The following is a 72089-nucleotide window of genomic DNA, read 5'->3' on the forward strand; positions in this document are numbered from 1 at the left end:
GGTATCTGACATTAGATCAAATTTACAAGTGCTGTCTAATGGTAAATGTAGATTTTCTAAAACTGTTATTCATGTTGGCACTAATGATGTCTGGCTTCGCTAGTCCAAGATCACTAGAGATAATGTTAAAGAGGTGTGAGAACTTGCAAAATTGATGTCACACATTTTAATATGCTCAGGTTCCCTCCCTACTTGTCGTGGTGATGAGGTTTATAGTAGATTTGTGTCACTAAACTGCTGGAATTATGAGTGGTGTCTGTAGAATAGCATAGGATTTATAGACAATTGGTAGACCTGACCTGCTAAAGAGAGACGGACTCCATCCCTGCAGGGAAGGTGCCATTCTCCTCTCTAGTAATTTGACTTATCTTAATAATAACAATTTGATAAAAAATTTGATAATTTGACAAACTGAGGCAGACAAACTGATTAATCCGAATCTCTGCGAGCTGCCTTGAGATGTCACATAGGTCACAACACATAGATATCCTATAGATATCTATACCTAGATATCATATAGAGACTGTGACACAAAACTTTAACTTATTAATTTAGAAAATAACTGATTAAGGTCAAACTTGAAAAAATACATGAAAATAAACGTCATATAAAGGTACGGCTACTAAACATTATATCTCTTTCTACCAAAGCACTAATTGAAAATTAAATTATTACAGATTTTGACTGCAACCTGGCTTAAACCAGATGAATATATTAGTTTAAATGAATCTACTACCCCAGGTTATTGTTATAACCATGAGCCTCGTCTGAAGGGTCGAGGAAGAGGTGTTGCCACAATTTACAGTGACATTTTTGGTGTTACTCAGAGGACAGGATATATGTTTAAGGCTTTTGAACTAATAATGCTTAATATGACACCATCAGATATTAATTAAAAAATCTCTATCCTCTTTTGCCCTTGCTACAGTATATGGATCACCTGGGTCTTACTCTGGTTTCCTTGGTGAATTAGCAAATTTTCTATCTGATCTAGTAGTTAAAGTAGATAGAGCTTTAATTGTTGGTGACTTCAACATTCACATTGGTTGCGATCAGCAATCAGTCACTGAATCTACACCATGCTATTGTTCAGGTAGAACTATTCTTTCAACCACTAAAGATAGCTTCACTAATAATCTTCCAGAATTGTCTTACATACTCAGTAAGCAAAAAGTAATTAAAATACCTTGATGAAATAACAGAAAATATAAATACCATTTTTTTATGGCACTCTTGATAGGTATCACAGTACAGAGACACATATCAGAGTTACAAATGACTTGCTCTTATCATCAAATTATGTCTGCATTTCTCTTCTAGTGCTTTTAGATCTTAGTGCTGCCTTTGACACGATATAATTATGTCGGTATTAGTGGACTTGCATAAGCATGGTGTAGGTCCTATATATCAGACCGCTACCTTTCAATGAGGAATTGTCAAATCAAACAAAAGTTAAGTACGGACTGCCACAGGGATCAGTTTTAGGACCTCTTCTTTTCTCCTTATACATGCTTCCCCTGGGAGATATTATCAGGAATCATGGAATAAGTTTCCACTGTTTTGCCGACGATACACAACTTTATATTTCTTCTAAACCCAATGAAAATTCTCCAAATTAGCAGAGTGTATCAGTGAAATCAAAGATTGGATGGCAAGAAATTTCCTTCTATTCAATTCTGACAAAAAAGAGTCCAACTAATGGTATCAGCAACAGAGAGAATACGTCGTAATTTAGCAATATTTTTCAGGTGGAAGAATGCTGTTCTACAAACATTGGAAATGTGATTTTCAAAAGGACAGATTGGTATCAAATATAACACAAGTTCTTCGCGGTTGAAGATGATGTAACAGTACATCCATCGAGAGTCAACTTATATTTTAGCAGCTTATTTTTAGAGGTTTTTGGTCCAACCGAAAAATGTATTAATGCATTCATGATCTCAAGACTAGATCATTGTAATGCATTAGTGGTAAGATGTCCTGCAAGTTCAATAAATAAACTTCAATTGGTTAAAAATGCAGCTGTGCTGACTAGCACTAAAACTATGATCATATTAGCCCAATTTGATCATCGTTACATTGGCAACCTGTCAAGTTTCATATTAATTTTAAAATTCTCTTAACTACATACAAAGCTTTGAATGGTCTAGCTCCACAGTACTTAATTGACCTTCTACCATGCTATATTCCATCACGTTCATTATGATCACAAAATTCTGGCTTGTTCATATTTCCAAGAATATTGGCTTTCGGGATGCAGACACACTCACTCAGTTGAAGTCAAGACTAAAGACTCATCTATTTAGCCAGGCATTCACCTAATTTATCCTTCAACTCACAATTAGGGTGCTTTAGTCAGGTCTGCCGGAACCAGAAACATCCATCATGATCTATTACTCTGCATAAAATTGAATGGCATCTATGCTAATATCATTCTATTTGTTTCCATGTTTCAATTTCTGGATTCATATCCCAAGGTTACCAGAGCCTTCCAGATCCAGCTCCGTTCCTGCTTGGTGTCAGACTCCACTGTTACGTGTTGCTGAGAGATGACGATGATGAAACTACAGCCGGTGCTAGCCAGACAGTTTTTTGACTTCAGAGGATGAACTGATGCCAACTCCAACTGTAAGACATCGGATACTTCATATGCCACTGCCTGAACCTTGGATTTAGGATTGGGCCCTGCTGAAACTCACCGAAATGATCTGCAGGTTGAACTGCGATGCACCTAATCATTTATCTCTGCCTGCATCACCTTTGTCTATTGATGGACTACACTCTTTAAATGTAATACATAGACTATCATTTAACTGCCAAAAAAAGCCTTCATCAGTCAACTAACAAAGGAAAATGCATCTATGTGAGCTTTTGTAGTTGATCCAGGCTAGACTTCAGAGATATTGGTCACATTGGATGTGATTTAGAACTTAATCATCTTTATTTCTTTAACAGGCCGGATAACAAAGGGACAATCAGGCAATTATAGACCTTTAAATTAGAACCAGTTCAGCCTCTGACAATGCAACCCAATTTAAAAATAGTCTAAATGTGTGAAAGAAAGTGAAAGTGAAACCCCAGAATCAGCCTGAGATTAAATATATCTGCAGTTGGTGAACAATGAAATTAAATCTGTACTTCCTCTACAGCCCCATTTGCTAAGAACAATCTTTCTCATGTCAAGTACATGAATAAATGCATGAATATTGAACACGTTTACCCAACTGTATACTACTTGTTCTGGCTTGTAAACTGAATAGTGTCAAGGGAGAGAGATTATTCACTTGTAGATTGCATATATATATATATTACAACACTGAAGAGATTAAAATCACATGCATACAAGCATTTTAATAAGTGGCTGAAATAATCTTTTTTTAAATAAATTCATAACATCTAGTGTCACTGTTCAATTTCCCTCTGCTTCTCTATTCATTTATCTGAGTTAGTACTGACATTGGGAAATAACGCAAGCATACGCTTATGCTATAATTGAGTGCATCATTAACATTTATAGTATAGGCCAATACCTTTCCTTGTCATTTATCAGCACATCCTTGTACTACACAAAGAGTCCCCGAGTATTTATGATCAAAAGATTATGTTTCACCTTACAACAGGGCATAATACCAGTTCAAATGAATGCACAGACAAAGAGAAAATCCTATACATAGCATACTCTTAAATAGTTGTACACTGTTTATCTTAGCAAATATTCAGAAATAAGTTTCATTCAGAAACATTAACCCTTAAAATCACAATTCTTACCTGCTCATCTGATATACTTGCATGTCTGATTTCCTCACCCAGAAAACAACAACTGATCATTTCTATGGATGCCTTTAACATCTCCACATATGACTCATGTGATTATATTTCATGTTTTATAAATTCATACGATAGTTTTGTGTGGAAAACATAACTACAGACCGATTTTGCACATGTTGTCAGCCACTGACTGTGTCTAATGAGATGCAGAGTTTTATTCCTGCAGGGGGCGCTTGACGCTATGTAAACAGAATCCTCATTGCATCCACATTTAAATATCAAATCATTTAATATCTTATTGCAGACATTTATGCACTGGATAGTTGTTTTTAATAAAAACTGATAATTGCTGATAAATACCTCTAAATGTAAATGGAAGACACACATTCATGGAATTGCAAAGTATCTCACACTCAATAATTTTCAGTGTTGATAAAATAAATATCTTTACAATGACAGACACATGATTGGGGCTCAAGTTAGCTCTGTCTTGAAATGTTTATAAGCTAACATTGAAAATCAATTTCTATGTCTATGAAACAATTTTAATGGGATTTTTACTTCTGGAGCCAGATTGTTGAGCTCTATTCAACATCAGTGCATTGGAAGCCAGTTGTTTAATATGCTATGATATTTAAACCAATATCTAATTTATGCTTTAATTATTCATGAACTATATTTTTCAACTGTTGAGAAATATAGGCAAGGATAAGTTCTACTATTAGATTGATTTCGTATTCTCTAGTAATTTATGTCACTAATTTCTTCTTTTCTCTTTTTCTCACTCACATCGAGTATTTCACTTATATTTTCTCTCTCAACAGAAACTCCCAATGAAATAACCAGTTATACATGTCATGGTAAGCAATCTTTGGTATGTGCCATTTATCAATTTGGCATCTGCTGTATAAACGTAGATCTTAAAACGGCTGTTATTTTGATTAGACAGACACTGCAATGTGGTGTGAAAATTCAAGAGCTCTAAAACTCTAGATTATTGACTATTTGTAGTTTGGTTTGACAAAATCGGAGAACTAAATGAAAACGTTTTCACTGTCTGAAATGACAATTAATCTAGTATAATGGGAACAACTAAAACTAAACTCAAGTACATTTCCATGAAAACGAACTCGAATACAAAACAGGGCGTTAACATGTTTCCATTGATGATGGTATAAATATTGGCGGGGTGTACTTGCTTGTTAGATATCAAAAAGCATCCACCCAGAATATACACAACTGGATCTGACAGTGAAATCAGAAACAACATTGAACTAAACTAAAATTGAAACCGAAATTAGAAACACTGCCCCCAGTGGCCAAAGCGGCACGTTTTGGCATATGGATACGTACCTGTGAGCTCAATTTTTCGGCCAACATGTCCACGGGTGCCAAAAGCAAGATTTGAAGTGAGTTGTTTTCAGCTGTACAAGCAGTAATACAGTGAAGAGGAATGCCTATTTTGTAAACTATAACCCAAGAAATAGCATTTTAGCTTAGCGTAAAGATGACAATTTACACAAGGATGTATTTCTATTTCTTCTTCTCCAAACTTACTTCAAACGTACTTCTCTGTCTGCTCGTATGAATGTAACACATCATAAGAAAGTGTTTTACTGCTGTTCAAACACACTTTGGATCTCATCATTTATATGTATAAATGTTTTCCATCTGAAAGCACTAAATAATAAATGAAACAAATGACAATAAAATGCAAAGTAATCTCTTTGATAATCAAAATAATTTTTGAATGTAACTGTATCCTAAATACAATGATTTAAATAGTAACTGTCGTGGAATACAGATACTTATATTTTGTATTTTAAATACATAATCCCGTTACATGTATTCAGTTACTCCCCAACCCTGTATATAACATTAAATTAGGCTATATCAGTTAACACATTAATTATATTGATTCAATGGGTCCAGTGATGATATCTGAAACCATACCATGGTACTTTATTATATACCTTAGTGATTACCAAATGCATGCACCTTGATTTTTACATAGTTATATAAATAAAACTTAATTATATTTCATTTTGTTAAATATTACTTAGAAATTGAAATATGTACATTTTAAAATAGGCTAAGATTTTTTGAGTACATAGTATTAGCATGGCATTGTGTATGTCCAAGGACAATACTTACAGTATTACTATTAGTGCGATTTAACATTGGAGAACAATCTAAAGTATTTTTATTTGAATGGTTATGTAACTGTATGATTTTATCAGAACATCAGTATTCTAAGCATTTGAGGAACATTCCATGAATGTATTTTCTTTATTTAATGTTTTATGTCCTCCACACAGAACTCTGACGTGTTTACAGTGAAAATAGTTAAAGCTTCCTGCTTGGCAAATATATCCACAGAACAGGTTGAAGAGTGTGCTGGGTGAACCTGTCTGAGGTAAGTTTAATATTTATATTTATAAATCTTTCATTTAAGGATTCATTCCATAAGATAAAGGATATTACATTTCACAATTTATCCTACTTGTGTAAAGGACTGAACATACAGTAACAACGTTACATAATAATTTATATATTTTAATATTTTACTATGATTAATAGTTCAAGAGGTGTCACTCAAGTAGCTTATTGCTTTAATAAAACAGCAACAAGTGCAATACGAGACAGCAGTGTTCAATAAACACATGCAAATAATAATAATAATAATTAAAATAATTATTACAATTCTATAGTATCTTCCTAAATGAATAGCTGACAAGTTAAATGGAAATTCTTGCTCTCTTAATAAAGGGTATTGGCTTGTAGAATTACAGTGTTTCTGTAATAAGACCTCAGTAAACAATTTCTTTGCTGTTTTCGTTGCTGAGCAATGTAGCAGCTAGGAGCAATAATATTCTGCAGATTGTGCTGTCAAGAATAATATTAATAAAATGAACAATTATGCCGCCTCTGATTACAGGAAAAAAAATAAAAAATTCTAGAAAGAACTCTAGAAGTCTCTGGCTTCATCTACTTTTGCAATCATGAGAAAACCTTCAGTTTCTAAACGTCTGCTGGTGTTCACAATCATTTCAGCCATGTCACTGGGTAAGTTCTTGCTATATGATTATCATTATATAATGCTATCATTAAAATGGCAAAGATAGTGGAAAAATGAAATAAATATGGATGTGTTTCATAAAGTAGTCATCTGTATTTTTCTTTAACAGCCAGTTCACAATCAACAACGACAGGTAAAGGCTTTTGAATTAAATCCATCTGTTTTTGAAAAGAATCGAGGCATCTATATGTCAGTTTAGGCCACTCCTACAAGTTAAAAAGTAGGACACAAAATGAAATTTTAGCAGACAAACACATTTTAAATACTACTAATAATAATAATATTAATAATAAAGAAAATTTTAAAAAATCTAATTTCTTAGGCCTCTGAAGAATGTCCCCTTCTACTTCCTTCTGGCACCAAGTCCCAGATCATGGTTCATGGCAGTGATATTACCTAAAGCCAATTTGCCATTTTAAAAAAACACAGCCACCACCATTGTGTCCTTGAGGAAGTCACTTAACTCCAGGTTGCTCCGGGGGGATTGTCCCTGTAATAAGTGCACTGTAAGTCGCTTTGGATAAAAGCATAAAATGTCAAATGTAAAAACATAAAAAAATAAATCATGTTTCAATGGAAAATACATCAACATAGGGGAAATGTGTTGTTCGACAAGGCTTTAGAATCTCTGTCGGAGTGGATGAGCAACTTCTTCACTATATTTTTAAATCTTAAATTTTTTTGCCTGTGTTACATTTTAATGCTTAACTAAATTAATTAATTTTTCTTTTTGTTTTTCAATGGAGTAGATCAAAAAATGATGCTTCATAATAATTCATAAAATTGTTTTTGTATTTATAATTATTTTCCAAAATATGCTAAAGATGAAAATATAAATTGTGTAATAATTTTGCTCTATGCAGGAAAATTGACAAACTAAACAAACAAACAAACAAAAAAAAAAAACTCCTGGATTCAGATTACATTCACTGATTCAAAAACGTAATTGCGGATAAGAAATAAATATGTCATGCATTGTGTTATTAATACTAATAATAATACTAATAATTTGTATTTATATAGCACCTTTCGAGACTTCAAGGTCACTTCACAAAAGAGAAAAGAACCAACAAAGAAAAAGAGTAAACAGATGAAACAAACACAAAATGCAAATATAAAGCGAAGTACAAAATCTAACAAAACAAACAAAACAAGGAATAATACAGGAAGTAAAACACAATGCAGACTGGAATAACAAAACAGCTATACAAATACAAATTAAACAGAACAATGCACAACTGTAAGAAAATTAACAATCTTTTCTGTCCATTTGTGTTCGTATGGAGTACAGTGAGGTTTGGTTCATAATAAAAAATAAAAATAAAAATAATATGAATAAAGGATATTACTTACAAATTAACACAAGTAGACTGCTGATTATGCGTAATAGCTTTGCATATCATCACGTGACCATTTACTGAACCAGTAATTGAAATATAAATTAAACCTGTTATCTATACATTTAGATAAATCTTTTACCCAATCAGGATCACACAATTAAAGTTTTTATTTAAAGTGCTTGTTTGTTTCCTCAGGGCCGTGGCGTGCGTTTGTTGCGAGAGTGCGTGTGTAACCTGAGACAGCCTCTGTAACTCATACCCGATGGGTGAAAGGTGCCATGCATTGTTCCTGGCAGGCTACTTAGCCTTACAGGCTGCATATCATTAGGATTAGTTTAGGGAGCAGGGTTAGGACCTCTGCTGCCTTCCAGGAACAAACTGAGGCACCTTTGTACAACAGGCGTATCACATTCAAAATTATTAAAGTCATAAATACTGCGATCGATGCATATAAGTTTCAGTATAAGATTGATGCATATTTACACTCCTGCATATTCATTTTAAGAGTAAAAAAAAAACATTTAATTTGGATGTGCAAGCTTTCATTTTGGGTGGCATCTGAGGGGCACCTCAGCAAAAGGGAAGGGGCTCGAGCCCTTAGAGCCACCCCCTCTTCACATGCCTGATGCAGGTGATTGAAGTTCCACTACTATGAACGCAGTTGGCTAGTTACACATTACAGTTAATTAGATTCATTTTCTCATGTTTCTTTTAGGAGAAATAAATTCTACTTCATTACACTGGGTGATTCCTCTTAGGCCTGCTCATTTTAATTCAATAAATATTAACAAATGCAGTTTATTTTGAGAATGGATTTTTACAGTGCTGGAACCCAGTAGTCACTTGAGTCAGAGATTGTTTAGCCCGAGACGGAGCACTTGTATTAAAATGTTAGGAGAAATTGGATGAGCCAATCGTAGATGCACATTAACTGGACCAGCCTGACAAAAATAATATTTTGGTGTGAAGTGAACAAAAGAAGCACTACTCATGAAACTATTGTTGTCAGATTTTACTGCTGATTTGAAATATTAAAGGAAATTTGGATAACTATAGGAAAATATGAAACATTTTGCGTGGGCTTAATTGGGTCACTTCCCCTAGTTCCTGAGAGCAGTTTTTTGCCACTCTACCAACCCTTGACCATGACCAGTAGCTTATGTTTTATCATACCTAGAAAAGTCTGAAAAAAACTGAATGATAAACAATGTTTTGTTTTATAGCATTATTGAATCTATACATTGAGCATGTCAAATATCAATAAACTTCACTGTAACAAATTAAATGTTTTAAATATGATGGTAACAGGTTGCAAGAGATTTATTAACAACTGCCTTAATAATTGTAACATTACTTTGTTTAGTAAATGTGAATTAGTTTGTACACTCCCGATGATTTAAGTACTTTACAGGAGTGTTTTAGAATATGAAACTCTCTCTTTTTCTTTAACAGTCATTCCACAAACAACTTCAGCAACAACAACTGCACATCCAACAACAGGTAACTGATTACAGATCCTGGAACTAATGAATAATATGTAGTGAACATTAAATTCATAATAATAAAGTGGGAAATGCAAGAATTTTTTTCAAAGCTTGCTAATGTTAGTTTTCATTCTCTCACCAGAATCAGAGATACTCTTTCTATTTAGACAGAACATTTAAAATAATTTTGATGAAAGCTACTTTTCTGTTGTCCTAACATGTCATTTATGTTCTCTCGGCACACATGCAGAATGTTACAGAATGTTTTGTTTTATAACATAAAGCAATCTCCACATTTCTCAGGTCAAATATCATATTTCTTTTCAGCCTATGTTTTATGTACTTTACAGGAGTGTTTTATAATATGAAACTCTCACTTTTTCTTTAGCAAGCATTCCACAATCAACAACAACAACAACAACAGCACATCCAACAACAGGTAACTGATTACAGACCCTGGAACTAATTTAGCTTTTCTCACAACCTTAATGAATAATCTGTAGTGAACATGCATATCACAAAAATTCCAAGAACACAGGATGAGATGTTATTTAACTTGTGCAAGCACTTCCAAGAGTTCATGAACAGTGAGCCTGGTGAAATTTGGGGAGCGCATCATCAGTAGTGTACCATTGGTTCCTAGGGTGTTTCGGCCTTTCACACTATACACCCTCCCCAAAGGCGGCCAGCAACAGGGTGATCAATCCTATGCTTAGCGTCCCATTCCCAATTAGTCATAGGAGTTGCCTTGTTGTTGATAGCCAACATTCCATGGGACTATGCATGGCAGGGGCGTCCTCCTCCCTGAGTCAAGCATTGTTGACCGCATACCTCCTGGCCATCTCACTTCGGGGCCCAGCTGGGGTCTCTCCTCTTCATCCAGAGCCACTGACTGCTGCCTTCTGCCGCCTCCGACGCAGCTCTGATTCCCGAACGCTGGCTCTGGCCCTTAATTCCCAAGTCTCTAAGGAGTCTGGTTGTAGATGTTGCCACAAAACCTCTGCAGCACACCTCCACTGGTCGGACTTCTGTGTTCCAGCCATGATGCCGTGCTTCGGCAGCTAGATTGGCATAGCGCAGATGTTTTCGCTCATAAGCCTCATCTACTGAGTCCTCCCAGGGTACTGTGAGCTCAATGATGAAGACCTTTTTGAGCGAACGGGACCAGAGCATCATGTCAGGTCTTAGGGTGGTGGTTACGATCTTCGGAGGAAACACAAGTTGCCGGCCAATGTCAGCTAGCGTTTTCCAGTCGCGGGCCAAGCGCAGCTGGTCTCACTCTAATGGTGTAGAGCCGCTCTTCAGTGGTTTAGCCCCTTCGCGGACAAAGGTCGTCCGTAAGGGGTGTGATGCTGCTGGGGGTGATAGGGAGTTGGTGGCAGCTCGCTTGAAATCCAGGGCGGACGCAAGATTTTTAAGGACTTGGTTGTGACGCCAAGTGTAGCGTCCTTGGGTAAGGATTGTTTTACACCCTGTGAGAATGTTGGTTGGCTGGCATGGGACCAAACTGCAGACACCAAGCCTTTAACTTTCCAGGTAGCTGGGTGTTGTCGATGGACTGTAGGCTACTACTGATGTCTTTGCGCAGCTGTTGCACCTGGCCTTTGTCCTTCATGCTTGCATCATACCACCTTCCAAGGCTTTTTACCGGCTGCTCAGACACTGTTGGGATTTGGTCATCTCCGATGAAGAACTTCAGGTCAGAGAGTACTCCCTTCACAATCGAGATGCTGCGTGACTTGGATGGTTTAATCTTCATACGGGCCCAGCTGATGTTCTCCTTGAGTTTTCTGAGCAGTCTCCTGGTGCATGGGACAGTGGTGGTCAATGTTGTAATGTCGTCCATGTAGGCTCTGAGTGGAGGGAGGCGGAAGCCAGAGTCGACTCGCAATAATAAAGTGGGAAATTTATTTTTATCAAAGCTTGCAAATGTTAGTTTTCATTCTCTTACCTACCAGAGTTATTCTTTCTATTTAGACAGAATATTTAAATGTTGTGTACTTTACAGGAATGTTTTATAATATGAAAATCTCACTTTTTCTTTAGCAAGCATTCCAGAAACAACTACAACAACAACAACAACAGGTAACTGATTACAGACCCTGGAACTAATTTAGCTTTTATCACAACCTTAATGAATAATCTGTAGTGAACATGCATATCACAATAATGAAGTGGGAAATGCAAGTATTTTTATTAAAGCTTGCAAATGTTAGTTTTCATTCTCTCACCAGAACCAGAAATATTCTTTCTATTTAAATGTTCTTGATGAAAGCTACATTTCTGTTCTCCTAACATGTCATTTATGTTGTCTCGGCGCACATGCAGAATGTTACAGAATGTTTTGTTTTATAACATAAAGCAATCTCATTTCACAGGTCAAATATCATATATCTTTGCAGCCTATGAAAACTCACTCACATCCATCCTTGTTTATCGAATAACTTGGTAGAAACATCACAAGCCGTAATACTATTTCTGAAATGACATTTTTGAATTACTAACGGAGGCTTAGACGTTATTCAAAACGTCATTTGTTCTGAACCATTAAAGGCAGATTCTGATCCTTCACATACAAAAGTATGTGTCTTCACAGACATTATGGCATTCCGTTTCTAAAATGCGCCTACTTATTGTTGCATTAATTTGAGTTGGTTACTGTGCAAAATATTTACAGGTAGGCTATTTGTGACTTTGTAGCAGACATTACTTTGTAACAGTTGTTGGTTTCTGCTAAATATGTCTGCAGTTCATATGGATGCCTCAACAAATTAAGAGATTGTTATTGAACACTTGTTACATAAATGTTGATGGTTGAGATAATAAAACTGAAGAATCTGTTTCCTTAAACTAGTTAGTCATGCATTTATTTATTTCAACACTGCACGTTTACAAGTAAATCCTAGTATTTTAATTTGCGATTAATCATGATTAATCACAGCCCGTTGACCGTGATTAATTTAAAAAATTTAATTGATTGACAGCACTAATACAAATATATATATATATATATATATATATATATATATATATATATATATATATATATATATATATTCCTGTTTTGCTACAGCTTTCCTGTCAAACAGATATATTTATTGAATAAAAAATCAAAATATCAGGTCGAGAGATGTTCGGGAGTTCCGATGCCCTTCCTCCGTGCAGCACACATCAGACACATAGACAGGCAGATAGGCAGGCAGCAGCCCCTCCCAGCTCCAATCCCAGTTGTCTTTTTCTTGGCTTGTGTGGAGGTGAGTGGTGATGAACAAAAGACTAAGCTACCAGTGCCTCAACTTTACTGCTAATTAGCCAAAAGACATATAGAGTTAACTTGTGTCTTGCTAACATGTATGACTCATGAGCTACTAGCTAATGTAGAAAGTTTGCTAAAGTTTAGTTAAGGCAATATATCATGTCTAATAACATCATCACATTCACCACACTGATATGCAAATTAGGTGTTAACTAATTAAAATGCGCTAATTTGCATACATCGAAGTGTTATGTATTCCAAATAATGAAAATGTTTTAATGTCTTGTACAAAATAAACAAATTATTAGTGAAACTATGTCCCTCTCCTTGGTGCAATATTTTTTTCTAAATATATACTTGAAACTGGTAGCATAGAAAACATGTACATTGTGGCATAGTTTCCTTTGCTGTTGCCTGCTCTTGTGATAAACCTAGTGAATAGAAGACGACCATGGTCTCTGTGTGAACTGATTATTTTGTAGAAATCTGTTGAATAGGAAACTATTGTGTGAGTGTGAGGGACTTAATAAATTGTAAGGAAGTCAGAGTTGTGTATATATTTAACATTTTGTTTTAAATAAATAATTGTGAGAAGTGCCCTTTTTTCCACTTGAGCCCCTGCCCCCCAAAATGTCTGTGCACATCCCTGCTTGGGAGCCCTAAACACCTCTGATAAATGAGAAAAGGCCAATGGGAATTGGCGAGTGGAATTCGCATGCCACTCCCCCAGACAAAAGGGTATTAAAGGAACTGGCTCGCAACCATTCATTCAGATTTTTTCTTCGGAGCCGAGCGGTTGTGTTCAGCGAGCTGAATCCCTCTGCCATTCCATTCATCTCTGAAAAAGAAAATGTTGTATTTATGGCACATTACAGTGGTTTCTCCCCTCATGCAACGGTTGAGTGCAGAGAACACCCCTGGGAGCTTCGAAAGCCTAAAAGAGTATATATTTCCTCTAAAAGAGTGGCACTGACAGAGGGCGTCTTTTTAAAGTAATTCAATTGTAATTTCTGGTTGCGGTCCTTACCTCTCCACTTTCAACGTGCTTGACCGCTGCCAATGCGGAGTCAGCATTCGTGGATGGGTCACGTTCTCAGTGCGAGAGCATGACCATGGCAACGTTGCGGTCACAGCTTTCCTTCCTCAGAGGGAAAGCCACCCCAGCGGCTCCCCGCCTCGGTCCTTCTACCTATGGGTATGAGGCCACATCGGTTAGCACTGGGGGCAATTTGGGAACCCCAATGTGAGTCGTTCAACTGGGTAACCCCCCGCTGACCTCACATGCCCTCGTTTGCCCTGGTCGAATTCTTGGATGAGACTGGCGGCTTGTCTCAGGGTGAGTTCACAATCTAATTTGGGGCTCACGAAGTGGATGAGCTCTCAATTGCAGCATCAAAAAGACGCTGAGGACTCGAGTGGGCTCCCACCTTTGGGCGTGGTCACCCAGTCGCAGCTCGACGCAGAGCTGGCGGCCATGCTTGCCTAGGCCATACGAACCCTCCACCCTGCCCTGAACCCTCGCAGCTTGATTATTGGTTCCTGGGCTCGTACCGGCGCTCAAGGCCCCGCCCTGGTCCCTTTCTTCTCGGAGGTGCATGACGAGCTCACAAGGTTGTGGGGGGTATCTTTTACTGCCCAGGCCCAATCTCTGAGCTCCTCCTCTCTCACTACCCTCAATGATGGGGCTGCCAGGGGGTACTTGGCAATTCCCCTGGTGGATGAAGCGGTTGCAGTGCACCTGTGCCGCAAAGTGCTGCGACCTGGCAGAACCGTCCGAGACTCTCATCCAGGGACTATAGGTTTACGTAGTCATGAGCAAATAAGGCATACGGTGCCTCTGGACAGGTCACCTCCGCACGCCATGGCTCTCCTGCAGATGCACCAAGCCAAGGCGCTAAGAGAACTACACGAGGGTAGTTCTGATCCGGGATTGATGCAGGAGCTGCACTCGGCAACCGATTACACCCTCCGGGTGAAGAAGGTCAAGGCGTAGACTTTCAGACAGGTGATGTCCAGGAGCACCACCTATGGCTCAACTTGGTTGTGATGAGAGAGGCTGACAAGGTACAGTTCCTTGATGGTCCTGTCTCCCAGGTTGGCCTATTCGGCGCCACCATTGTGGACTTTGCCCAGAAGTTCTCGGCGGTTAAGAAGCTGATGGAGGCTATTCAGCACATCCTTTCCCGTCGTGGATCAAGATCTTGCACTCCGTTCGATCCTGCTCCGCTCCGCTGCGATGCCCCACCTGCCGGTACATCCGACGTGATTGTCCCCTTGGTCCCCCTTGCCTGGAGCTTGGAGACATGGCTTGCGCTCCCCCAACCCTTCTTCGGAAGGATGCGATACAGCCTGTCCTTCCAGCCGAGATGAAGAAGGGGTTCTACAGCCCCTAATTCATTGCACCAAAAAAGGTGATGGGTTGTGGCCAATCTTGGACCTGCGAGTACTGAACCGGGCCTTGCACAGACTCCCGTTTAAGATGCTGATGCAGAAATGCTTTTTTTAGCGAGTGTTCGGCATCAAGATTGGTTTGCAGCGGTTGACCTGAAGGACACGTACTTCCACATCTCGGTTTTACCTCGGCACAGGCCCTTTTTGCGGATTGCCATTGAGGGATGAGCATTCCAGTAAAAGGTCCTCCCCTTCGGTCTGCCCCTATAGCCTCGCGTCTTCACGAAAATCACAGAGGCAGCTCTTGCCCCACTAAGGGAAGTGGCCATCCGCATCCTCAACTGTCTCTATGACTGGCTGATTCTATCTCACTCTCGAGACTTAATTTGCACACAGGGACCCGGTATTCAGGCACCTCAGCCGTTTGGGGCTTCAGGTCAACTGGGAAAAGAGCAGTTCAGAGAGAGATCTCTCTGCAGTTCAGAGCATCTCTTTTCTCAGGTTGGAGCTAGACTCAGTCTCTATGACTAGCAAGCACATGCAGTCGGTGCTAAACTGCCTAATGTCATTCAGGCAGAGAATGGATGTCCCACTGAAGCAATTTCAGTGGCTCCTTGGGCATATGGCGTCCTCGGTGGCGGTTGGCATGGCGCTACGGCACACATCGCAAGCTGCAGCCGATCTGCCGCAGCTTGTTCAGCCCATGGATGGACCATGCATTTCTGTCAGCAGGGGTCCCCATAGTGCAAGTGTACAGGCACGTCATGGTTACCACAGATGCCTCCAAGTGTGGCTGGGGCGCCGTGGGCAACGGGAACATAGCCGTGGGCTCCTGGACAGGGCCACGTCTGCGTTGGCATATCGTCTGCGTTGGCATATCAACTGCATCGAGTTGCTGGCAGTATTTATCGCCCTGCGGAGGCTTCGGGCGTTGATCCAAGTCAAGCATATGTTGGTCCGGACGGACAACACAGTAACGGAAACATTTATAAATTGCTAAGGCATTTATGCTTATGTCGCATGTCTCAACTCGCCCGCCATCTCCTCCTCTGGAGCCAGCAGCGACTCAAGTCGTTGTGAGCCACTCACATCCCGGGCGACCTCAACAGCGTAGCAGATACAATGTCACAGCAGATCTCACACAGGGGGACCCCCAGGTGCTCCAGCTGATTTGGAGTCGATTCGGTCAAGCACTGGTAGACCTGTTCACATCCCAGGAATCCTCCCAATGTCCGCTCAGGTATACCCTGACTGAGACTCACCTCGGCACAGATGCACTGGCACACAGCTGGCCCCGGGGTCTGCGCAAATATGCATTCCCCCAGTGAGCCTACTTGCAAGGTCAGGGAGGACGAGGAGTAGGTCATCTTAGTAGCCACCGGTCACCGTGTTTGTAGAGCTCCGTCCCCTCTAGGTAGGACCTACCACGGGGACTTCTCCACACAATTGCCTCCACTTCTTGCAGGGTGTGGTCTCCACGGTTTCTTCCCCTTGGAAAAGGACAGCCCCCGACGTGGACACTTCTGGCCCCCAGCTGAGAAAAAAGAAGAGAAGAGGCCACGGCTGGGGTGGCCTGTCCCCATTTTTTGTTGTTGACTTGTCCCTGAGGTGCGGGGGAGCGTGCGACGCTCGTAGGAGCATAGGGGGAGGTTACTTGATGGCCAGGTGCGCTGGCTACGAGGCACGCTATCTCGCGCTGCCAGTCCACATAACACAGTTCAGCTAGTTGTGCCATTTCTTATAGGGACCCCTAGTGCCACTACATCGACACAACGTTGAGTGAGTGACAGATAGGGAGTGACCTGGATACTTTCGTAACCTCTATTCCCTGATGGAGGGAACGAGATGCTGTGTCCCTCCTGCCACAACACTGAATTACCCGCTGAAATGGCCGGGACCCTGTCTCGGCTCCTCAGCACAAAACCTGAATGAGTGGTTGCGAGCCAGCTCCTTTTATTCCCGTATGTCCAGAGGAGTGGCATGCAAACTCCACTCGCCAATCCCCATTGGCCTATTCTCAAAGATCAAAGGTGTTTGGGGCTCCCAAGGGTGACCACTAGTGTCACTACATCAACACAACGTCATGTTCCCTCCATCAGAGAACGGAGGTTATGAAAGTAACCAGGACGTTTTCATTCACCAGCATCAGAGTTCTTTCTATTTAGATAAAATATTTTAAAAAATGTGATGAAAGCTAATTTTCTGTTGTCCCTACATGTTTTATGTACTTTACAGGAGTGTTTTATAATATGAAACTCTCACTTTTTCTTTAACAGGCATTCCACAAATAACTACAGCAACAGGTAACTGATTACAGACCCTGGAACTAATTTAGCTTTTCTCACAACCTTAACCCCCCAAGGTCTAAGGGGTCTTAAGTCCGCCTGGCACTATTTTGATATTTTGGCTTCTGGAATGGTCAATTTTCATAGCAGAGTGAAGAGAGTCATATTTCTGGATTCTATAGATTCTCATCTACAATGTGGATGCATTGTAAATACACTTCTTGAGACATATGTACATGTTCTGATGTGATATATCACCAAAAAATACAAAAAGCGGATATTCAATTTTGTTGTTTTTATTATATAAAAAATATTAAACATAAATGAATAATGAATTTTACAACAAATATTTATTTCTCAAAGGCTTTAGAACAACTTCAAAAGAAATTGGGTGAAAAATTATAAAGAAACAAAACAACTATTTACATTTCTGTGACTATAGTCACCATAAGTTTTTTTTTTGGTTGAAAAACATATGAAAATATTATAGGGAAAAAACTGTTCATTTGATTGGAATAGAATCTGTATAAATGGAGTAATATCCAAAAACACCACAAGATGGAACTGTTGCACCACTGATTGATGTGCTTTTCATCAGTCATTCTCTGCCACACTTGGCTGAAAGGAATTTCACACCCCTCCCCCCTCTTATGTTCCTAGGACATCTGACCATGTCATTCTTTGTTTTTGGTCTGTGATTGGTACACACACACACACACACACACACACACACACACACACACACACACACAGCTCTGTGACTGGTTCACACACACACAGGTCTTTGGTTTACACACACCAACAGCGTTTTATATCATTAGATAAAATAAAGTACAATGTCTTTGTTTTGCGGTAAAATCTATAATAATAATGCTATAGATTTGCACTAAAATACGGAAGGCTTATCATTCGCGGAAGTCAACACAGTCTATGCAGACGAATGTCAGCTTTTTCATAAAAAAAAAAAAAAAGTAAGTTAATACCTTGATCCATTCCGAAGTTATTAATAGATATGTCAGAGGTGCTCACTTTGACGCTCTGGTGCGTCAGTCGACTGAATAATCTGTAGTGAACATGCATATCACAACAATAAAGTGGGAAATGCAAGTATTTTTATCAAAGCTTGCAAATGTTAGTTTTCATTCTCTCACCAGAATCAGAGATACTCTTTCTATTTAGACAGAATATTTACGTTTTCTTGATGAAAGCTACTTTTCTGTTGTCCTAACATGTCATTTATGCTCTCTCGGCGCACATGCAGAATGTTACAGAAAGTTTTTTGTTTTATAACATAAAGCAATCTCCACATTGAGCAAGTCAAATATCATAAAACCTGGCCAGCAGGAGCCATCTCTGCTCTTCAGGACTGTTTTGAGTGTACTGACTGGCACATGTTCAGGGAGGCTGCAACATATGGCGATTCTACCAACTTGGAGGAATACACAGCATCAGTGACCAGCTACATCAGCAAGTGCATTGATGATGTCACTTTCTCCAAGACCATCACCACACGCTCCAACCAGAAGCCGCGGATGACTGCGGAGGTGCGCACGCTGCTGAGGTCCCGAGACTCCGCCTTCAGAGCAGGCGATAAGGCAGCCCTAAGAACAGCTAGAGCCAAACTGTCACGGGCAATCAGAGAGGCAAAGCGCGCACACGCCCAGAGAATCCACAGTCACTTCCAGGACAGCGGTGACACGCGGCGCATGTGGCAGGGCATCCAGGCCATCACCAACTACAGGACAACATCAGTTGCCTGTGACAAAGATGCCTCCCTTCCAGATGCGCTGAACGACTTCTACGCTCGGTTTGAAGTGCAGAACGACATGATGGCGAGGAAGACCACCCCTCCTCCCAACGACCAGGTGCTCTGTCTTACCACGGCAGATGTGAGGAAAACTCTACATAGAGTCAACCCACGGAAGGCTGCTGGACCAGACAACCTTCCTGGCAGAGTGCTCAGAGGATGTGCAGACCAGCTAGCAGATGTTCTTACCGACATCTTCAACATCTCTCTGAGCAGCGCCGTCGTTCCAACGTGCTTCAAGGCCACCACCATCATCCCCATGCCAAAGAAGTCTTCAGTGTCCTGCCTCAACGACTTCCGTCCCGTCGCACTTACACCCATCATCATGAAGTGCTTCGAGAGGCTCGTCATGAGGCACATTAAGACTCAGCTGCCCCCCTCACTAGACCCACTGCAGTTTGCGTATCGTTCAAACCGTTCAACGGACGATGCCATCGCCACAACCCTCCATCTGGCCCTCACCCACCTAGACAATAAGGACTCATACGTTCGAATGCTGTTCATAGATTTCAGCTCAGCATTCAACACAATCATTCCCCAGCACCTGATTGGAAAGCTGAACCTGCTGGGCCTGCACACCTCCCTCTTTAACTGGATCCTGGACTTCCTGACTGGGAGACCTCAGTCAGTTCGGATCGGGAACAGCATCTCCACCACCACCACACTGAGCACTGGGGCCCCCCAGGGCTGTGTGCTCAGTCCACTGCTGTTCACTCTGCTGACTCACGACTGTGCAGCAATGCATAGCTCGAACCACATCGTCAAGTTCGCCGATGACACGATGACCGTGGTGGGTCTCATCAGCAAGAACGACGAGTCAGCATACAGAGAGGAGATGCAGCGGCTGACGAACTGGTGTAGAGCCAACAACCTGTCCCTGAATGTCGGCAAAACAAAAGAGATGGTTGTTGACTTTAGGAGAGCACAGGGTGAACACACTCCGCTGAACATCGACGGCTCCTCTGTGGAGATCGTCAAGAGCACCAGATTCCTTGGTGTTCACCTGGCGGAGAACCTCACCTGGTCCCTCAACACCAGCTCTATCACCAAGAAAGCCCAGCAGCGTCTCTACTTTCTTCGAAGGCTGAGGAAAGCACATCTCCCAACCCCCATCCTCACTACATTCTATAGAGGGACTATTGAGAGCATCCTGAGCAGCTGTATCACTGCCTGGTTTGGGACTTGCACCGTTTCGGACTGCAAAGCCCTGCAGAGGATAGTGAGGACAGCTGAGAAGATCATTGGGGTCTCTCTTCCCACCATCAAAGACATTTACAAAAAACACTGTATCCGCAAAGCAACCAGCATTGTGGACGACCCCACACACCCCTCACACAAACTCTTTACCCTCCTGCCGTCTGGCAAGAGGTACCGAAGCATTCGGGCCCTCACGGCCAGACTGTGTAACAGCTTCTTCCCCCAAGCCATCAGACTCCTTAATACTCAGAGACTGGTTTGACACACACACACGTGTCCTGAGTTGCACTTTAATTACTGTCACTTTATAACTGTCTGCTACCTCAATAACTGCTATGTGCATAGAACACTATCTCATAGTATGTTATGTTTACATTTTTAGAAACTGTCATCTTTTTGCACTACTGAGTACTGGTCGGCGCTGCACTGTGTCTATTGTCCTGTTCATTGTCAGAAATTTGTTGTACTGTCCCGTACTTTTTGCACATGTTTGCACGTGCACTTTATATAGGTATATATAGGTATTTTATTTCGTTGTGTTGTCTCATGTGGTCCTGTGTTGGTCCTTTGTTGTTTTTATGTAGCACCATGGTCCTGGAGGAACGTTGTCTCGTTTTGCTGTGTACTTTTCTAACTGTATATGGTTGAAACGACAATAAAAACCACTTGACACTTGATATATCTTTTCAGCCTATGTTTTATGTACTTTACAGGAGTGTTTTATAATATGAAACTCTCACTTTTTCTTTAACAGTCATTCCACAAACAACTACAACAACAACTTCAGCAACAACAACAGGTAACTGATTACAGACCCTGGAACTAATGAATAATCTGTAGTGAACATGCATATCACAATAATAAGGTGGGAAATGCAAGACTATTTATTAAAGCTTGCAAATGTTAGTTTTCATTCTCTCACCAGAATCAGAGATACTCTTTCTATTTAGACAGAATATTTTAAATAATTTTGATGAAAGCTACTTTTCTGTTGTCCTAACATGTCATTTATGTTCTCTCGGCACACATGCAGAATGTTACAGAATGTTTTGTTTTATAACATTATGCAGTCTCCACATTTCTCAGGTCAAATATCATATTTCTTTTCAGCCTATGTTTTATGTACTTTACAGGAGTGTTTTATAATATTAAACTCTGTATTTTTCTTTAACAGGCATTCCACAATCAACAACAACAACAACAACAACTGCACATCCAACAACAGGTAACTGATTACAGACCCTGCAACTAATTTAGCTTTTCTCACAACCTTAATGAATAATCTGTAGTGAATATGCATATCACAATAATAAGGTGGGAAATGCAAGACTATTTATTAAAGCTTGCAAATGTTAGTTTTCATTCTCTCACCAGAATCAGAGATACTCTTTCTATTTAGACAGAATATTTTAAATAATTTTGATGAAAGCTACTTTTCTGTTGTCCTAACATGTCATTTATGTTCTCTCGGCACACATGCAGAATGTTACAGAATGTTTTGTTTTATAACATAATGCAATCTCCACATTTCACAGGTCAAATATCATATATCTTTTCAGCCTATGTTTTATGTACGTTACAGGAGTGTTTTATAATATGAAACTCTCACTTTTTCTTTAACAGTCATTCCACAAACAACTACAACAACAACTGCACATCCAACAACAGGTAACTGATTACAGACCCTGGAACTAATGAATAATCTGTAGTGAACATGCATATCACAATAATAAGGTGGGAAATGCAAGACTATTTATTAAAGCTTGCAAATGTTAGTTTTCATTCTCTCACCAGAATCAGAGATATTCTTTCTATTTAGACAGAATATTTTAAATAATTTTGATGAAAGCTACTTTTCTGTTGTCCTAACATGTCATTTATGTTCTCTCGGCACACATGCAGAATGTTACAGAATGTTTTGTTTTATAACATAAAGCAATCTCCACATTTCACAGGTCAAATATCATATTTCTTTTCAGCCTATGTTTTATGTACTTTACAGGAGTGTTTTATAATATTAAACTCTGTATTTTTCTTTAACAGTCATTCCACAATCAACAACAACAACAACAACAGCACATCCAACAACAGGTAACTGATTACAGACCCTGGAACTAATTTAGCTTTTCTCACAACCTTAATGAATAATCTGTAGTGAATATGCATATCACAATAATAAGGTGGGAAATGCAAGAATCTTTATTAAAGCTTGCTAATGTTAGTTTTCATTCTCTCACCAGAATCAGAGATATTCTTTCTATTTAGACAGAATATTAAAATTTTCTTGATGAAAGCTACTTTTCTGTTGTCCTAACATGTCATTTATGCTCTCTCGGCACACATGCAGAATGTTACAGAATGTTTTGTTTTACAACATAATGCAATCTCCACATTTCTCAGGTCAAATATCATAAACTATGTGAACTATGTGTTGTGTACTTTACAGGAGTGTTTTATAATATGAAACTCTCACTTTTTCTTTAACAGTCATTCCACAAACAACTACAACAACAACAACTGCACATCCAACAACAGGTAACTGATTACAGACCCTGGAACTTATTTAGCTTTTCTCACAACCTTAATGAATAATTTGTAGTGAACATTAATTTCATAATAATGTGGCACCCCTAATTGTACAACTGACTACGCCACCCCTTGGGCTAAACTAGTTAGTGCAAGTGTCAGAGCAAGGGGAACTCTACCCCAATAAAATGTACAAACACAGGTTCTTAGAAAAGTATAAAAATACAATATTTATTGAGGAATAATTGAAGATGTTGGTTGGTCAAAGAAAAAAGAAAAAAAATCAAACAAATGAACATATAACCAGGGAATACCAAGCCATCCGCACGGGAGCCAGTAAAGCAGTTGAGAAAACACTAAGGGAAGGCTAAGTTCGCACTACCACCGGTGAACAAAGACACAGACATAATTTGAAGTAATACACACTAGAGTTCAATGTCTACACACTGTACACTCACAGCAATCTAATATATATGGTTAAAAGGCATTAAGGATCACAATACACGGCACTGCAAATTCTTCGTTAAACCAGAGAAAAGGAAAAAAAGAAAAAGAAAAGGAAACCCGCTTTCCAGTGAGGTCTCTTCTACAGGAGTTACCCTGGCTCCACTAACACCGAGGCTGGTTACAAACAAAAAGGGGAATTGGGCATAAAGAAAATAATCAATAAATAAACCCACTCTAGCCTGTGACGTACAATTCATACAACCACATACAATAACAGCTACAGCCAACAGGCTAGAGGAAAACAAACAACAAAAGGAAAGAAAAAAAAATAATAATAAAATACCTATACTATAAGCAGCATACACAATCACACAGTATGGAGAACAGCAGCTAGCACTCAGGTGTAACTGCACAGGTCTAAAAACACAATAGCCACATCATTAAGAATATTTGTTTGATCATGCTTCAGTCAATACAAATTACGTTTTGAATGCAGTTACACATGCCAGGATAAAATGGCCATATAAAAAAAGTAATCAATATCAAAGTGCATGTCCTCAGATACCAAAAATACACTCATATACACACACGCTAGTTCGAACAGCAAGGGGAAAGAAATACTGGCAGACCATAATTAAAAACATACCTGTCGTAACGTTCACAGTGAAAGGGGAAACACTACGTCGAATGTAAACATCCCGCTGCAGTCACAATCTCCTATTAAACACGGAAATGGTTTGGCATTACTTTGCCGTAGTTCACTCGCCCATACATGGTTAGACAGGAAACCAAAGGCGCACGGCAGCTCAATCAGCGTCGGCTCTTCACGCACTATTAAAACAAACATTCACTTGGCATACTAATCTCCAATAAAAAAATGACACACCAGGACAACGCTGTTAAACATACCTTAACACTCAAACAGCCTCCGAATCACTGATTCACCACACCAGAGCCAGCAGTACATTTACACCGTCCCGGTCTAAGGACCCAAGGTGTCTATATATAAGCCTGCCTCCATCACATTAGATGGCTTACTAAATGCACGCTCCACCCCCCAATTAGTGATGCGATTAAACATGAAAATGCAAATAAAATTAAGAGAACGGGAGTCAACTGAAGAATCCCAATCCTAACCCGGCCCACAGGCTACATTCCACCCCCTCCAAGTGAATTGGCGGCCCGACGATGACAGTTCACACTCCAATACTCTGGTCACCACCTATTGGCAGTATCCTCTCCTCATTCCCAACAGAAACGGCTCTAGGGAGCCGGTGGGGGTTAGGGTGCTGACCTGCCGTAGATCTAACTGACCGACGCAGAGTCATGGTCACGTCTTCAGGTATAGCTTCCACTTCAGTAGGAGCGAGGGAATTGGGTGAATCTAGGGCCTCCTGGATCTCCTCAGGATGAAAAATGACCACATCTTCCTGTCCTTCCTCTTCCCTGGCCGTGGGGTTAACGGACAAGTCAGCTTGGCTTACGGAAGGAGCAGCCACCTCTGCTATCGACTGTAGCCCCTCCGGAACAGCCCTCAACTCGGATCGGTGCACCTGCCGAACTGGTCCTTCTCCATCTCTAGGGGCCACAGTGTATACTGTTCCAGTCCCAGAGGGACTCCGTAGCACCCGAAACACAACAGAGTTCCAGTGATCTTGGATCTTATTCCGTCCAGGCACATGGTTACGCAGGTACACCAGCCTCCCCTCTTCGAGTCCAGGATCATTCACATTGTCATTTTGGCTCTGGTTCCGTCAGCGTATCAGCTCATCTGATATTTGCCGGACATGCTCCTGGGTCACCCGCATACTCTGTTGATGTTTCTGGATCCAGTCCTCCAAGTTGCCAGCGTCCTGCACTGTTACCCCAGTCCCAAGCAAGAAATCCACGGGTAGTCTTGGATGGTTACCGAACATAAGATAATATGGAGTATGCCCGGTAGTCTGGTGGGGTGTCGTGTTGTAGACAAAAGTCAGCTGCGGCAAATGGTGGGGCCAGTGTCGTTTCTCGGCTGACGGTAGGGTACGCAACAGGTCGTGCAAGGTACGGTTAAATCTTTCACACTGTCCATTACCTTGGGGGTGGTAAGGGGTGGTTCTACTCTTCTGGATGCCATACATCTGACAGAGTTGTTTAATCAGGATGCTTTCAAAGTTCCGCCCCTGGTCAGAATGGATACGGCCTCGGGGGCCGAAACGATGGAACCACTGCTGGACCAACACTTTGGCCACAGTGGAAGCCCTTTGATCTTTGGTGGGAAATGCTTGAGAGTACTTGGTAAAGATATCAGTCAAGATCAAAACATTCTCCCGACCATCACTTGCAGGTTCCAAAACTGTGAAGTCGATAGCCAGGATCTCATTTGGCTGGGTAGCCTGCAGTGTCCCCCAGTAGGCACGAATCTTGGGCTGGACAGCCTTCCCCAGCACACACCTTTGACATCGTTGGCACCACCGTTCAGTATCCCTGGTCATATTCGGCCAGAAGCACTGGTCCCGTAGGAGCTGGAGGGTCCTCTCGGTGCCCTGGTGCCCCTGATTATCATGGACACTATGGAGGACTTCTTCCTGCAAGCACTGGGGGAGCAGCAGCTGGAGTGTATCCAGGCCTTCACCTGGGGAATGAATGAGGCGGTACAATACCCCTTCCTTCTCGACTAGGCGGTCCCATTGACGCAGCAGTGCCCTGCTGAGGCGAGACAATGACTCACGCTCCTCAGCTCTTGGACGACGCCCTGCTTGATGGTATTTGCGCACCGGCCCTATGACTGGGTCAGTCTCTTGCAGCAGGCTTAGGTCCTGAGGTGTACGGCCAGGTAGCGCCACCACTTCTCCACAGTGACCCTCGGCGGCAAGTAGCTTGCCCATACCAGCCAGGGCTCCCAGCAATGGGACATCTGTCCCAACAGCAAAACGGTCCAGGTATTGCCGGGATAATGCATCAGCATTTTGGTTGTTCTTCCCTGGGCGGTACTTGATAGTGAAGTTAAATGATGCAAGTAGAGAGGCCCACCGCTGTTCGGTCGCCCCCAGCTTGGCAGTCTGCAAATGGCTCAGAGGATTATTATCTGTCAGAATGGTAAAATGATTCCCCAGCAAGTATTCTCTATACTTTTCTGTCACTGCCCATTTCACTGCGAGAAGTTCAAGCTTCATGGAGCTATAATTCTCCATATTTCTCTCGTTGGGTTTCAACCCTCGGCTAGCAAAGGCAATCGGGCGAACCTTCCCGTCACACTCTTGAGAGAGAACCGGCCCCAAACCCCCATGGCTGGCATCTACTTTCACAATAAAGGGCTTTTTAAAGTCAGCATAGGCCAAGAGTGGGGCAGAGGTAAGTTTCTCCTTCAAAGACTGAAATGCATTCTCACAAGCATCATCCCACGCTGTTGTTAAAGGAACCCGAGGAGTCTTCCCCTTCCGCCGTGGTCCACTGAGCCTCCCCACAAGATGGTGTAATGGGGCTGAAAGCTTAGAGAAGCCTTCCACGAACCGCCGATAATAGCTTGCAAAGCCAAGAAAAGATCTCAAGTCGGCCAAGTGGCCCGGGCGCTGCCACTCCTTAACCACCTCGATTTTCGCAGGGTCAGTAGACACCCCATCAGCAGAGACCACATGCCCCAAATAACTCACTTGATGCTGGAAGAATTGACACTTGGGCAACTTAACTTTCAGGTTCTGATTTTGAAGGTGAGCAAACACTTCCCCTAGCCGCTCAAGATGTTGTTCTACTGTAGTGGAGAATACAATCACATCATCAAGGTACAGGAGAACTGATTGATGACGGCAATCTCCAAACATGCGCTCCATAAGGCGCTGAAAGGTGCTTGGAGCATTGCAAAGCCCGAATGGCATCCTGTTAAACTCAAAGAGGCCAAACGGGGTGCAAAAGGCAGTCTTTGACTTATCTTTATCTGCCACTGGGACTTGGTTATACCCACTTGCGAGATCAAGGGTGGAAAACCATCTTGCCCCAGACAGGGCATCTAAGGACTCCTCTATCCTAGGAAGAGGGTAGGCGTCACGACGGGTCTTGGAATTCAACTGCCGATAATCCACACAGAGACGAAGGCTCCCATCTTTCTTTGTTACAAGGACGATGGGGGAAGAGTACGGGCTGTTGCTTTCTCTTATAACTTGGCTATCTAGGAGCTGTTGAATGTGTGCCTTCACAGTCTTATACTGAGAGGGTGGGATTCGCCGGTAGGGCTGGCGAACTGGGGCATCATCAACTAACGGAATCTCATGAGCAATCAGAGAGGTACATCCCAAATCTCCATAACCCTTGGAGAAGATGTTTTCGTACTGGGCAAAGAGGGCCTTGGCTTGAAAAACCTGTTGTGGAGCCAGCCCCTCAAAGTCAGGGAGAACAGATTCAGGGACACTGGAGGAAGTAATTGCCTCCTGGGCAGAGACATAAGCGCAACACTCTTCCCATGAGGGCTCAACGGCGACAGATTTGGTTCCAGCAGAGGTCGCCACTACTGCTTGCACAGTCCCAATGACACGACGGGGGGAGAGCCACACTTCAGTACACCCAACATTAACTACGGGGGCATACAAAAGGCCCTTTTTGGCAGAGACCAGGGTGGGAGACACCAGAAGACCTTCAGGCAATTGTCCATCTTCAAAACCTAACGGCTCAAGCAAGAACTCAGCGGTCTCCAGCTGAGGGCATGTAACTGGAACCATAGTCAGGGCACCAGCCCCAAGGCAGATCGGAGACTTCCCCTGGACTTTAACCTTAAACGGTTTGGGGGCGTTGACGAGGGTCTGGACCTTCGCACAATGTCGCAGGGCCCGTAGAGCTGCTGGGGCCGCCGACTTAACTGGAGGGGAGTGGAAGAGCTGTGAACCATGCTGCTCAAAGAGAACCCTATAGCACTCTGAAAGTACATTCATACCCAATATACCAGGGGTAGCCGCCTTACGGTCTTGGAGGGTCACATTTGGTGGGTCCCGGACAATCAATATCCCCCTCCCCGGAATATGCTGTCCTAAAACGACTACATCCAATTCAATATAGCCAGTGTAGGGTATGTCTAGCCCGTTAGCTGCCTTAAGGCCTAACCACTTTCAATCTTTCCTCTGCAAATGACTAAAATGCCTTCTAAAAAAACTCTCAGTTACAGTCGTAACCATGGATCCAGTGTCAATTAAACAAGGGACTGTCACACCTCCCATAACCACACTCAACACCGGGCATTTACCCACTAACTGTCCAAGAAAGGAAGGACATGCAGAGCCAGAACCCATCCCTCCCAGTGTGCGGCTCTGCATGTCCTTCCTTTCTTGGACAGTTCTAGTTTCCCAACTGGCTATTGGAACTACTTACAAGGGGCGCTGACTGACTGATGGAATCTGATAACGTGTGAGAGATAGACCTATTATTGCTAGGAGGAGCAGACTGACAATACCGGGCTATATGTCCAGGTCGATCACATCTAATACAGATAGGCTGACCATTAGGAGCACGTTTAAAACGGCCTTCCCTATTTAACGGAGGGGCGTGAAGTTTACCACTAGACTGTCCCAAATGTTGGACCAGCATATCTAGTTGGGCTTGTTGCTTTAAAACCATTTCCTTTAACTCCGCCATCTCAGAAGGTTGAGCAACAGTGGAGTCACACTGAGACATATAAGATGTTTCACTACTACGCCCCGGTACGCGGTGACTCCGGTCACGACCTGTCTGTCCCTCCTCCACCCACCTAGTGGCCTCCCGTCTTACATCCAAGAGAGACAAACGCCCATTAGCCCGTACCAGTCTTTTAAGTTCCCTTCGTAACATATGATCTCGCACATTCTCACAAAATTGGTCTCTTAACACTATGTCTGGATTAGAAATTGAATCCCCCTTGGACTGTTTCACCTTTTCCATAAGCTCCATTAATGCATGGGAAAACTCAAATAATGACTCATTTTCTCTTTGTTTTCTGTCCAAAAAACGCTGCTGCCAATATACTTATGACTTAGAACATCCATATACCTCTTTTAACACTGAAATGATTTCTGTAGGATTTTCTCTTACAACTACAGGTCGATATTTAATCTCACTTCGGGCTTCGCCCTCTAAATGGTCATACAAAAACATTGCCTTTTCCAAATCAGACATGTACCTCGACCTAATGCAACTTTGTGCTTCTTCACTCCACTCTTCAATAGAAAGTGACCCAGCTGTTACAGAGCCGGAGAATTTAGAGCACCGTCTCTCTCTAGGCAGATATACTGCCTGCTCTCTTCGTACTGGCAGGGGACCACTCCCGCCAGCATCGTTTCCTTGTGCACCTGACAGTCTCTCATTTTCAGCTTGGAGCTGTGCCACACGGTCCCGCAGTTGCTGCAGCGCTGCATCAAATCCTCCACCGGCGTCGCCCGAGTCCATCATGCTGCCAGCCGCTGTTCTCCACACACACACACGCACACACACACACACTTGCTGCTCAATGTAGCCAACCAACACTTCAAAGAAAAAAAAGAAGCCCTGCCGACTACGCCAATTTGTGGCACCCCTAATTGTACAACTGACTACGCCACCCCTTGGGCTAAACTAGTTAGTGCAAGTGTCAGAGCAAGGGGAACTCTATCCCAATAAAATGTACAAACACAGGTTCTTAGAAAAGTATAAAAATACAATATTTATTGAGGAATAATTGAAGATGTTGGTTGGTCAAAGAAAAAAGAAAAAAAATCAAACAAATGAACATATAACCAGGGAATACCAAGCCATCCGCACGGGAGCCAGTAAAGCAGTTGAGAAAACACTAAGGGAAGGCTAAGTTCGGACTACCACCGGTGAACAAAGACACAGACTTCATTTGAAGTAATACACACTAGAGTTCAATGTCTACACACTGTACACTCACAGCACTCTAATATATATGGTTAAAAGGCATTAAGGTTCACAATACACGGCACTGCAAACTTCTTCGTTAAACCAGAGAAAAGGAAAAAAAGAAAAAGAAAAGGAAACCCGCTTTCCAGTGAGGTCTCTTCTACAGGAGTTACCCTGGCTCCACTAACACCGAGGCTGGTTACAAACAAAAAGGGGAATTGGGCATAAAGAAAATAATCAATAAATAAACCCACTCTAGCCTGTGACGTACAATTCATACAACCACATACAATAACAGCTACAGCCAACAGGCTAGAGGAAAACAAACAACAAAAGGAAAGAAAAAAAAATTATAAAATACCTATACTATAAGCAGCATACACAATCACACAGTATGGAGAACAGCAGCTAGCACTCAGGTGTAACTGCACAGGTCTAAAAACACAATAGCCACATCATTAAGAATATTTGTTTGATCATGCTTCAGTCAATACAAATTACGTTTTGAATGCAGTTACACATGCCAGGATAAAATGGCCATATAAAAAAAGTAATCAATATCAAAGTGCATGTCCTCAGATACCAAAAATACACTCATATACACACACGCTAGTTCGAACAGCAAGGGGAAAGAAATACTGGCAGACCATAATTAAAAACATACCTGTCGTAACGTTCACAGTGAAAGGGGAAACACTACGTCGAATGTAAACATCCCGCTGCAGTCACAGTCTCCTATTAAACACGGAAATGGTTTGGCATTACTTTGCCGTAGTTCACTCGCCCATACATGGTCAGACAGGAAACCAAAGGCGCACGGCAGCTCAATCAGCGTCGGCTCCTTCACGCACTATTAAAACAAACATTCACTTGGCATACTAATCTCCAATAAAAAACGACACACCAGGACAACGCTGTTAAACATACCTTAACACTCAAACAGCCTCCGAATCACTGATTCACCACACCAGAGCCAGCAGTACATTTACACCGTCCCGGTCTAAGGACCCAAGGTGTCTATATATAAGCCTGCCTCCATCACATTAGATGGCTTACTAAATGCACGCTCCACCCCCCAATTAGTGATGCGACTAAACATGAAAATGCAAATAAAATTAAGAGAACGGGAGTCAACTGAAGAATCCCAATCCTAACCCGGCCCACAGGCTACAATAATAAAGTGGGAAATGCAAGAATCTTTATTAACGCTTGCTAATGTTAGTTTTCATTTTCTCACCAGAATCAGAGATACTCTTTCTATTTAGACAGAATATTTAAAATAATTTTGATGAAAGCTACTTTTCTGTTGTCCTAACATGTAATTTATGCTCTCTCGGCACACATGCAGAATGTTACAGAATGTTTTGTTTTATAACATAAAGCAATCTCCACATTTCACAGGTTAAATATCATAAACTATGTGAACTATGTGTTGTGTACTTTACAGGAGTGTTTTATAATATGAAACTCTCACTTTTTCTTTAACAGTCATTCCACAAACAACAACAACTGCACATCCAACAACAGGTAACTGATTACAGACCCTGCAACTAATTTAGCTTTTCTCACAACCTTAATGAATAATCTGTAGTGAACATTAATTTCATAATAATAAAGTGGGAAATGCAAGAATCTTTATTAAAGCTTGCAAATGTTAGTTTTCATTCTCTCACCAGAATCAGAGATATTCTTTCTATTTAGACAGAATATTTACATTTTCTTGATGAAAGCTACTTTTCTGTTGTTCTGATGTTATTTATGTTCTCTCGGCACACATGCAGAATGTTACAGAATGTTTTGTTTTATAACATTATGCAGTCTCCACATTTCTCAGGTCAAATATCATATATCTTTTCAGCCTATGTTTTATGTACTTTACAGGAGTGTTTTATAATATTAAACTCTGTATTTTTTTTTAACAGGCATTCCACAATCAACAACAACAACAACAACAACTGCACATCCAACAACAGGTAACTGATTACAGACCCTGCAACTAATTTAGCTTTTCTCACAACCTTAATGAATAATATGTAGTGAATATTAAATTCATAATAATGAAGTGGGAAATGCAAGAATCTTTATTAAAGCTTGCTAATGTTAGTTTTCATTCTCTCACCAGAATCAGAGATATTCTTTCTATTTAGACAGAATATTTAAAATAATTTTGATGAAAGCTACTTTTCTGTTGTCCTAACATGTCATTTATGTTCTCTCGGCACACATGCAGAATGATACAGAATGTTTTGTTTTATAACATAATGCAATCTCCACATTTCTCAGGTCAAATATCATATATCTTTTCAGTCTATGTTTTATGTACTTTACAGGAGTGTTTTATAATATGAAACTCTCACTTTTTCTTTAGCAAGCATTCCACAATCAACAACAACAACAACAACAGCACATCCAACAACAGGTAACTGATTACAGACCCTGGAACTAATTTAGCTTTTCTCACAACCTTAATGAATAATCTGTAGTGAACATGCATATCACAAAGATTCCAAGAACACAGGATGAGATGTTATTTAACTTGTGCAAGCACTTCCAAGAGTTCATGAACAGTGAGCCTGGTGAAATTTGGGGAGTGCATCATCAGTAGTGTACCATTGGTTCCTAGGGTGTTTCGGCCTTTCACACAATACACCCTCCCCAAAGGCGGCCAGCAACAGGGTGATCAATCCTATGCTTGCGTCCCATTCCCAATTAGTCATAGGAGTTGCCTTGTTGTTGATAGCCAACATTCCATGGGACTATGCATGGCAGGGGCGTCCTCCTCCCTGAGTCAAGCATTGTTGACCGCATACCTCCTGGCCATCTCACTTCGGGGCCCAGCTGGGGTCTCTCCTCTTCATCCAGAGCCACTGACTGCTGCCTACTGCCGCCTCCGACGCAGCTCTGATTCCCGAACGCTGGCTCTGGCCCTTAATTCCCAAGTCTCTAAGGAGTCTGGTTGTAGATGTTGCCACAAAACCTCTGCAGCACACCTCCACTGGTCGGACTTCTGTGTTCCAGCCATGATGCCGTGCTTCGGCAGCTAGATTGGCATAGCGCAGATGTTTTCAGCTCATAAGCCTCATCTACTGAGTCCTCCCAGGGTACTGTGAGCTCAATGATGAAGACCTTTTGAGCTGAACGGGACTAGAGCATCATGTCAGGTCTTAGGGTGGTGGTTACGATCTCCGGAGGAAACACAAGTTGCCGGCCAATGTCAGCTAGCATTTTCCAGTCGCAGGCCAAGCGCAGCTGGTCTCACTCTAATGGTGTAGAGCCGCTCTTCGGTGGTTTAGCCCCTTCGCGGACAAAGGTCGTCCGTAAGGGGTGTGATGCTGCTGGGTGTGATAGGGAGTTGGTGGCAGCTCGCCTGTAATCCAGGGCGGACGCAAGATTTTTAAGGACTTGGTTGTGACGCCAAGTGTAGCGTCCTTGGGTAAGGATTGTTTTACACCCTGTGAGAATGTTGATTGGCTGGCATGGAACAGAGGGCACAGTCCAGATCTTCACTATACCATTGGTGAAGATTAACTGGTGTTGGAAGGATGTCATATGTTGCTCTGATGGAAAAGCTCAACCGCCTCGCTTCCATGGCCCACAGATCCTTCCAGCTGATCTTCCTCTTCTCCACACTGTCCCATCGAGTCTCTGTCCCTGTTTGGCAAGAGAGACTGCCTTGGCCTACCTTGCAGCCTCCTCCTGATGGCGTACTTCCTGCACTACCATCTTCCGCCGCTCTGGTGCAGTGGCCTTACTCCAAGCAGCGCGGCTAGTTAGCCCAAGGCCTCCTCTCCCTTGCTGAACATGACCCACAATGTCAGCATGTCTGAGGGCTGCTGTTGCCTCCTGGACTGCTTTTCCTGGCCTCCATTTGCGCCCAGTTGCCAAAGTCGGCGCGTTGTTACTATCTCACTCTCGAGACTTAATTTGCACACAGGGACCCGGTATTCAGGCACCTCAGCCGTTTGGGGCTTCAGGTCAACTGGGAAAAGAGCAGTTCAGAGAGAGATCTCTCCGCAGTTCAGAGCATCTCTTTTCTCAGGTTGGAGCTAGACTCAGTCTCTATGACTAGCAAGCACATGCAGTCAGTGCTAAACTGCCTAATGTCATTCAGGCAGAGAATTAATCCACTGAAGCAATTTCAGTGGCTCCTTGGGCATATGGCGTCCTCGGTGGCGGTTGGCATGGCGCTACGGCACACATCGCAAGCTGCAGCCGATCTGCCGCAGCTTGTTCAGCCCATGGAAGGACCATGCATTTCTGTCAGCAGGGGTCCCCATAGTGCAAGTGTACAGGCACGTCGTGGTTACGACAGATGCCTCCAAGTGTGGCTGGGGCGCCGTGGGCAACGGGCACATAGCCGTGGGCTCCTGGACAGGGCCACGTCTGCGTTGGCATATCAACTGCATTGAGTTGCTGGCAGTATTTCATGCCCTGCGAAGGCTTCGGGCGTTGATCCAAGTCAAGCATATGTTGGTCCGGACGGACAACACAGTAACGGAAACATTTATAAATTGCTAAGGCATTTACGCTTATGTCGCATGTCTCAACTCACCCACCATCTCCTCCTCTGGAGCCAGCAGCGACTCAAGTCGTTGTGAGCTACTCACATCCCGGGTGACCTCAACAGCGTTGCCGATAAAATGTCACAGCAGATCTCACTCAGCGGGACCCCCAGGTGCTCCAGCTGATTTGGATTCCATTCGGTCAAGCACTGGTAGACCTGTTCACGTCCCAGGAATCCTCCCAATGTCCGCTCAGGTATACCCTGACTGAGGCTCACCTCGGCACAGATGCACTGGCACACAGCTGGCCCCGGGGTCTGTGCAAGTATGCGTTCCCCCAGTGAGCCTACTTGCAAGGTCAGGGAGGACGAGGAGTAGGTCATCTTAGTAGCCACTGGTCACCGTGTTTGTAGAGCTCCGTCCCCTCTAGGTAGGACCTACCACGGGGACTTTTCCACACAATTGCCTCCACTTCTTGCAGGGTGTGGTCTCCACGGTTTCTTCCCCTTGGAAAAGGACAGCCCCCGACGTGGACACTTCTGGCCCCCAGCTGAGAAAAAAGAAGAGAAGAGGCCACGGCTGGGGTGGCCTGTCCCCATTTTTTGTTGTTGACTTGTCCCTGAGGTGCGGGGGAGCATGCAACGCTCGTAGGAGCATGGGGGGAGTTTACTTGACGGCCAGGTGCGCTGGCTACGAGGCACGCTATGGTTTGCCTATCTCACACTGCCAGTCCACATAACACAGTTCAGCTAGTTGTGCCATTTCTTATAGGGACCCCTAGTGCCACTACATCGACACAACGTTGAGTGAGTGACAGATAGGGCGTGACCTGGATACTTTCGTAACCTCTATTCCCTGATGGAGGGAACGAGATGCTGTGTCCCTCCTGCCACAACACTGAATTACCCGCTGAAATGGCCGGGACCCTGTCTCGGCTCCTCAGCACAAAACCTGAATGAGTGGTTGCGAGCCAGCTCCTTTTATTCCCGTATGTCCAGAGAAGTGGCATGCAAACTCCACTCGCCAATCCCCATTGGCCTATTCTCAAAGATCAAAGGTGTTTGGGGCTCCCAAGAGTGACCACTAGTGTCACTACATCGACACAACGTCATGTTCCCTCCATCAGAGAACGGAGTTTATAGACAGAATATTTACGTTTTCTTGATGAAAGCAACTTTTCTGTTGTTCTGACATGTCATTTATGTTCTCTCGGCACACATGCAGAATGTTACAGAATGTTTTGTTTTACAACATAATGCAATCTCCACATTTCACAGGTTAAATATCATAAACTATGTGAACTATGTGTTGTGTACTTTACAGGAGTGTTTTATAATATGAAACACTCACTTTTTCTTTAACAGTCATTCCACAAACAACTACAACAACAACAACAGCACATCCAACAACAGGTAACTGATTACAGACCCTGCAACTAATTTAGCTTTTCTCACAACCTTAATGAATAATCTGTAGTGAACATGCATATCACAATAATAAGGTGGGAAATGCAAGAATCTTTATTAAAGCTTGCTAATGTTAGTTTTCATTCTCTCACCAGAATCAGAGATACTCTTTCTATTTAGACAGAACATTTAAAATAATTTTGATGAAAGATACTTTTCTGTTGTCCTAACATGTCATTTATGCTCTCTCGGCACACATGCAGAATGTTACAGAATGTTTTGTTTTATAACATAATGCAATCTCCACATTTCTCAGGTCAAATATCATATATCTTTTCAGCCTATGTTTTATGTACTTTACAGGAGTGATTTATAATATTAAACTCTGTATTTTTCTTTAACAGTCATTCCACAATCAACAACAACAACAACAACTGCACATCCAACAACAGGTAACTGATTACAGACCCTGCAACTAATTTAGCTTTTCTCACAACCTTAATGAATAATCTGTAGTGAATATTAATTTCATAATAATAAAGTGGGAAATGCAAGAATCTTTATTAAAGCTTGCTAATGTTAGTTTTCATTCTCTCACCAGAATCAGAGATACTCTTTCTATTTAGACAGAATATTTAAAATAATTTTGATGAAAGCTACTTTTCTGTTGTCCTAACATGTCATTTATGTTCTCTCGGCACACATGCAGAATGTTACAGAATGTTTTGTTTTATAACATAAAGCAATCTCCACATTTCTCAGGTCAAATATTATAAACTATGTGAACTATTGTGTACTTTACAGGAGTGTTTTATAATATGAAACTCTCACTTTTTCTTTAACAGTCATTCCACAAACAACTACAACAACAACAACTGCACATCCAACAACAGGTAACTGATTACAGACCCTGCAACTAATGAATAATCTGTAGTGAACATGCATATCACAATAATAAAGTGGGAAATGCAAGAATCTTTATTAAAGCTTGCTAATGTTAGTTTTCATTCTCTCACCAGAATCAGAGATATTCTTTCTATTTAGACAGAATATTAACGTTTTCTTGATGAAAGCTACTTTTCTGTTGTTCTGATGTCATTTATGTTCTCTCGGCACACATGCAGAATGTTACAGAATGTTTTGTTTTATAACATTATGCAGTCTCCACATTTCACAGGTCAAATATCATATATCTTTTCAGCCTATGTTTTATGTACTTTACAGGAGTGTTTTATAATATTAAACTCTGTATTTTTCTTTAACAGTCATTCCACAATCAACAACAACAACAACAACTGCACATCCAACAACAGGTAACTGATTACAGACCCTGCAACTAATTTAGCTTTTCTCACAACCTTAATGAATAATCTGTAGTGAATATTAATTTCATAATAATGAAGTGGGAAATGCAAGAATCTTTATTAAAGCTTGCTAATGTTAGTTTTCATTCTCTCACCAGAATCAGAGATACTCTTTCTATTTAGACAGAATATTTAAAATAATTTTGATGAAAGCTACTTTTCTGTTGTCCTAACATGTCATTTATGTTCTCTCGGCGCACATGCAGAATGTTACAGAATGTTTTGTTTTATAACATAATGCAATCTCCACATTTCTCAGGTCAAATATCATAAACTACACTCACCTAAAGGATTATTAGGAACACCATACTAATACTGTGTTTGACCCCCTTTTGCCTTCAGAACTGCCTTAATTCTACGTGGCATTGATTCAACAAGGTGTTGAAAACATTCTTTAGAAATGTTGGCCAATATTGATAGGATAGCATCTTGCAGTTGATGGAGATTTGTGGGATGCACATCCAGGGCACGAAGCTCCCGTTCCACCACATCCCAAAGATGCTCTATTGGGTTGAGATCTGGTGACTGTGGGGGCCATTTTAGTACAGTGAACTCATTGTCATGTTCAAGAAACCAATTTGAAATGATTCGAGCTTTGTGACATGGTGCATTATCCTGCTGGAAGTAGCCATCAGAGGATGGGTACATGGTGGCCATAAAGGGATGGACATGGTCAGAAACAATGCTCAGGTAGGCCGTGGCATTTAAACGATGCCCAATTGGCACTAAGGGGCCTAAAGTGTGCCAAGAAAACATCCCCCACACCATTACACCACCACCACCAGCCTGCACAGTGGTAACAAGGCATGATGGATCCATGTTCTCATTCTGTTTACGCCAAATTCTGACTCTACCATCTGAATGTCTCAACAGAAATCGAGACTCATCAGACCAGGCAACATTTTTCCAGTCTTCAACTGCCCAATTTTGGTGAGCTCTTGCAAATTGTAGCCTCTTTTTCCTATTTGTAGTGGAGATGAGTGGTACCCGGTGGGGTCTTCTGCTGTTGTAGCCCATCCGTCTCAAGGTTGTGCATGTTGTGGCTTCACAAATGCTTTGCTGCATACCTCGGTTGTAACGAGTGGTTATTTCAGGCAAAGTTGCTCTTCTATCAGCTTGAATCAGTCGGCCCATTCTCCTCTGACCTCTAGCATCAACAAGGCATTTTTAGCCCACAGGACTGCCGCATACTGGATGTTTTTCCTTTTCACACCATTCTTTGTAAACCCTAGAAATGGTTGTGCGTGAAAATCCCAGTAACTGAGCAGATTGTGAAATACTCAGACCGGCCCGTCTGGCACCAACAACCATGCCACGCTCAAAATTGCTTAAATCACCTTTCTTTCCCATTCTGACATTCAGTTTGGAGTTCGGGAGATTGTCTTGACCAGGACCACACCCCTAAATGCATTGAAGCAACTGCCATGTGATTGGTTGATTAGATAATTGCATTAATGAGAAATTGAACAGGTGTTCCTAATAATCCTTTAGGTGAGTGTATGTGAACTATTGTGTACTTTACAGGAGTGTTTTATAATATGAAACTCTCACTTTTTCTTTAACAGTCATTCCACAAACAACAACAACAACTGCACATCCAACAACAGGTAACTGATTACAGACCCTGGAACTAATTTAGCTTTTCTCACAACCTTAATGAATAATCTGTAGTGAACATTAAATTCATAGTAATAAAGTGGGAAATGCAAGAATCTTTATTAAAGCTTGCTAATGTATTCATTCTCTCACCAGAATCAGAGATATTCTTTCTATTTAGACAGAATATTTAAAATAATTTTGATGAAAGCTACATTTCTGTTGTCCTAACATGTCATTTATGTTCTCTCGGCACACATGCAGAATGTTACAGAATGTTTTGTTTTATAACATAATGCAATCTCCACATTTCTCAGGTCAAATATCATATATCTTTTCAGCCTATGTTTTATGTACTTTACAGGAGTGTTTTATAATATGAAACTCTTACTTTTTCTTTAGCAAGCATTCCACAATCAACAACAACAACAACAACAGCACATCCAACAACAGGTAACTGATTACAGACCCTGGAACTAATTTAGCTTTTCTCACAACCTTAATGAATAATCTGTAGTGAACATGCATATCACAAAGATTCCAAGAACACAGGATGAGATGTTATTTAACTTGAGCAAGCACTTCCAAGAGTTCATGAACAGTGAGCCTGGTGAAATTTGGGGAGCGCATCATCAGTAGTGTACCATTGGTTCCTAGGGTGTTTCGGCCTTTCACACTATACACCCTCCCCAAAGGCGGCCAGCAACAGGGTGATCAATCCTATGCTTAGCGTCCCATTCCCAATTAGTCATAGGAGTTGCCTTGTTGTTGATAGCCAACATTCCATGGGACTATGCATGGCAGGGGCGTCCTCCTCCCTGAGTCAAGCATTGTTGACCGCATACCTCCTGGCCATCTCACTTCGGGGCCCAGCTGGGGTCTCTCCTCTTCATCCAGAGCCACTGACTGCTGCCTTCTGCCGCCTCCGACGCAGCTCTGATTCCCGAACGCTGGCTCTGGCCCTTAATTCCCAAGTCTCTAAGGAGTCTGGTTGTAGATGTTGCCACAAAACCTCTGCAGCACACCTCCACTGGTCGGACTTCTGTGTTCCAGCCATGATGCCGTGCTTCGGCAGCTAGATTGGCATAGCGCAGATGTTTTCGCTCATAAGCCTCATCTACTGAGTCCTCCCAGGGTACTGTGAGCTCAATGATGAAGACCTTTTTGAGTGAACGGGACTAGAGCATCATGTCAGGTCTTAGGGTGGTGGTTACGATCTCCGGAGGAAACACAAGTTGCCGGCCAATGTCAGCTAGCATTTTCCAGTCGCGGGCCAAGCGCAGCTGGTCTCACTCTAATGGTGTAGAGCCGCTCTTGGTGGTTTAGCCCCTTCAGCGGACAAAGGTCGATCCGTAAGGGGTGTGATGCTGCTGGGTGTGATAGGGAGTTGGTGGCAGCTCGCCTGTAATCCAGGGCGGACGCAAGATTTTTAAGGACTTGGTTGTGACGCCAAGTGTAGCGTCCTTGGGTAAGGATTGTTTTACACCCTGTGAGAATGTTGGTTGGCTGGCATGGAACAGAGGGCACAGTCCGGATCTTCACTATACCATTGGTGAAGATTAACTGGTGTTGGAAGGATGTCATATGTTGCTCTGATGGAAAAGCTCAACCGCCTCGCTTCCATGGCCCACAGATCCTTCCAGCTGATCTTCCTCTTCTCCACACTGTCCCATCGAGTCTCTGTCCCTGTTTGGCAAGAGAGACTGCCTTGGCCTACCTTGCAGCCTCCTCCTGATGGCGTACTTCCTGCACTACCATCTTCCGCCGCTCTGGTGCAGTGGCCTTACTCCAAGCAGCGCGGCTAGTTAGCCCAAGGCCTCCTCTCCCTTGCTGAACATGACCCACAATGTCAGCATGTCTGAGGGCTGCTGTTGCCTCCTGGACTGCTTTTCCTGGCCTCCATTTGCGCCCAGTTGCCAAAGTCGGCGCGTTGTTACTATCTCACTCTCGAGACTTAATTTGCACACAGGGACCCGGTATTCAGGCACCTCAGCCGTTTGGGGCTTCAGGTCAACTGGGAAAAGAGCAGTTCAGAGAGAGATCTCTCCGCAGTTCAGAGCATCTCTTTTCTCAGGATGGAGCTAGACTCAGTCTCTATGACTAGCAAGCACATGCAGTCAGTGCTAAACTGCCTAATGTCATTCAGGCAGAGAATGGATCCACTGAAGCAATTTCAGTGGCTCCTTGGGCATATGGCGTCCTCGGTGGCGGTTGGCATGGCACTACGGCACACATCGCAAGCTGCAGCTGATCTGCCGCAGCTTGTTCAGCCCATGGAAGGACCATGCATTTCTGTCAGCAGGGGTCCCCATAGTGCAAGTGTACAGGCACGTCGTGGTTACGACAGATGCCTCCAAGTGTGGCTGGGGCGCCGTGGGCAACGGGCACATAGCCGTGGGCTCCTGGACAGGGCCACGTCTGCGTTGGCATATCAACTGCATCGAGTTGCTGGCAGTATTTCTCGCCCTGCGGAGGCTTCGGGCGTTGATCCAAGTCAAGCATATGTTGGTCCGAACGGACAACACAGTAACGGAAACATTTATAAATTGCTAAGGCATTTACGCTTATGTCACATGTCTCAACTCGCCCGCCATCTCCTCCTCTGGAGCCAGCAGCGACTCAAGTCGTTGTGAGCTACTCACATCCCGGGTGACCTCAACAGCGTTGCCGATACAATGTCACAGCAGATCTCACTCAGCGGGACCCCCAGGTGCTCCAGCTGATTTGGAGTCGATTCGGTCAAGCACTGGTAGACCTGTTCACGTCCCAGGAATCCTCCCAATGTCCGCTCAGGTATACCCTGACTGAGGCTCACCTCGGCACAGATGCACTGGCACACAGCTGGCCCCGGGGTCTGTGCAAGTATGCGTTCCCCCAGTGAGCCTACTTGCAAGGTCAGGGAGGACGAGGAGTAGGTCATCTTAGTAGCCACTGGTCACCGTGTTTGTAGAGCTCCGTCCCCTCTAGGTAGGACCTACCACGGGGACTTTTCCACACAATTGCCTCCACTTCTTGCAGGGTGTGGTCTCCACGGTTTCTTCCCCTTGGAAAAGGACAGCCCCCGACGTGGACACTTCTGGCCCCCAGCTGAGAAAAAAGAAGAGAAGAGGCCACGGCTGGGGTGGCCTGTCCCCATTTTTTGTTGTTGACTTGTCCCTGAGGTGCGGGGGAGCATGCAACGCTCGTAGGAGCATAGGGGGAGTTTACTTGACGGCCAGGTGCGCTGGCTACGAGGCACGCTATGGTTTGCCTATCTCACACTGCCAGTCCACATAACACAGTTCAGCTAGTTGTGCCATTTCTTATAGGGACCCCTAGTGTCACTACATCGACACAGCGTCATGTTCCCTCCATCAGAGAACGGAGGTTATAGACAGAATATTTACGTTTTCTTGATGAAAGCTACTTTTCTGTTGTTCTGACATGTCATTTATGTTCTCTCGGCACACATGCAGAATGTTACAGAATGTTTTGTTTTACAACATAAAGCAATCTCCACATTTCACAGGTCAAATATCATATATCTTTTCAGCCTATGTATTATGTACTTTACAGGAGTGTTTTATAATATGAAACTCTCACTTTTTCTTTAACAGTCATTCCACTAACAACTTCAGCAACAACAACAACTGCACATCCAACAACAGGTAACTGATTACAGACCCTGCAACTAATTTAGCTTTTCTCACAACCTTAATGAATAATCTGTAGTGAACATTAAATTCATAATAATAAGGTGGGAAATGCAAGAATCTTTATTAAAGCTTGCAAATGTTAGTTTTCATTCTCTCACCAGAATCAGAGATATTCTTTCTATTTAGACAATAAATTTAAATTTTCTTGATGAAAGCTACATTTCTGTTGTTCTGATGTTATTTATGCTCTCTCGGCACACATGCAGAATGTTACAGAATGTTTTGTTTTATAACATTATGCAATCTCCACATTTCTCAGGTCAAATATCATATATCTTTTCAGCCTATGTTTTATGTACTTTACAGGAGTGTTTTATAATATTAAACTCTGTATTTTTCTTTAACAGTCATTCCACAATCAACAACAACAACAACAACTGCACATCCAACAACAGGTAACTGATTACAGACCCTGGAACTAATTTAGCTTTTCTCACAACCTTAATGAATAATCTGTAGTGAACATGCATATCACAATAATAAGGTGGGAAATGCAAGAATCTTTATTAAAGCTTGCTAATGTTAGTTTTCATTCTCTCACCAGAATCAGAGATTCTCTTTCTATTTAGACAGAATATTTAAAATAGTTTTGATGAAAGCTACTTTTCTGTTGTCCTAACATGTCATTTATGTTCTCTCGGCGCACATGCAGAATGATACAGAATGTTTTGTTTTATAACATTATGCAATCTCCACATTTCTCAGGTCAAATATCATAAACTATGTGAACTATTGTGTACTTTACAGGAGTGTTTTATAATATGAAACTCTCACTTTTTCTTTAACAGTCATTCCACAAACAACTACAACAACAACAACTGCACATCCAACAACAGGTAACTGATTACAGACCCTGCAACTAATGAATAATCTGTAGTGAACATTAATTTCATAAAAATAAAGTGGGAAATGCAAGAATCTTTATTAAAGCTTGCAAATATTAGTTTTCATTCTCTCACCAGAATCAGAGATACTCTTTCTATTTAGACAGAATATTTAAAATAATTTTGATGAAAGCTACTTTTCTGTTGTCCTAACATGTCATTTATGTTCTCTCGGCGCACATGCAGAATGTTACAGAATGTTTTGTTTTATAACATAATGCAATCTCCACATTTCTCAGGTCAAATATCATAAACTACACTCACTTAAAGGATTATTAGGAACACCATACTAATACTGTGTTTGACCCCCTTTTGCCTTCAGAACTGCCTTAATTCTATGTGGCATTGATTCAACAAGGTGCTGAAAACATTCTTTAGAAATGTTGGCCCATATTGATAGGATAGCATCTTGCAGTTGATGGAGATTTGTGGGATGCACATCCAGGGCACGAAGCTCCCGTTCCACCACATCCCAAAGATGCTCTATTGGGTTGAGATCTGGTGACTGTGGGGGCCATTTTAGTACAGTGAACTCATTGTCATGTTCAAGAAACCAATTTGAAATGATTCGAGCTTTGTGACATGGTGCATTATCCTGCTGGAAGTAGCCATCAGAGGATGGGTACATGGTGGCCATAAAGGGATGGACATGGTCAGAAACAATGCTCAGGTAGGCCGTGGCATTTAAACGATGCCCAATTGGCACTAAGGGGCCTAAAGTGTGCCAAGAAAACATCCCCCACACCATTACACCACCACCACCAGCCTGCACAGTGGTAACAAGGCATGATGGATCCATGTTCTCATTCTGTTTACGCCAAATTCTGACACTACCATCTGAATGTCTCAACAGAAATCGAGACTCATCAGACCAGGCAACATTTTTCCAGTCTTCAACTGTCCAATTTTGGTGAGCTCTTGCAAATTGTAGCCTCTTTTTCCTATTTGTAGTGGAGATGAGTGGTACCCGGTGGGGTCTTCTGCTGTTGTAGCCCATCCGCCTCAAGGTTGTGCATGTTGTGGCTTCACAAATGCTTTGCTGCATACCTCGGTTGTAGCGAGTGGTTATTTCAGGCAAAGTTGCTCTTCTATCAGCTTGAATCAGTCGGCCCATTCTCCTCTGACCTCTAGCATCAACAAGGCATTTTCAGCCCACAGGACTGCCGCATACTGGATGTTTTTCCTTTTCACACCATTCTTTGTAAACCCTAGAAATGGTTGTGCGTGAAAATCCCAGTAACTGAGCAGATTGTGAAATACTCAGACCGGCCCGTCTGGCACCAACAACCATGCCACGCTCAAAATTGCTTAAATCACCTTTCTTTCCCATTCTGACATTCAGTTTGGAGTTCGGGAGATTGTCTTGACCAGGACCACACCCCTAAATGCATTGAAGCAACTGCCATGTGATTGGTTGATTAGATAATTGAATTAATGAGAAATTGAACAGGTGTTCCTAATAATCCTTTAGGTGAGTGTATGTGAACTATTGTGTACTTTACAGGAGTGTTTTATAATATGAAACTCTCACTTTTTCTTTAACAGTCATTCCACAAACAACAACAACAACTGCACATCCAACAACAGGTAACTGATTACAGACCCTGGAACTAATTTAGCTTTTCTCACAACCTTAATGAATAATCTGTAGTGAACATTAAATTCATAGTAATAAAGTGGGAAATGCAAGAATCTTTATTAAAGCTTGCTAATGTTTTCTTTCTCTCACCAGAATCAGAGATATTCTTTCTATTTAGACAGAATATTTAAAATAATTTTGATGAAAGCTATTTTTCTGTTGTCCTAACATGTCATTTATGTTCTCTCGGCACACATGCAGAATGTTACAGAATGTTTTGTTTTATAACATAAAGCAATCTCCACATTTCTCAGGTCAAATATCATATATCTTTTCAGTCTATGTATTATGTACTTTACAGGAGTGTTTTATAATATGAAACTCTCACTTTTTCTTTAGCAAGCATTCCACAATCAACAACAACAACAACAACAGCACATCCAACAACAGGTAACTGATTACAGACCCTGGAACTAATTTAGCTTTTCTCACAACCTTAATGAATAATCTGTAGTGAACATGCATATCACAAAGATTCCAAGAACACAGGATGAGATGTTATTTAACTTGTGCAAGCACTTCCAAGAGTTCATGAACAGTGAGCCTGGTGAAATTTGGGGAGCGCATCATCAGTAGTGTACCATTGGTTCCTAGGGTGTTTCGGCCTTTCACACTATACACCCTCCCCAAAGGCGGCCAGCAACAGGGTGATCAATCCTATGCTTGCGTCCCATTCCCAATTAGTCATAGGAGTTGCCTTGTTGTTGATAGCCAACATTCCATGGGACTATGCATGGCAGGGGCGTCCTCCTCCCTGAGTCAAGCATTGTTGACCGCATACCTCCTGGCCATCTCACTTCGGGGCCCAGCTGGGGTCTCTCCTCTTCATCCAGAGCCACTGACTGCTGCCTTCTGCCGCCTCCGACGCAGCTTTGATTCCCGAACGCTGGCTCTGGCCCTTAATTCCCAAGTCTCTAAGGAGTCTGGTTGTAGATGTTGCCACAAAACCTCTACAGCACACCTCCACTGGTCGGACTTCTGTGTTCCAGCCATGATGCCGTGCTTCGGCAGCTAGATTGGCATAGCGCAGATGTTTTCGCTCATAAGCCTCATCTACTGAGTCCTCCCAGGGTACTGTGAGCTCAATGATGAAGACCTTTTTGAGCGAACGGGACTAGAGCATCATGTCAGGTCTTAGGGTGGTGGTTACGATCTCCGGAGGAAACACAAGTTGCCGGCCAATGTCAGCTAGCATTTTCCAGTCGCGGGCCAAGCGCAGCTGGTCTCACTCTAATGGTGTAGAGCCGCTCTTCGGTGGTTTAGCCCCTTCGCGGACAAAGGTCGTCCGTAAGGGGTGTGATGCTGCTGGGTGTGATAGGGAGTTGGTGGCAGCTCGCCTGTAATCCAGGGCGGACGCAAGATTTTTAAGGACTTGGTTGTGACGCCAAGTGTAGCGTCCTTGGGTAAGGATTGTTTTACACCCTGTGAGAATGTTGGTTGGCTGGCATGGAACAGAGGGCACAGTCCGGATCTTCACTATACCATTGGTGAAGATTAACTGGTGTTGGAAGGATGTCATATGTTGCTCTGATGGAAAAGCTCAACCGCCTCGCTTCCATGGCCCACAGATCCTTCCAGCTGATCTTCCTCTTCTCCACACTGTCCCATCGAGTCTCTGTCCCTGTTTGGCAAGAGAGACTGCCTTGGCCTACATTGCAGCCTCCTCCTGATGGCGTACTTCCTGCACTACCATCTTCCGCCCGTTAGCCCAAGGCCTCCTCTCCCTTGCTGAACATGACCCACAATGTCAGCATGTCTGAGGGCTGCTGTTGCCTCCTGGACTGCTTTTCCTGGCCTCCATTTGCACCCAGTTGCCAAAGTCGGCGCGTTGTTACTATCTCACTCTCGAGACTTAATTTGCACACAGGGACCCGGTATTCAGGCACCTCAGCCGTTTGGGGCTTCAGGTCAACTGGGAAAAGAGCAGTTCAGAGAGAGATCTCTCCGCAGTTCAGAGCATCTCTTTTCTCAGGTTGGAGCTAGACTCAGTCTCTATGACTAGCAAGCACATGCAGTCAGTGCTAAACTGCCTAATGTCATTCAGGCAGAGAATGGATCCACTGAAGCAATTTCAGTGGCTCCTTGGGCATATGGCGTCCTCGGTGGCGGTTGGCATGGCGCTACGGCACACATCGCAAGCTGCAGCCGATCTGCCGCAGCTTGTTCAGCCCATGGAAGGACCATGCATTTCTGTCAGCAGGGGTCCCCATAGTGCAAGTGTACAGGCACGTCGTGGTTACGACAGATGCCTCCAAGTGTGGCTGGGGCGCCGTGGGCAACGGGCACATAGCCGTGGGCTCCTGGACAGGGCCACGTCTGCGTTGGCATATCAACTGCATCGAGTTGCTGGCAGTATTTCTCGCCCTGCGGAGGCTTCGGGCGTTGATCCAAGTCAAGCATATGTTGGTCCGGACGGACAACACAGTAACGGAAACATTTATAAATTGCTAAGGCATTTACGCTTATGTCGCATGTCTCAACTCGCCTGCCATCTCCTCCTCTGGAGCCAGCAGCGACTCAAGTCGTTGTGAGCTACTCACATCCCGGGTGGCCTCAACAGCGTAGCAGATACAATGTCACAGCAGATCTCACTCAGCGGGACCCCCAGGTGCTCCAGCTGATTTGGAGTCGATTCGGTCAAGCACTGGTAGACCTGTTCACGTCCCAGGAATCCTCCCAATGTCCGCTCAGGTATACCCTGACTGAGGCTCACCTCGGCACAGATGCACTGGCACACAGCTGGCCCCGGGGTCTGTGCAAGTATGTGTTACCCCAGTGAGCCTACTTGCAAGGTCAGGGAGGACGAGGAGTAGGTCATCTTAGTAGCCACTGGTCACCGTATTTGTAGAGCTCCGTCCCCTCTAGGTAGGACCTACCACGGGGACTTTTCCACACAATTGCCTCCACTTCTTGCAGGGTGTGGTCTCCACGGTTTCTTCCCCTTGGAAAAGGACAGCCCCCGACGTGGACACTTCTGGCCCCCAGCTGAGAAAAAAGAAGAGAAGAGGCCACGGCTGGGGAGGCCTGTCCCCATTTTTTGTTGTTGACTTGTCCCTGAGGTGCGGGGGAGCGTGCGACGCTCGTAGGAGCATAGGGGGAGTTTACTTGACGGCCAGGTGCGCTGGCTACGAGGCACGCTATGGTTTGCCTATCTCACACTGCCAGTCCACATAACACAGTTCAGCTAGTTGTGCCATTTCTTATAGGGACCCCTAGTGCCACTACATCGACACAACGTTGAGTGAGTGACAGATAGGGCGTGACCTGGATACTTTCGTAACCTCTATTCCCTGATGGAGGGAACGAGATGCTGTGTCCCTCCTGCCACAACACTGAATTACCCGCTGAAATGGCCGGGACCCTGTCTCGGCTCCTCAGCACAAAACCTGAATGAGTGGTTGCGAGCCAGCTCCTTTTATTCCCGTATGTCCAGAGGAGTAGCATGCAAACTCCACTCGCCAATCCCCATTGGCCTATTCTCAAAGATCAAAGGTGTTTGGGGCTCCCAAGAGTGACCACTAGTGTCACTACATCGACACAACGTCATGTTCCCTCCATCAGAGAACGGAGGTTATAGACAGAATATTTACGTTTTCTTGATGAAAGCAACTTTTCTGTTGTTCTGACATGTCATTTATGTTCTCTCGGCACACATGCAGAATGTTACAGAATGTTTTGTTTTACAACATAATGCAATCTCCACATTTCTCAGGTCAAATATCATAAACTATGTGAACTATTGTGTACTTTACAGGAGTGTTTTATAATATGAAACTCTCACTTTTTCTTTAACAGTCATTCCACAAACAACTACAACAACAACTGCACATCCAACAACAGGTAACTGATTACAGACCCTGCAACTAATTTAGCTTTTCTCACAACCTTAATGAATAATCTGTAGTGAACATTAAATTCATAATAATAAAGTGGGAAATGCAAGAATTTTTATCAAAGCTTGCAAATGTTATTTTTCATTCTCTCACCAGAATCAGAGATATTCTTTCTATTTAGACAGAATATTAAAATTTTCTTGATGAAAGCTACTTTTCTGTTGTCCTAACATGTCACTTATGTTCTCTCGGCACACATGCAGAATGTTACAGAATGTTTTGTTTTATAACATAAAGCAATCTCCACTTTTCTCAGGTCAAATATCATATATCTTTTCAGCCTATGTTTTATGTACTTTACAGGAGTGTTTTATAATATTAAACTCTGTATTTTTCTTTAACAGTCATTCCACAAACAACTACAACAACAACTGCACATCCAACAACAGGTAACTGATTACAGACCCTGCAACTAATTTAGCTTTTCTCACAACCTTAATGAATAATCTGTAGTGAACATTAAATTCATAAAAATAAAGTGGGAAATGCAAGAATCTTTATTAAAGCTTGCTAATGTTAGTTTTCATTCTCTCACCAGAATCAGAGATATTCTTTCTATTTAGACAGAATATTTAAAATAATTTTGATGAAAGCTACTTTTCTGTTGTCCTAACATGTCATTTATGTTCTCTCGGCACACATGCAGAATGATACAGAATGTTTTGTTTTATAACATAAAGCAATCTCCACATTTCTCAGGTCAAATATCACATATCTTTGCAACCTATGTTTTATGTACTTTACAGGAGTGTTTTTTAATATGAAACTCTGTCTTTTTCTTTAACAGGCATTCCACAAACAAATACAACTACAACAACAGGTAACTGATTACAGACCGTGGAACTAATGAATAATATGTAGTGAAATTTAATGTCATAATAATAAAGTGGGAAATGCAAGAATCTTGATCACTTTTTCTTTAACAGGCATTCCACAATCAACTTCAACTGTACAGCCATGGGCAGGTAGCTGATAACAGACCAAGGAACTACTTTTTTTTTCTCACAAACTAAAGGAATTATCTGTAGCGAATATTCATATCATGATAATAAAGTGAGAAATGCAAGCTTTTTAATCAAAGCTTGAACATATCTGTGTTCATTCTCTCACCAGCATCAGAGATTTTCTATCCATTTGGCTCAACGGCAGGAGATACACAAATATTTGTCAATGGTGATGATTCCTTCTCTAATGTTGCCCTATCCAGTCCATTTCTGTTCTTTGGGCGCACATACAACCAGATATATGTGAGAAATCAGTTCTATTTTTAAAGTCTAAATCTCAATGCCAAATGCTTTATAAAGAGAGTGATGATAATACTCTGTAATTTACAAGCCTGTACGGAATGTTCAGAATGTCATTCTAAACATTCCAAGCGTAGCCATTCTTACCCGCTTTTGTTTGTTTGTTTTTTCAAATGCATTCTGATATATTTGTATTTTTTGTCCCTTAATTACAGGTTAATAATAATGGACTCCTTACATTCAACCAAGAATTACCAGAAGCTAACCCTTACCCCTTCCCCACCCGTGGAAATGGAGATTTAATTGCTCCTCTATGGACTGAACTTGATGACTATGGGCTAGGGGTTTTCTCATATAATCAGTACACAAATGGAAGTGTACTCATTCAGGCCACTCAGGATATAAACCAGTATTTCCCCGATCTGAGCTTCAATGCTACTTGGGTCTTTGTTGCAACTTGGGACTTTGTTCAAACTTGGGACATAAATACCTTTAATGCTCACTCAGGCCCGGTAAGTTTTTTTTTTTTTCAGTCACTGTTTTGACTTCTAAGACTGAGTAGGAATATAGATGCGTCAAGCTTCCACAATGTGATTAAATCACTCACATATATAACCAAATATTGCGGAATGCGACTAAAAATGTGATTAGCTACTGGCGGGTAATTTCTCAAATTTAATTTACTAGTAATTGAGAAGTTTATTGGCGAAGACGTTCAGCAACGAGATCCTTTCACTGCGTGTTGAGAGTAAAAGTTTGGTTTGACTTGTTTCGTTTACTGTTTGTCCAAAGACGAGATCCACACAATCCATTTGTCATTGAAAAATGTATCTTTTAATATCCTTTCTGTTCTTTACAATCAGTTGTTGATGAAAAAACAACACAAATAGAAATATTTAATTCTAATAAAGATACTGTCCTCCCTCATGTGTATGCACTCAACCAAAACACAGAGACACTAACTGAACTCTTAAAGGTACATTACTGGTTATATATACACACAGTAGATATATATATATATACACTACCGTTCAAATGTTTGGGGTCACTTGCCTGAAATGTTTCTCATGATCTTAAAAACCTTTTGATCTGAAGGCGTATGCTTAAATGTTTCAAATGAGATTTGCAGACAAAAATATAATTGTGCTAACATATTCAGTTATTTAATTACAAAACAAATTGTTTTTTGAAAGTTTTTGAAATGGATGACTTGGACCGAATAATTAATAAAAGCACCAAGTGCATATAGGTGGGAACTCCTTCAATACTGTTTAAAAAGCATCCCAGGGTGATACCTCAAGAAGTTGGTTGAGAAAATGCCAAGAGTGCATGTCTGTAAATTCTAGGCAAAGGGTAACTACTATGAAGATGCTAAAATATAACACAGTTTGGATTTTTTTTAGTCACAACATAATTCCCATTTTTCCATTTCTATTATTCCATAGTTGTGATGACTTTGCTATTATTTAAAAATTTGTGACCCAAAACTTTTGAACAGTAGTGTACATACACACTGTATATACAATTTAGTATATGCAATGTCAACAACATGATCACACGTGAAGTCGGCATGATGTTTCCGATAGTTTCGGTACCCTAGGATCGGCAACTGTATGCCGATGCGTTGACATGAAACATTCTTATCCGACATGTTTGCAGTGGTTTCAACGTGTTTTCCTTTCCACTTGGCACGATTGGCAGCACATTGCATCAGCTGTGTGGGAGACTAGGTTTCAAAGCCAGAAAGTAACCATGTTTGAATAATCAATTGCGAGCATGATTTGAAGGTTTCACTTTTCCCTCTAACTTACTTTATTTTGCTTCACTAATGGTTAAGGTAAGGTTTGGGTTGGGGGATAGAAGCTATAAATATATGTTTTTCTCTTCATTGTGTAACGTCCTGTAAAGCTGAAAACATCTTGCTTCACTACTAGCTTATGGAGACCTCTCCTGGTCATAAATGGAGCTCACACGTGCCCATATCAACACTTACCACTTTGGCCACTGGGGGCATTGTTTCAAAGTTTTGGTCAACGTATACCTATTTTGACAAAAGAAAAGTCATTCTTTTCTTTCTGATTTCACTGTGAGATCAGGCTGATTTCAAGTCATCAAATTTTCATGAAGCTATAATGTGACCAAAATGATGACTAGCTAAAAATAAAATGTGTAAAACGTGCCTCATATTTTCGTTATGTTGCTTAGAAATGGACATTATAACATGAAATATACTGTACCAGTACGAATTGGAATCGAAGTTGAGAACTTGTCAATCTGAATCAAACTGGGACATCTGTATCAATACCCAACCCTAGTGACTTCACTCATAAGGTCAAATACTATGTAGAGTAAAATGTGATATTTTCAGAACTGCTATGACAATCAATGTTTCAACTCTTTTCAGGCAATCACTGTTCAAGCAGTTTTAATTTCAGACGGTGAATTTTCCTTTATTCTGCTGAATTATGGTGACTGTGGAGTGACACATTTTCAAGTGGAGGTAAAAGAAACATCATAGGAACAAAATATAAATTTCCTATACTCTATAGCATCTCTATATGTTCATCTTTTAATTTCAATTGTTTAATAGGCTGGCTATTGCACAATAAACTCCACAGACTACTTTGTAATTCCTGGGTCAACCAATGGCAACACCATCCCAAATCTCAAGGACTCCACCAATGTAAATGTTACAGGCCGTTGGGCCTTCAGGGTGGACAGTACAAAAGGAAGGCTTTGGACAGGTAGCTGATTACAGACACTGAACCAGTTTTGCTATAACCTAAATAAATGATCTGAAGTGAAGATTCAGATCATAAATTATAATAAAGAAATGAGAAATGCAAGCCTCTTTATCAATGCTTGCTAATGTTTGTGTTTGGTCTTTCACCAGCTCCAGAGATATTCTATCCATTTGGCTCAATGGCAGGAGATTTAGAATATTTTGTTGTTGGTGATGAAAGCTACTACCTTGTTGGCCTATCCAGTCCATTTAAGTTTTTTGGGCAAACATACTACCAGCTATATGTGAGAATTCAGTTTCATTCGTAAGATTACATCTGAATGTCAAATGCTTTATAAACACACTTGTGATAAGTAACTGTGATTTACAAGCCAATTTGCTCAGAATATCATCATACTATTCTTACTATTACTTCAGTATCTAGTATGTACTGTGTACAATGGATAGTATGCACATTTTATGCACTCATGGAATACCTGGATAACCGAATACATTAAAAAAAGAAAAAACGTGCATTAGGCAGCTGTGGAGAAAACTGCGTCCCACAATGCAATGAGCTTGACTTTGCCGTCTATTTCCAGTGTGATGAATGAATTGACTGTTATTTCAGACTCCCAAAGATTAAGATTGTTTACAAACCCAAGTTTTAATTTCTAATTTGATAACTGGATGCCAGTCGCTAAATTAAACGTGCATCATGATAAGGTCATATGACAACAATGTTTTCTAATCACTGTTGAAAAAAAGTCAATATACTGTATATACTGAGCTGTATTCAGTATGTGTTGGTCTGGTGCATTTGGAAAGTTTTTTTCTTATTACAGGTTAATAATAATGGACTCCTCACATTCAGCCAAGCTATTCCAGAAGCTAATCCTTTCCGCATCCCGGCCAATAGCGGTCAAGATTTCATTGCTCCTCTTTGGACTGAACTTGATGACTATGGGATTGGTTTGTTATCATATCAACAACACACAAGTGGAAGTGTACTCACTCGCGCCACTCAGGACATAAACCAGTATTTCCCTGATCTGGCTTTTAATGCTACTTGGGTCTTTGTTGCAACTTGGGACTTTGTTCAAACTTCGGATGTGAATACTTTTCGTGATCACTCAGTCCAAGTAAGTCCGTTTTTATGTCTCCTGAATTAAACAGTTTGGACTTCGGCATAAAGTCAAAAACTGTGTATGTACTGTATGTATGATATTTTCAGAACTGCTATGACAATGTTTCTACTCTTTTCAGGCAATCACGGTTCAAGGGGTTTTAATTTCCGATGGTGAATTTTCCTTTATTCTGATGAATTATGGTGACTGTAGTACAATAGGTTTTCAAGTGGAGGTGAACAAAAAATATCTTCTGTGTAATAGAAACAAAATATTCATATTATATACTCTAATGCATCTCAATAATTCAATTTTATTGGTTTTAATAGGCTGGCTATGACACAGCAAGCTCCACAGACTACTATGTAATTCCTGGGTCAACCGATACCAACTACCTCCCAAATCTCAAGAACTCCACTAATATAAATGTTCCAGGCCGCTGGGCCTTCAAAGTGGACAGTAAAATACCACGGTCATGGACAGGTAGCTGATAATAGACACTGGAACCAGTTTTACTTTTCTCAAAACCGAAATGAATATTCTGATGTGAACGTTCATATCATAAATAATAATAATGTGTGAAATGTGAAAGTGTCAACAAAACTTGAAAATGTTTGTGTTCACTCTTTCACCAGCACCAGAGATTTTCTATCCATTTGGCTCAACGGCAGGAGATACAACATATGTTATTGCTGGTGATGAAAGCTACTACTATGTTGGTCTCTCCAGTCCATTTCTGTTCTTTGGGAGCTCATACAACCAGCTATATGTAAGAATTCATTTATTAATTAATTTTCAAAGACTAAGTCTCAAGGACACAATGGTGGTGGCTGTAGGGATCGAACCAGCAACCTTCTGATTACCAGTTATGCGCTTTAGCCCACTATGCCACCACCACTGTATGTCTTATGCACATAAGATGTTTCACAAAAGCATTTGTCTTAAGATGGTTATTTATATCTTCAGCTTTAGTGTGTGAATAGGAAATATAAACGTTAGACTCCCAAACATTACTTTTGCAAATATAATGGATTAGAATAGAAGAACAGGGAGCCCTGCAACAGATGTCATGACCACCGCAAAAGCCCCCCACTGAACATTGAGTCAGTCTGAGATTACATAAAGAGACAGAAGCAATTTAGTCAGCTGAAATAGTTAGAAGAACTGTGGTAAATTCTCCAAGAAGCTTGGAACATCCTATCTGCCAACAACCAAGAAAAACTGTGTCCAGGTTTAAGTAGGAGAATTGGGGTTGTTTTAAAGGCAAAGGTGGCCACACCGAATATTGATTTAGCTTTTTTATATTTACTGGACTTTGTATGACATTAAGTGATAGATGAAAACTATTTATGGCATTATTTTTGAAGACATCCTCACTATGCAACATTTTTCACAAGTGCCTAAAACTTTTTCACAGTACTGTAGCTGTCATTGATGAATTTATGCAGGGGGTAGAGTAATAACTTCTGTGCAGATCGAACATTTACATGGTCACCGGAAAGCAGTTTATTGCGAGAAAGCTGCTTAAGACATGAAAGCGATGTCTGCGTTTGTATGCACTGTGTAATTGGTTTCTCTTTACCCCCATTTACATGCACTTGGATAAGTGCATGTAAATCCCCTATTAAGTCATTCTGCTGGGTTCCCCTGGCATATTTGAGCACATACGGACATGCACACTCTTCAAACACCCAAAATACACCGCTTATGCATTGTATGGCCATAAGTCTTGTACTTTGACAGAAATCTAGGTGTGTTCAATTGCTTTCTGTTAATCCCTAAATTTGCATGCGGAAAATGGCCACGCTTGCACCTCGCTTCATTTGCCATATATGCAGTATGCAACGGAGCACAGTGCATAGAATTGCATCTGCAATGCCATGCTAGACATGGCTTTATGTTGCTAATGTGAAGAATGAATCACTATATTTCAACTGTGACAATAACCCTATTTTATTAACTCTTTCATCAGTCTCCCTGAAGTTAAGATATTTTAACTGACACAAGCATTTTTATTCCAACTTGATAACTGGATGCCATTTATAAATCTTTGAAAAAGGTAGTGTCCAGTATACACTCGTCAGTTTTCGAGTTTGTCTGATGGATTTTTGACTGTATTTATTTATTACAGGTTAATAATAATGGACTGCTCACGTTCAGCCAAGCTATTCCAGACGCTGACCCTTTCCCCTTCCCTGCCAATAGTGGTCAAGATTTAATTGCTCCTCTCTGGACGGAACTTGATGACTACGGGATTGGTATGATCTCTTATCAGCAATACACGACTGGAAGTGTGCTCACTCGCGCCTCTCAGGAAATAAACCAGTATTTCCATGGCCTGAGTTTCACTGCTACTTGGGTCTTTGTTGCAACTTGGGATTTTGTTGCAACTTGGGATGTGAATACTTTTCGTGATCACTCAGTCGAAGTAAGTTCGTTTTTTATGTCGCGTGAACTAAATGGTTTTGACTTCAGGCTAAATGAAAGATTCTGAGTTCAATACATGTCAAGCTCAATAGACACCAAGTCTGGTATAATTTTGATTAGCACAATAGATACTTTTGATTGGTCCCTCCTTTTCTTTAAATAAAAAAAGAAAAAAGTGAGTTTACCTTGAGGCACCTAGAATGGGACCAACTTTTGGAGGGTTTACATGCAGAAATGTGAAGCCTAGAATGTATAAAAGCACTTACATTCATTATTTTGTTAACATTTAGTTCAAACTGTAAAAGTGTGTTATTTGTAGTGATAGACCAATATAAGGGCTAGACCAATTAATCGGCCAATATTTGGCCATTTTGCAAATATCGACATTGTGTTTGCACGGCCGAATGTTAACTTTCCTTTTGCGTCAGTTTCAAAATTTACCAATAGATTTGTCAATGGAAAGTAAACCATTTCTGATTTCAAGTTTTCTTTTTTTAATTTGAGTAAATATTCTATAAAAATGAGTTTCTTTCACTTTAGGTACTTTAGGTAATTTTCAGTACTTCTGATTTGCTGTTGTCAAATTGCATTATGGATCAGTTATTATACGGGCCACTGGCCAGTCTGCCATTGAAAAACACATAACATCCGACCTCTAAATATTAGAGCTGTAAAGTTGTTAAATTAACGTTTTACTGTTATTGTAGGGTTTACATTGTGTTGCCAAAGCAGTGAAGTTGTAAAATTGCCTATAACTTTACACAGAAAAAGTTAGTAGGAGATTTTGTCACACTAAAATCATGTTAAGGTGCAGATTGTTTATGGCTTGTGGCTATACTTTAAAAAAAAGTGAGTATTTTGAAGTTTCTGGATTGGCCCCCATTCACTTCCATTGTAAGTGCCTCACTGTAACCCAGATTAAGTAAAAGGACGAAATATTATTTTTAAATAAAATATGATTTTTTATGTCACTTGAACTATTCATTTTTGACCAAAGAATTTGGTCTGTGCAAAATTGTAATCACTGCCCCTAGTGACCGAAGCTGAAAGTGTTGTTAGGGTGACCACAAGGTGGCGGCAAAAGCAAGTTATGTTTTAGTTGTAAATGATGTAATACAGTTATCAGGAATTACATTTTATTTAACCCTACTCCCTAACTGAAACCCACCCCTAAACTTAACCATATGTGGAGTAAAAACAGAATTATAATGGGTAAAATGCAACATCAGAATCACTCCCACCATTGTTTATGTGAACGTGATTACTTCCTGGTTTACACGGGACTAGAACAAGTGTATGGGATCATTTGATTCTTCTGATGTGTGATTGCACTTGTCAGTAAATCGGGGTGGATTTCAGGGTACATTCGGTTTCAGTTTTTGTGTGACCATGTTTGAAGTAAAACTTTATATTTTCATAACTGCTATAACAATCAGTGTTTCTAAACGTTTCAGGCAATCACTGTTCAAGCTGTCTTAATTTCAAATGGTGAATTTTCCTTTATTCTTATGAATTATGGTGACTGTGGTGTGATCTATCGTCCAGTGGAGGTAAAAGAAACACATCTTCTGTATCATAGAAATAACATATTCATATTCTATACTCTATAGCATCTCTTTATGTATATCATTTTATACTAATGATTGAAATAGGCTGGCTATGACACAGCAAACTCCACAAACTACTTTGTAATTCCTGGGTCAACCGATAACAACTTCCTCCCAAACCTCAAGAACTCCACTAATATAAATGTTCCAGGTCGTTGGGCCTTTTGTGTCTCAAAAGGTAAGAGTTACATAAGGAGTACTGTATGTTTAATTATAAGTTTGTCTATCATATTTTTGTGTGATAGCATTTAACAGAAAATGCAACGCAACGTTACGACAATCCCCACCTTAAGCAAATCAAATGTAAAATATCCATAAAGCAACTTCAATAATTCTGTATATGCATACACACATAAAATCAAATTGCTAACAGTATAATTCAACATACTTTATGCCATGTTTTATGTGATGTGTCTGTATTCCAACAGATTATGTCATTGGAGTTCAAATGAGACTTAAGTCATTTTCAGACCTAACGGAATATGAAAACGTTCTGATTTTTTTGGAGAACGTAAGTCACACCATAACGGTCTTTGCAAAAAACTGCGCTATTGTAAAGCAATGAAAACATGCACTGTTCAGGAAAGGTTAATTTGTTTGTCCATTTTTGTTTCAGCTAAAACAAGAGCTGAGAAATCATGGAGTGTCAGGCAACATAAAGCTGACCACCAGAAAAGTACAAAAGACAAAGCCGTAATGCCAGTTTTACACAGAGGGAAGAAAACATTGAATCGGAGATTGGTTCATGAAGCCTCTAATACCAAAATGTCTCACAAATGAAGATGAAAAATCAGATAAGAGGCAGGAATGTTGTTCTTCAGGAAGAGGAACTTGCATATGTGTTCACATTACACTCAATACATATTAATTACATTATTCCATTTGCATTTCGATCAGTTTGTCACTAAATGCAAAATGTAAGCTCGAAAATGTTTCATGAAAAGAAAAGCACTCTTAACTTGGTTCTGATTTGGTCCTTTATCTTTTTATCTTCAACATATATCTTGATTTAGCTGAAATAATCACATATAATCATTGTTTTTTCATTGCCACTTCCTGCTTTTAACTGCAGGGATTTAACCTAATTAAACAGATCTGTATAATGTGAAATTGTTATTGTCTGTTCTTCTAATTAAAGCCAATATCATGTCCATGTTAAAACAATATATTGCAAGTTCACTCAACTGTAAATGACTCATTGCTTTTACCTTCCTTGAACAGTTTTAACAGTGAGAATTATTGATTGCAATAAGACATTTCTAGAGCAACAGAATAACTTGTATCGAATATTCCTTTCTGTTATGCTTATGTAATGTGATTAACCTTCCAGTCACTTTGTGTTTTAACCTAATTAAAGAGAATTATTCTACCACTTTTCCATGTCAATACAAAGACTAGTACGTTCACACGACTGTAAATGTCTTGCTGTGCTTTTTACATCACAGTTTCAATGTTGTAGAACGCAAAACAGAACGGCACAAATGGTTTTAAAAACATCTGTGTAATGGAAGAGTGGCGTGGGTGATCTGTGTACAGAAATGTATGTACAATGGAAGTCTATGGGGGCTACAGATTGGATTTTCTTGCACCATAGACTTCCCATTTTAAGTGCACCAATGTTTTCTTTTTTTTTAAGTGTTTTTTACTATAAATCTCATCCTTTTCCAAGCTTGAATTGAACCGATTGCACCAGTAATTGGCAATATGCACAAAGAATGAGAATCGGTGAAAAAAGAGAATGTTGAAGTGAAAGTGAAAGTGGAGATTTATATATAAAAGGACTTAAATATTGTCCTGCTTCTCACCCACACCTATCATATACTGTATAAAGTCATTCACGTCTGAGATGGCATTAGGGTGAGTACAAAATAAGAGAAGTTTCATTTTTGGGTGAACCATCCCTTTAATTGTCAGTTTATTGTTAGGGCTGCATTTGATTAAAAAATATAATCAAATTAATTATGTGAAATGATGATTAATTAAATTAATTGCATATATAAATATTTGCAGAGAAAGACCCCCAAATAACAATAATTCAATATACTGTATAATAAACAAATAATTATATTTTAATACTTATTAACAAATGATATATTATATCTTAAATAATTGACCGGAGGTTTGGAGTGTACGCAGTTAGTTGCATAGGAAAGCCATGCCAGCCAAGATGTTCAGTGTGCTGTCAGTCTGCACTGGTCTCAGAACAGTTTTAAATGCACCTTATTTTCATCCTAACTCCTCATACAGCTTCTGAAAGCTTTTTGATGCACCCATTGATTCTCAGTGTGATAATGCACAGTTAATATAGGATTTCTAAGGTTAAAATAGTCTTATAGTTCTCGACTGCAGACATTGTGTTTAACAGCATACCTGTGGCAGGGCGGAGGGCGGGGCCGGGGCCAGGTGGGGATTCAACATACCTGTGGCAGGGCGGAGGGCGGGGCCGGGGCCAGGTGGGGATTCAGCATACCTGTGTCAAGGCGGTGCCGGGTAGGGATTCAGCATACCTGTGGCAGGGCGGAGGGCGGGGCCGGGGCCAGGGCCAGGTGGGGATTCAACATACCTGTGGCAGGGCGGAGGGCGGGGCCAGGTGGTGATTCTACACACTCGGTCCCTTATCAGGCTAATCAAGCCTCCGAAAGGGATAAAGGACGACTGTGGAGGATGGTGCGGGAGAGAGAAATTGTTTACGGGCATGTCTGTCATGTTTGTGTCTTTTGTTTAAGTTTATCTTTAAAATATTATTTATATTGCCAAGCCGGTTCTCGCCTCCTCCTTTCCATTGAAATCGCTTTACACTGGTGCCGAAATCCGGGAAGGAAGAGGGATGCCCGTCGCGGAGTCCTCGACAATGCCGTCCACCCGGGGGAGCACCGCTGCCATCCGCCGGGGAATGGAGTAGCCTGACCGCCTGGAGCGATGGAGCCGCTGCCAGGGGCAGGGGAGAGCCCTGCCATCCCCCATAAACGCGGAGGGGTCGAAAGAAGGACGCCGTCCACAAGGGGAGGAGGGAAGTGACTCACCGATAAGTAGGGCCGCTGCCAGGGGCGGAGGAGTGTCCCCACAAGTTGCCGGGAAAGCAGAAGGGTGTTCTGTCCGCCGGGGGTCGTGGGTGTGACTCCGGTCCGCCCGGGGAGGAGCAGCTGTTGTGACGGTGTATCAGAAAACCGGCGAGTAAGTTTTTTGTGTAAGTATTGGCCTTTTCTCTCTCTTTTAAATTTGACAGTGTTTTTTTTTGGCCTACACTTACAGGAAGTACACCTCCCACCCCCATTTTAAATGTTTCTGTTTCCCCTTGTCCCCTCCCTCATCCAGGTAGACGGGGATGACCTGCCGGCAGACAGGGTGGAAGGCACGCCCCTCCCCAGGTAAAAAGGGGGGTGTACGTCATGCTGGGGGTTATATGTATATATATGGCTTATTTTAAGGTTTTATTTATGGATTATACTAATTAATTGTTAAAGGGTTAACGACACAGCTTAATACTTTTCTTTTTAGGCCCATAAATATTTAAATGCAATTAAGTAATTATAAAGTTACTCATATTATCCAAAAAGTCCTACAAATTTAATTTACTGCATTAGAGGTATTTGTATTGTTTTGGATATCAGTGGTATTGGCATAAAAGTACTTGGTATCAGATTGAGAAGAATTTAAGTAGTATCGCCCATCCCAACGTGACTTGTCTTGAAAAGGAGCCCATCTTGACCAAAGGAGAGACAGTTCACCTGGTGACATCACACGAAAACAACTACTTGCAACAAAACAGCATAAATAATACTAAAAAAATAGATAAAACCGAGAGTTATATTCATATAGGCTGTATAATTGCAAAGGGAGCTTATAATCATAGTCACATTAAATAAAAAAGATACAGTATACTGTATACATATTAAAAAATAATGTGCCTATTCTTTTGCCGACCGCAAGGAGGAGACAGAGAGAGAGAGAGATGTTCTCACTCTTCTTGTTTAGCCCCGCCCCTTGTCATCAGACTTCCAGCTACTGAGAAAAGTTGAAACAAATAGAATTGGCGTGAGCACATAAAGTTTCTTCTTATTAGATTCCTCCGTAGGAGGGAATCTATTGTAATTGATGGTTTTATTATTATTATTATTATTATTATTATTAGATTCCTCCGTAAGGAGGGAATCTATTGTATTTGTCGGTTTTATTATTATTATTATTATTATTATTATTATTATTATTAGATTCCTCCGTAGGAGGGAATCTATTGTAATTGATGGTTTTATTATTATTATTATTATTATTAGATTCCTCCGTAGGAGGAATCTATTGTAATTGATGGTTTTATTATTATTATTATTATTATTATTATTATTATTATTATTATTATTCTTCTCCTTGAGCCCCAATAGCTCAAAAGTCACTAGTCAAAAATTTTCTAAATTGGCACATTGATACTCCATGCCAACGGGTACCCCCAAACCAAGAATGGCCCACATTCAGCCCATAGGTGGCGCTACAGGCCACGCCCAAAAAACAAAATTCAAAGTGATACAATTTCCACGCCATTTGTCCAAATCTTCTGAAATTTGGTGTACATGCCTCATTCCTCATGGGGAACAAAAAGCCTCAAGAACCCATAACTTCCGCCATGATGGATTTTCCCGTACGTTGAAAATTTGCGAAAACCTACAAAACTCTTCTTCTCCTGAACCGTAGCTCCAATTGACTTGAAATTTGGTACACATGTGTAGAATGGACATCCTTGAAAGCGTTACTTAGGAAAAATGAATACGATACAAAATGGCTGAAAGGGCGTGTTTATGTAAATGTCCAAATTTTAACAATATATACGTGTCAATAAATCAAATGTAATTTTGACTGATGGTTTTTCAAACCTAACATGCTTAAAGATGACATCACTCTGAAGTACTGTGCAAAGAATGGCCATGCCAAAATTCCCATTTTCTGGTCAAAAATGTTCTAATTTGGTAAATTAATAGTACAGGCCAACAGGAATCCACAAACCAAGAATGACCGACATCACGCCACTAGGGGGCACTACAGGACAAGCCAAAATTCCCATTTTCTGGTCAAAAATGTTCTAATTCGGTTACAAGAATAGTACAGGCCAACAGGAATCCACAAACCAAGAATGACCGACATTAGCCACTAGGGAGCACTACAGGACAAGCCAAAATTCCCATTTTCTGGTCAAAAATTTTCTAATTTGGTACTTTGATACTACAGGCCAACAGGAACCCACATACCAAGTGTGGCCCACATTAAGCCCTTAGGGAGCTACAGGCTACTCCAAAATTTCGTTTTCTGGTCAAAAGCGTTCTAATTTAGTACATTGATACTGCAGGTCAACAGGAACCCTCAAACCAAGAATGGCCAACATTAAGCCCCTAGGGGGCACTACAGGCCATGCCGAAATTCCCATGTTCTGGTCAAAAATTTTCTAATTTGGTACATTAATAGTACAGGCCAAAAGGAATCCACAAACCAAGAATGACCGACATTCACCACTAGGTGGCGCTAGAGGCCAAGCCGAAATTCCCATTTTCTGGTCAAAAAAGTTATAATTTGGTACATTGATACTACAGGCCAACAGGAACCCACAAACCAAGTATGGCCCACATTTGCCATTAGGGGGCGCTACAGGCCACTCCCAACTACAAAACTCTTCTTCTCCTGAACCGTAGCTCCAATTGACTTGAAATTTGGTACACATGTGTAGAATGGACATCCTTGAAAACGTTACTTAGGAAAAATGAATATGATACAAAATGGCTGAAAGGAGTGTTTATGTAAATGTCCAAATTTTAACAATATATACGTGTCAATAAATCAAATGTAATTTTGACTGATGGTTTTCAAACCTAACATGCTTAAAGATGACATCACTCTGAAGTACTGTGCAAAGAATGGCCATGCCAAAATTCCCATTTTCTGGTCAAAAATGTTCTAATTTGGTAAATTAATAGTACAGGCCAACAGGAATCCACAAACCAAGAATGACCGACATACGCCACTAGGGGCACTACAGGACAAGCCAAAATTCCCATTTTCTGGTCAAAAATGTTCTAATTCAGTACAAGAATAGTACAGGCCAACAGGAATCCACAAACCAAGAATGACCGACATTAAGCCACTAGGGAGCACTACAGGACAAGCCAAAATTCCCATTTTCTGGTCAAAAATTTTCTAATTTGGTACTTTGATACTACAGGCCAACAGGAACCCACATACCAAGTGTGGCCCACATTAAGCCCTTAGGGAGCTACAGGCTACTCCAAAATTTAGTTTTCTGGTCAAAAGCGTTCTAATTTGGTACATTGATACTGCAGGTCAACAGGAACCCTCAAACCAAGAATGGCCAACATTTGCCCCTAGGGGCACTACAGGCCATGCCGAAATTCCCATTTTCTGGTCAAAAATGTTCTAATTTGGTACATTAATAGTACAGGCCAAAGGAATCCACAAACCAAGAATGACCGACATTCACCACTAGGTGAGCTAGAGGCCAAGCCGAAATTCCCATTTTCTGGTCAAAAAAGTTATAATTTGGTACATTGATACTACAGGCCAACAGGAACCCACAAACCAAGTATGGCCCACATTAAGCCATTAGAGAGCTACAGGCCACTCCCAAAATTTCGTTTTCTGGTCAAAAATTTTCTAATATGGTACATTGATACTACTGGCCAACAGGAACCCACAAACAAAGAATGGCCAACATTAAGCCCCTAGGGAGCACTAGAGGCCACCCGAAATTCCCATTTTATGGTCAAAAATGTTCTAATTTGGTACATTGATACTACAGGTCAACAGGAACCCTCAAACCATGAATGGCCAACATTCACCCCTAGGGAGCTACAGGTAATTCCCAAAAGTCCCATTTTCTGGTCAAATATTTTCTAATTATGTACATTGATACTACAGGCCAACAGGAACCCACAAACCAAGAATGACCCACATTTGCCCATAGGAGGCTACAGGCCACGCCCCAAAAAATATTTTCAAAGTGATACCATTTCCACGCCATTTAACCAATTCTTTTGAATCTTGGTGTACATGCCTCATTTCTCATTGGGAACAAAAACGCCTCAAGGATCCATAAGGTATGATGGATTTTCCTGTAGACTGAAAATGTTTAGTTTAGGATTCAGACAGAAATACATGTTTTTGGATTCATCCATTGAGAGGGTTTAACCCCAACCCTCTACTGATCAATTTGAAATGATTTGCCATTTTGAGGAGGAATCCGCATTGCTGCTTGCAGCTATATTTATTATTATTATTATTATTATTATTCTTCTTCTCCTTGAGCCCCAATAGCTCAAAAGTCACTGGTCAAAAATTTTCTAAATTGGCACATTGATACTCCATGCCAGCGGTACCCCCAAACCAAGAATGGCCCACATTCGCCCATAGGTGGCGCTACAGGCCACGCCCAAAAAACAAAATTCAAAGTGATACCATTTCCATGCCATTTGTCCAAATCTTCTGAAATTTGGTGTACATGCCTCATTCCTCATGGGGAACAAAAAGCCTCAAGAACCCATAACTTCCGCCATGATGGATTTTCCCGTCACGTTGAAAATTTGCGAAAACCTACAAAACTCTTCTTCTCCTGAACCGTAGCTCCAATTGACTTGAAATTTGGTACACATGTGTAGAATGGACATCCTTGAAAGCGTTACTTAGGAAAAATGAATACGATACAAAATGGCTGAAAGGGGCATGTTTATGTAAATGTCCAAATTTTAACAATATATACGTGTCAATAAATCAAATTTAATTTTGACTGATGGTTTTCAAACCTAACATGCTTAAAGATGACATCACTCTGAAGTACTGTGCAAAGAATGGCCATGCCAAAATTCCCATTTTCTGGTCAAAAATGTTCTAATTTGGTAAATTAATAGTACAGGCCAACAGGAATCCACAAACCAAGAATGACCGACATACGCCACTAGGGGCACTACAGGACAAGCCAAAATTCCCATTTTCTGGTCAAAAATGTTCTAATTCGGTACAAGAATAGTACAGGCCAACAGGAATCCACAAACCAAGAATGACCGACATTAAGCCACTAGGGAGCACTACAGGACAAGCCAAAATTCCCATTTTCTGGTCAAAAATTTTCTAATTTGGTACTTTGATACTACAGGCCAACAGGAACCCACATACCAAGTGTGGCCCACATTAAGCCCTTAGAGAGCTACAGGCTACTCCAAAATTTAGTTTTCTGGTCAAAAGCGTTCTAATTTGGTACATTGATACTGCAGGTCAACAGGAACCCTCAAACCAAGAATGGCCAACATTAAGCCCTAGAGAGCACTACAGGCCATGCCGAAATTCCCATTTTCTGGTCAAAAATGTTCTAATTTGGTACATTAATAGTACAGGCCAAAGGAATCCACAAACCAAGAATGACCGACATTCACCACTAGGTGAGCTAGAGGCCAAGCCGAAATTCCCATTTTCTGGTCAAAAAGTTATAATTTGGTACATTGATACTACAGGCCAACAGGAACCCACAAACCAAGTATGGCCCACATTAAGCCATTAGAGAGCTACAGGCCACTCCCAAAATTTAGTTTTCTGGTCAAAAATTTTCTAATATGGTACATTGATACTACTGGCCAACAGGAACCCACAAACAAAGAATGGCCAACATTAAGCCCCTAGGGAGCACTAGAGGCCACTTGAAATTCCCATTTTATGGTCAAAAATGTTCTAATTTGGTACATTGATACTACAGGTCAACAGGAACCCTCAAACCAAGAATGGCCAACATTCACCCCTAGGGAGCACTACAGGTAATTCCCAAAAGTCCCATTTTCTGGTCAAATATTTTCTAATTATGTACATTGATACTACAGGCCAACAGGAACCCACAAACCAAGAATGACCCACATTTGCCCATAGGAGGCTACAGGCCACGCCCCCAAAAATATTTTCAAAGTGATACCATTTCCACGCCATTTAACCAATTCTTTTGAATCTTGGTGTACATGCCTCATTTCTCATTGGGAACAAAAACGCCTCAAGGATCCATAAGGTATGATGGATTTTCCTGTAGACTGAAAATGTTTAGTTTAGGATTCAGACAGAAATACATGTTTTTGGATTCATCCATTGAGAGGGTTTAACCCCAACCCTCTACTGATCAATTTGAAATGATTTGCCATTTTGAGGAGGAATCCGCATTGCTGCTTGCAGCTATATTTATTATTATTATTATTCTTCTTCTCCTTGAGCCCCAATAGCTCAAAAGTCACTGGTCAAAAATTTTCTAAATTGGCACATTGATACTCCATGCCAGCGGGTACCCCCAAACCAAGAATGGTCAACATTCAGCCCATAGGTGGCGCTACAGGCCACGCCCAAAAACAAAAATTCAAAGTGATATAATTTCCACCCCATTTGTCCAAATCTTCTGAAACTTTGTAAACATGCCTCATTTCTCATGGGGAACAAAAAGCCTCAAGGACCCATACTTCTGCCATTATGGATTTTCCTGTACAGTGAAAATTTTGGAAAACCTACAAAACTCTTCTTCTCCTGAACCTCAGCTCCAATTGACTTGGAATTTGGCACACGTGTGTAGTATGTATGTCTTTCCAAGCGTTACTTAGCAAAAATGAATACAATACAAAATGGCTGAAATGGGCGTGTTTATGTAAATGTACACACAAAAGATGATCAAAAATTTTTAAAATCCCATTGATTTACAATGGCTGAGCAAAAGTGCTCCCTCTACTGGACAAATATGGTCCACATGTAAAATCCCATTCACTTACATTGGCTGAGCAAAGAGGCTCCCTCTACTGGAGTAACTCTGTCTACCACATGCAGCTCTTCTGTAGCAATCTCTCTAATGAAGCATTTAGGTCTCCTAGTGGGTGGAGCTCAGACTTAGACTACAGAAGACGTTTTGCGTCTGCATGGAGGTATGTCAAATCAATTGTGTGTCTTAATGCTTTCCAGTTTGAACATTCAAGCGATTTTACACTATTCAACTCAACAAAGGCAAAACAACTCAAATAAATGTTTTCGAGCAGTTTGTGTGACACAGCGGCGAGCAGCGTCGGCGTCTAGCGTTCGCTGCGCCGATGAGAGTTAAGCTTTCCCTTCTTGCGTTTCAGCGGACAATTTCATAAACCAAAATACATGATATATTGGGGTGTCTGCTATATCTCAAGTGAACAAACAGTTGATAAAGAAATCGGGTATCAATATATTGAATTATGAATTATTGAAGGGGTCTAGTGATGCGCTGTGATGTCCTGTTAGATTTTTCTCTATCGAGACAGCGTTAGCGTATCAAAACTTCCGAGTATGATGTTGTTTAATTGTCTCTGACAACACGCCAATCCTCGGCGAGATCATTTTTGCTCGCATCTTCCACGAAGGTTTGTTGGTTGTGTACAATGGTTGCCTGCTTGAACATTCAAGCGATTTTACACTATTCAACTCAACAAAGGCAAAACAACTCAAATAAATGTTTTCGAGCAGTTTGTGTGACACAGCGGCGAGCAGCGTCGCGACTAGCGCTTCGCTGCGCCGATGAGAGTTAGCTTTCACAGCTTCATGCGTTTGAGCGGACAATTTCATACACCAAAATACATGATATATTGGGGTGTCTGTTATGTATCAAGTGAACAAACAGTTGATAAAGAAATTGGGTATCAATATATTTAATTATGAATTATTGTGAACAACACGGATGCGCTGTGGTGTCCTGTTAAGATTTTTCTCTCGAAACAGCGTTAACAGCTTAAACAAAATACTGCGTTATTTTTGCACATACAGATACATTTAATACATCGTCACAAACTATGAAAGTTGTACTTTTATTTGTTGTAAAATAAAGAAAATATACCGTGTGCTCTTTGTCTAAGCGAATATCTTTCTGAAACACGTCACAAAAACTTACACAAACATGAAACATATGTCTAAAGAAAGTAGGGATGGGCTGATCAATCCTAGCATTATCAAAACTTCCGAGAATGATGTTGTTTAATTGTCTCTGACAACACGCAAACCCATGGCGAGATCATTTTTGCTCGCATCATCATGAAGGTTTGTCGGTTGTATACAATGTTTGCCTGTTTGAACATTCAAGCGATTTTACACTATTCAACTCAACAAATGTCAAAACAACTCAAATACATGTTTGCGAGCTGTTTGTGTGACACAGCGAGCAGCGTCGCGTCTAACTCCACGCACTCCGATGTCTTTCGCTGCTGCTAGCGTCTGAGCGGACAATTTCATACAACAGAGTGTCAAAATACATGATATATTGAGGAGTCTGTTATGTCTCAAGTGAACAAACAGTTGAGAAAGAAATCTGGAATAACTATATTTTATTCTGGCATTATTCCAGATGGCGTCCTGCTATATTTTTCTCTCGAAACAGCGGAAACAACTTAAACAAAATACTGCGTCATTTTTGCCCATACAGAAACATGCAAGACATCATTACGAACTATGAAATGTGTACTTTTATTTGTGTACACTTACAATAACAACAAAACCTTGTGCTTTTGTAACATAAATAAACAGGGTGCTCAGTCTCTGTCTTCGCGATTATTTTTCTGAAACACGTCACAAAATTCAAGTGAACAAAATCAACCATTCACGCAGTCTGTATTTTATCATCTCACAATGAATACAAATGCAACAAGCATGGCACAAAACGAAAATAATGATACTTCTCAGTTCTCAAAAGATTAAACTGAACTGTGCCTTAAGTATCGTATCATGCGATAAAAGCCTCTTAAAGAGACAGTAACAATTTAGCCTTAGTCCTGAACATAGACATTCCCAAGTAATTGAGAAGTACAAATGGTATTATTTTAAGTTTTTTTATTTCTCTCTTACCTTGTAAAATGCCACGTTTTTGAATGGCATGTAAACACAATCACTCCATTTTTTTCACTGGATCTGTTGCTATTTTAATGATTTAAAAATCAAAGCACTGACCATTTAAAGTGTGAGCTTGTAGGCTACATTTTGAAATAGTTATAAACAGTCACAGCTATACAGTGTTATTATGTGCCTAGATAGTCTTTCAAATAAAATTGCTTGTGATATGCTTATGTAAATCACACAAAAAAACAGAAAAAAATCTTAAGAGAGAAGTGAAAGTGAAAGTAGAGATTTTCAAAGTGATTTTTCATTCAAAGTGATACAATTTCCACGCCATTTGTCTAAATCTTCTGAAACTTGGTGTACATGCCTCATTCCTCATGGGGAACAAAAAAGCCTTAAGGACCCATAACTTTCACCATGATGGATTTTCCCGTACGTTGAAAATTTGCGAAAACCTAAAAATACTCTTCTTCTCCTGAACCGTAGCTCCAATTGACTTGAAATTTGGTACACATTTGTAGAATGGACATCCTTGAAAACATTACTTAGGAAAAATGAATGTGATACAAAATGTCTGAAAGGAGCGTGTTTATGTAAATGTCCAAATTTTAACAATATATACCTGTCAATAAATCAAATGTAATTTTGACTGATGGTTTTCAAACCTAACATGCTTCAAGATGACATCACTCTGAAGTACTGCATAAAGAATGGCCGACATTAAGCCCCTAGGGACGCTACAGGCCATGTCGAAATTCCCATTTTCTGGTCTAAAATGTTCTAATTTGGTACAATGGTACTACAGGCCAACAGGAACCCACAAACCAAGAATGGCCGACATTAAGCCACTAGAGGAGCTAAAGGCCACGCCAAAATTCCGTTTTCTGGTCAAATTTTTTTTAATTTGGTACATTGATACTACAGGCAGACAGGAACCCACAAACCAAGAATGGACAACATTCACCCCTAGGAGCGCTACAGGCCATGCCAAAATTCCCATTTTCTGGTCAAAAATGTTCTAATTTGGTACACTGATACTACATGCCAACAGGAACCCACAAACCACGAATGGCCAACATTAAGCCATTAGGAAGCTACAGGTAATTCCAAAAATCCCATTTTCTGGTCAAACATTTTCTAATTTGGTGTATTGAGTCTACAGGCCGACAGGAACCCACAAACCAAGAAAGGCCCACATTAAGCCCCTAGGAGCGCTACAGAGCCACTCCAAAATTCCCATTTTCTGGTCAAATATTTTCTAATTTTGTACATTTATACTACAGGCCAACAGGAACCCACAAACCAAGAATGACCAACATTTGCCCATAGGTGGCGCTACAGGCCACGCCCCAAATTTTTTTTTCAAAATGATATAATATCCACCCCATTTGTCCAATTCTTCTGAAACTTGGTGTACATGCCGCATTTCTCATTGGGAACAAAAAAGCCTCAAGGATCCATAAGGTCGGTATGGATTTTCCTGTACATTGAAAATGTTTTGTTTAGGAATCAGGCGAAGACATGTTTTTTGAATTACTTAATTGGGAGGGTTTATCCCCAACCATCTACTGATCAATTTTAAATGATTTGCCATTTTGAGGAGGAATCCGCATTGCTGCTTGCAGCTATATTTATTATTATTATTATTATTATTATTATTATTATTATTATTCTCCTTGAGCCCCAATAGCTCAAAAAGTCTCTGGTCAAAAA

General features: G+C 41.2%; 1 protein-coding gene across 50 annotated transcripts; it reads left to right on the top strand.

The window, feature by feature from the left end:
• The first annotated feature begins 6146 nt into the window (after positions 1-6146).
• LOC127633204 (uncharacterized) lies at positions 6147-59906 on the top strand. Of its 50 annotated transcripts, XM_052112070.1 has the most exons (44): positions 6147-6184; positions 6707-6834; positions 6957-6980; positions 9640-9687; positions 10060-10110; positions 11718-11756; positions 17595-17621; positions 21362-21406; positions 21782-21832; positions 22231-22275; positions 22651-22698; positions 23095-23142; positions 31903-31941; positions 32337-32387; positions 32783-32833; positions 36281-36328; positions 36727-36774; positions 37168-37215; positions 37588-37635; positions 39252-39293; positions 39685-39735; positions 42879-42929; positions 43325-43372; positions 43766-43813; positions 45407-45448; positions 45840-45890; positions 49296-49340; positions 49738-49782; positions 50181-50213; positions 50320-50358; positions 50507-50640; positions 50853-51149; positions 53042-53137; positions 53228-53381; positions 53531-53664; positions 54205-54501; positions 54626-54721; positions 54816-54969; positions 55122-55255; positions 56618-56914; positions 58368-58463; positions 58566-58698; positions 58949-59031; positions 59137-59906. In XM_052112070.1, exons 2-44 carry the CDS (start codon positions 6771-6773, stop codon positions 59215-59217), a joined length of 3504 nt encoding a protein of 1167 aa, XP_051968030.1. In that variant the 5' UTR covers positions 6147-6184; positions 6707-6770; the 3' UTR covers positions 59218-59906. The 50 variants fall into 50 exon arrangements, with proteins under 50 accessions (XP_051968030.1, XP_051968035.1, XP_051968034.1 ...); XM_052112075.1 differs by lacking the exon at positions 49738-49782; XM_052112074.1 differs by lacking the exon at positions 49296-49340.
• Positions 59907-72089: the final 12183 nt, after the last annotated feature.

The sequence above is a fragment of the Xyrauchen texanus genome, chromosome 40 (assembly GCF_025860055.1).
Source record: "Xyrauchen texanus isolate HMW12.3.18 chromosome 40, RBS_HiC_50CHRs, whole genome shotgun sequence".
Lineage (NCBI taxonomy): Eukaryota > Metazoa > Chordata > Actinopteri > Cypriniformes > Catostomidae > Xyrauchen > Xyrauchen texanus.

What these genes read in the sequence shown, in the direction of transcription:
- LOC127633204 (XM_052112070.1), top strand. Translation starts at nt 6,771, where the DNA reads ATGAGAAAACCTTCAGTTTCTAAACGTCTGCTGGTGTTCACAATCATT. An exon ending in TACAACAACAACAACAACAG is followed by an intron (nt 11,757 to 17,594) that starts GTAACTGATTAC and finishes TTTCTTTAACAG; the next exon opens with GCATTCCACAAATAACTACA. An exon ending in AACTGCACATCCAACAACAG is followed by an intron (nt 49,783 to 50,180) that starts GTAACTGATTAC and finishes TTTCTTTAACAG; the next exon opens with GCATTCCACAAACAAATACA.